General features: G+C 29.7%; 3 protein-coding genes across 6 annotated transcripts; 1 reads left to right on the top strand and 2 right to left on the bottom strand.

Moving 5' to 3' along the window:
- The first annotated feature begins 21,742 nt into the window (after positions 1–21,742).
- On the top strand, positions 21,743–24,555 carry LOC137829660 (leucoanthocyanidin reductase). Of its 2 annotated transcripts, none has more exons than XM_068636516.2 (5): positions 21,743–22,222; positions 22,780–22,920; positions 23,289–23,526; positions 23,620–23,823; positions 24,086–24,555. In XM_068636516.2, the coding sequence occupies exons 1-5, from the start codon at positions 22,019–22,021 to the stop codon at positions 24,343–24,345; spliced, it is 1,047 nt and encodes a 348-aa protein (XP_068492617.1). In that variant the 5' UTR covers positions 21,743–22,018; the 3' UTR covers positions 24,346–24,555. The 2 variants fall into 2 exon arrangements, with proteins under 2 accessions (XP_068492617.1, XP_068492618.1); XM_068636517.2 differs by having other exon boundaries at positions 21,923–22,222; positions 24,143–24,555.
- Positions 24,556–26,225: 1,670 nt separating this feature from the next.
- LOC137828076 (Transmembrane Fragile-X-F-associated protein) lies at positions 26,226–35,426 on the bottom strand. 3 transcript variants are annotated; one of them, XM_068634494.2, is made up of 14 exons: positions 34,697–35,426; positions 33,384–33,474; positions 33,193–33,277; positions 32,988–33,057; positions 32,562–32,631; positions 31,269–31,338; positions 29,487–29,532; positions 29,147–29,399; positions 28,839–29,044; positions 28,637–28,711; positions 28,245–28,305; positions 28,013–28,093; positions 27,082–27,161; positions 26,226–26,570 (listed from the first exon to the last, which is right to left on the bottom strand). In XM_068634494.2, the coding sequence occupies exons 1-14, from the start codon at positions 34,837–34,839 to the stop codon at positions 26,492–26,494; spliced, it is 1,410 nt and encodes a 469-aa protein (XP_068490595.1). In that variant the 5' UTR covers positions 34,840–35,426; the 3' UTR covers positions 26,226–26,491. The 3 variants fall into 3 exon arrangements, with proteins under 3 accessions (XP_068490595.1, XP_090160777.1, XP_090160778.1); XM_090304651.1 differs by having other exon boundaries at positions 33,145–33,277; positions 34,697–35,115; XM_090304652.1 differs by lacking the exon at positions 33,193–33,277 and having other exon boundaries at positions 34,697–35,115.
- A 9,228-nt stretch (positions 35,427–44,654) lies between these two features.
- On the bottom strand, positions 44,655–47,755 carry LOC137828269 (transcription factor bHLH30). The gene is made up of 2 exons (XM_068634760.2): positions 46,342–47,755; positions 44,655–45,344 (listed from the first exon to the last, which is right to left on the bottom strand). The coding sequence occupies exons 1-2, from the start codon at positions 46,894–46,896 to the stop codon at positions 44,883–44,885; spliced, it is 1,017 nt and encodes a 338-aa protein (XP_068490861.1). The 5' UTR covers positions 46,897–47,755; the 3' UTR covers positions 44,655–44,882.
- Positions 47,756–72,089: the final 24,334 nt, after the last annotated feature.

The raw sequence follows: 72,089 nt of genomic DNA, 5'->3' as shown, positions 1-72,089 counted from the left end.
CCTCGTCGACGGCACCGCCCCCAACCTATTCAACGTAGGTCTACCTAGCAGCATGTTATAAGCGGAGGAGACATTGACGACGAGATACCTGATGTTTCCATACGGGACGCGATACCATCCGTCCTCAGCTCTAAGTGTCGCACACCTCCACCTGGTCTCCCGCGAAACCGTACAAGCGGCCATCATAGGGCCTTAGCGTATCAGGGGATAGTTGCAGCTTGTTGAAAGTCGTCCAGAACATTACGTCTTCCGAGCTTCCCTGATCCACTAGCACACGGTGCACCTTCCTTCCTACGGTTACCACTGAGATCACCACCGGGTCGTTGTCATGAGGAACAACATCCTGAAGGTCGGCCTTGGTGAAGACAAGGTCGACATCAAAAGCATCGTCAGCCCTTTGTGCTTCTACCGACATCACCGCCCGTGCGTATCTTCTCTGCTGAGAGACGGTACAACCTCCTCCCGAAAAACCTCCCGCGATGGTGTGAATCTCACCATACACGGGAGGTTTCATGCCCCGGGCCACCGCCTGTCACTGCCACGTCCTCGGTTCCCTACTTTTCTTGCAAGTAATCCCTCAGGAAATCGTTCTTCACCAACTCATCTAGCTGGTATCTCAGTGCCAAACAATTGCGTATGGGATGGCCAAATGCTTGGTGGAACTCACACTACGCGTTCTTGTTGGGCTCGAGCTTCTTGTCGGTCTTGGGGGGTACCTTCAGCCTCTCAGCTACGTTGGGGATAGCGATGAGGTCCTTCAATTCTACCACGAAGTCGTGCCTTGGTGGCACATTCTCCCTCTCACGCCCCCTGCTTTGAGGCTTCCTTGGTTGATAGGGTTGCTGCTTCGTGGGGGTCTTCTTCTCTATCGTTGCTTCATGCACCCTTAGGGGTTGAGGTCGACCTGATGCACGCGGGCACGTGGGAACCACACACGTGTGCTTCTCGTTAACTTCTCCTTCTGCTGCAATATGAGCCATCGCGCGACGCCTTATCTCGACGAAGGTCTTAGGGTGGTTTCTGATAAGTGATTCACTGAAGGGGCCTCACACGATGCCCTTCTTGAACGCATGCACCATCATCCTTTCGTCCTTAAGGTTCAACCTCACAACCTGTGCTCCAAAGCAGTGGAGGAATTCCTTCAAAGACTCTCCCTGATATTGTCCTATGTCAAAGAGATCATAAGAGACGGGTGGGGGAGTCCGATTCGCGATGTACTGTGTCCTGAACAACTTTGTAAGTTGTGGGAACGACGTCACATGACCATCAGGGAGGCTGATGAACCACTCCATCGTTGTTCCCACCAGGGTGCTCATGAACAGCTTGCATTTCACCGCATCGGAGCCTCCAACCAGCATCATCTGCGTATGGAAAGCCGTGAGATGTGCCTCCGGGTCCTCCGCTCCAGTGAAGGTAACTTTGGATCCTACAAGCATGGCTGGTATCACGGCATCCACGATTTCTTGCGAGAACGGCATTGGGAACTCCTAGGGCGGCGTCGCAGGTTCTTGATCTTCCTCCTCACGTTCGCCTGCGTGATTTTGCATATCCCTGAGCAGTTCCTCATTCGAACGACACAGTTCTTCGCTCGTTGCCCGCGATTCCGCCAAATCAGCCTAGACGCGTTCTTGGTTTGCTCTTGACGCAGCCACCTCTTCTTGAAGGGTATGCATCGTCTCCCTAACCTGTTACAGGGTGAGGCCTTCGCCCCCGTTTGGTGCAACAAGTCCTTGCCTCGTACTTCTCATCTCCTGGATCTGTCTGGTTCTTGCTGGTGGGACAATGTTTTGTATCGTGCCCCACGGTGGGCGCTAAATGTTCCTGCCGATTGACCTAAAACGTCTATGTGCGTCTATGTCACTCTCACGTCCAGAATCTTTGTGCTTGCACGTGCTTTTCCTTTGATGAATGCTTGAAAACACAAAGACAAAGGGCGCTCTAGAGGCGGTTTGCACTCCGACGCTCAAGTCAATCTTAGGGCTAGGAAACACCAAAACTGTTTAACGTAAGACTATAACTGTGTGTGTTAAGCGGCGCAAATGAATAGCGTGGCTTGCTAAGTTTGTTACTTCCCTTTATATAGACTGAAACTAGGGTTTCCACTTTACCCAAAATGGGCTTTCTGAGGGGGTGGGCCCAGCACTTTCGTTATCCACTCTTAGGATAACCTAGCGCGTGGGTTCCCTAACTAGAGTGCAACCTCTGATGGGGTGACCACCTGGATGCCTCCTCGTGCACCTGATCTCTGGAGTCACACGTCTTGGGAGCGCCCTAGTTGTTCACGTGCCATGCATGTAGCTCGCCCCTGGAACGTTGACCTCGAAGGTAGTATCTTTTCCAGTGGCTATATACTCGTGTTACGCCTGAATGCGTCATCCACTCCACAAGCATGGACTCTCGTGACCTAGGCTCTTCCCTTACTGATAACTGGTGTGTGGTCTGGGATCCACATCTCGTGGGCCAGCTCTGTTGTTCGGGTCTCGATGTCCGACCTCTCCACACTGTCTAGTGGCACGTCGGGACTTCCTGGTGACCGATGTCTGACCACTCTTTGGTTCCTTGGCGCACGTGTCTCGCGAGACACTGACCCATGTCGCTTGTGGGTCCCTGCTTACGTGGCCCAACATTACTAGTGGTCAACGACGCCCGAGAACTGGTCGGTACATGTATCAAAAACTTTAGTAGTTAATTAAAAACCAATTTAAAAATTATTTATCAATAATAGAAACTAATAATTTCTTTAGTCTCTGAAATAGTATTTAATTTAGCCAATATAACAATTAATTATTTTTTATCTCTAAAATAGATTTCTATTTAATAATTGTCTTATATTAAAAACTTTTAAAAAAATATTAATAATTAAAAAATAGTATTTATCACAATACAAATTAAAATATAATTTTTTATTAAAATATTTATTATCACTTGTAGTTCTATTAAAAAATATTTAAATTTATCATACATTTGATACACTAAAATACGGAGATAAGATGATTCAATAATAACCATTATATCTAAATCAATATTATCTCTCGTCATTTTCTACAGTTAACTATCATTCGTTGTTACGCTTTTATAATAATTTTCAATATAATAATTTGACTATTAGGCTTTATTTTATTTATTTATAAATATTATTTTATTTTGTATTTTTGAAACTTTTTATATAAGTTTCATTTCGGTATAAAAGTTTTATAAAATTCATATTTTTTATATCTTAATATAAGTGTAAAGATTTCATTTAAAACTTATTATTTTATTTAAGATCAAACACCTTAAATTTAAGAGTCCTTTATATAACTAATAATATATTTGAATAAATTTTGTTTATGAAACTCATGGTATTTGAGATGTGGTTAAACAACTAAAAGTCTTTATAAACATTGTTGTGTCAGAAAGGGTGAAGTGCTGAATCCAATGACCAAGAATAAGGAGAAGAATGGTTGGTCTGTGGACGTCAAACAGCGTGCATAGACATCTGTGCCTGCAGGCTAGAAAACAAAACGTTGTTATCGTGGAAATCACGATCTTTTAGTCACGGACCACTATATTTTTTTTAAATTATTCATAAATTTCTATATTTTAATTGAGTTGTTATTAATTATTTATTTATTAATTAATTAAAAAATTTAGTTAAATCTTTTTTAATTAATTGTATTTTAATTGGGTCTTGTATCGTTATTTGTCTCAAATTTTGTTGTTAATATAAAATAATATTTAATATATAATGATAAGTAATTTTTATTATTTTTTATTGAAAATGTATTGGCTAATTATAGTTGTCATCTATATTATTGGTGGTTATGACAACCATTCTTTGATTGATATAGGTGATAATGTACAAGTCATAAAAAACATAACGATCTTGTTGTCTAACACGTTTTAAGTAAAAATAATAAAATTTTATTTGTCATCTATACTTCTATACCTATATATAAAAAAGATTATTCATTATAACCGTTTGTTTGATGTACACAATTTTTTTTCTGATTCTATCCCTATTTAATATATTTCATTTTATTAGTATAATGAAGTATTTTTTCATTTCATTTAAATTACTTAAAAAATAAATTATTTTTTAATTTTAAATTAATATTAATGTACAATTTTTATATGGTGACTCCCCACTCTTCCCTTAATTCCTTATTTTAAGGCAACAATAGGAAGAGAGAGAGAGAGAGAGCATACTCTCATTCCACACCAAATCTCACATAAAATAAAATAACCTCAATTTCCAATCACCCTCTTCACTCCATTTCAAGCAACTATATTCTTTGGTCAAATCATTATTCTTTTGTATTTACTATCAAGTCAATCCTAATTTTAATGTGAACATTATCACACTCTCCGATCCCAAAACTACCAATGGAAGAAGAGAAAAAACTTGAAGAAGAAGAGAGACTCAAACCGGAGAAGAAGAAAAAGAGGTTGTTTCATCATTTTCATCATTTTTCTTTTAGATGTTATTTTTTGTTTTTCAATTTCGATTCATCCAAAATTATTTTTATATGTATGTAAGATTATTTTTGTATGTATATTAAATTTCTATCACCATGAAAGTTGAGTAAAAGAAGAAAATGTGGATACACGGACGCTGTTGCGCCTGTGTTTCCGCTAGTATATATAAAGGGGATTCCCTCTTCTATAACTATATATAAAGGGGATTCCCCTCTTAATTGTTTTTCTTTTTACATAAATTGCTTCTACATTTTACCATCATTTCAATATTTATTTTATTATTTTATTTTAGATATTTGAGTCATTTTGTCATTTTTCTGAGCAGTCACTAAATATACTACAATTTTTATGAGATTTGATTTATTTTGAAAGCTGCTTTTTTTTCTTTTTAAAATTAATATATTTTTTATAGAAACACTAAATATAGGAAAGACAACTAAGTTCATGCTTGGATTAAAGATGGGAAAGCTTCAAAGTAATGTTACATCAAAAGCAAAAAATCTTTCTTTCTCAATTCATGCATTAGAGTGCACAAAAATACTTTTGAACTTTAAATCAAACATATACCAAGTCTGCAATATGGAATGAATAATTGAACAAAAGTAACTTAGGGGAACAAGCACAACTGATGAAATGAGGTCTAATAGAAAAATCTTAGCAAACATACTTCCATAATGATGGTGTTTTCGGTATGTTCTAGGAGCATTTCTCCAAGGTATGTTTGTTTTCAAGGAACAAAATATTGGTTTTTTTTAATGACTATGCAGGTTTTGTTGTCTAATGATTATGAAGGTTTTGTTGTCTAATGAGAGGTCTAGCCTATACTCAAGACTGAAAAAGATATTGATGTAAGTTCTTCGGAAAAAGAATTTGTCGAAGACCTTCTCGAGCAACATAATGAGATTGAGTATCTGTAATATAATTTTTCCACTTTTCTTTTTCAACTACCATTGTAAAGTCCAAATCAATTACATATCTTAACAACCTACTTTTGCAAAGGTTCTTTCGTTGTTCCCTTTTTTGTTTTTCTTCCTTTTCTTCTTTTTTGGGCAATTCATTATCTACCATAAATTTGAATTATATGCATATATATTACAGTATGTGGATGTACACTACATTTCTCTCCTTTGGGAGAGAATGATACTGTTGCAACTTTGAGAGAAAGTTGGTTGCGAAAGAGTCCTATTTCAATGTGTATAAAAAAAGTGCAACAAATCTAATACATATACCTCAAATTTTTATATCGTAATTATAAAGCATTAAAGTTAAATACATATTAATTATTGTTTCTATGATCATTTAATATATGTTGTGATTTTCTTCTGCATATCATAATTCTTTGGTTTTTTTAGTTTTCTTAATGGATTTTTTTCCTCTCTCATCGGATTTTCTTTCTCTTAGTGACCGTCTTTGTAATTTGATAACATAGAACTTGTATGTTCTCAAATGTGGAAGTTTTTATTTAAAAAAATTTAATTTTTTATTGAAAGCTGAACGTTAATCTTCATAGATACACTTCTTAATCCCCTATCCTCTTTATCTTTCTCTACTCTTTTAATAATTAATTCTACTATTAATCAACCAAAGTAAACCACTCACAATATACTGTTGCATTCATTTTTCTTATACTATTAGGTAATCATTTAATTAAAAAATACTTTAAAAAAATTCGAAATAGAATTTAAAAAAATGATAAAAATAAATTGTATATTATGTATTAAAAATCAATCAAGTATCCAAACTCTAAAGAATCATTATTTATGGTCCAAGATCATAAAAATTGAAAAATCAAACTACTCTAGATTTGATGAATAGACAAATCTGTAAAAATAAAAAATATTGATACATAATAATAATAATAATAATAATAATAATAATAGAAAAATAAAATAAAAATAAAAAATAAAAACAATAATTATAAAGTTAAAATATTAAATACATAATAATAAAAATAAAATACATATATACAATAGAAACAAAAATAAAAAATATGGATACCGTAGTATTTATTATGTCAATTCAATTCACGACGTACATAGTAATTTTCTTAGAATTACAAATGATATTATTATGACGGGTATTTAACAACCATCATAAAAAGTTGTTATAATATTCAATTCGAAAGCTTTAAATGGGAATCTATATAATATTTTTATACATAATTTTATTTTACTTACTTTGTGTCATTTCTTTTATTTATTATCGGTCTCATCTTCATTTACATATAAGTAAATTTATGAACATTGATATAAATTATTTTCTCTAACAAAAATTAAAATAATAATTTCATGATCCTTTTTTATATTTATGTGTATGTACAAGTGATAATTCATGCTATATACAAATAGAAATAATATCAAATTAGATAGTTTTAAGTTTCAATTTTTATAAACTACTTGGGAAGTTTCAAGTTTGTTTTTTTATATATTTATTTCTCTATGTAAAAGCAAACCAAAATCAGGTTCATAAAAAAGTGAAATAGGGATTGCATATAAATAATAAATATAATCAAATTAATACTTTAGCATCAATGAGCAACATCTTTTTGGAGCAAGCTAGTTATTCATCAAATTAATAACCCTTCACATCAAACTTCATAATTTATTAGCTTCGGTAAATAAAATCACATGTGGGATCATTTCAAACTTTCCTATTCTGATTTCTTTATATAGTATAAACGATTGATAATATGGTCGACAATATATATATATATATATATATATTGTTATTTCGTTGCTAAAAGTTATCTAAACTAAAACATCTTTAACACAAGTATTTACTTTAAAATATATTATTTATCTAGAAAAGGCTCAGCATCTTCTACGGAATATTACGTATTAGTAAAATTTCATCTTATTACATTTGATTAAAAACACTATTATAAATTTTAATTTTAAAAATTGAACATAAAAATATGAATTGCTTAAATTCTTTTCTGAATGAAAACCCTTTTATACGAATAATTTAAATATGATATTACACAGATATCACATAAAATATTTTAACATAAAATATTTTAACATAAAATAAGATTGATTGATGTTAAATTTATGTTATTGTAATTAAATAAATTAAATTTTATTTATATTCATATTATTTAGTTTTACTAAGAATTCACACTCTTATCAGAATTTTAATTATTTAAATGAAAAATCTAATAATTTGCTGAAAATTTGAATTATTTTCAAAGAATTAATAAATTTATGTAATTTTTTAAAAATAAAATTCATACTAAACATAATATATCACATGAAAAATAACATAAAACAATAAAAACTATTTTATGAAAAAATGTTTGGAAAGCCTGAAGATAATAAAATATGAAAAGAAAAATATATTATTTGGACTTTCACAAAGCTGAATAGAAAAGATGTTGTAAGTTGGGTTATTGTTTTTGTTATGAGAATGTTTATATGTATTTAAAACTATAATCTCTTTTGATTTTGTGAAGCACTTTGAAAATGATTTGAAGGAAACATAGCCATTGGTGGATGCATTAAGCTGCAAGTACATTCTGAAGTTGTAAACAAACCTTTGATACATTTGGTTAGGAGAAGATTAAGGAGGAGTAAAATTAAAATTAAATTTCAATTTACATTAATTAAAAATAACTATTAAAAGAATCGTGTTTGATATTGACTAAAAGGATACTATTTAATATCAACAACAAATAATGTTAGTTTTTATTAATAAAAAATTAATTGTGGACACTATTAACCAAAAATTAATCACAATTTAATTTAACATGAAAAAAAAAAACTTAATCGTTATTGAATTAATATAGACGATTCTTCAACTTTGGCTATGAGCCTGATCTCAAACAATCACTTTTTATACACAGTGTGTAAGAGTCCCACTACAATTCAACTTCAAGAATTTCTCATACACAATAGGACACTGTTCCCTAGAAGCTAGCTAGATAAAGCATTCTGCAATTGCAGCTATAAAATGAACAATAACAGATATGGCCAACTTATACATACATTTGCTGCTATCCGTCAGTCAAATTGTAGGCTTAGAAACAAGAAATTAGTTTAGTGTGAGAAGTAGCAAATTGTTGATGTTTAAGAGAAGTTGTAATATATTCCAAAATGAATGTAACAAGTAATAATATGCATTATTCCTTTGCATCTAAATTTGGAATGTTTACTATATGTTGTTGAGATTATTATTATATGAAATAATTCATCTCACTGAGATTATGTTTTGCTCTCGATAAACTATACTAGAAATAACAAATTTAAAACGATCTTAGAAAACATTGAATAATGATTCAAATCAATTAAAACATGTATATATTAAATTAATATTAATTTTGAAAGTCATATTAATTCATAATTCATTAACTTCATATTCATTTTAAAGAAGTTGATACCACTAACTAAAATTTATGTTTTTAATAACATTAAATATTCCGACTATTGAATACTGATTTAGTGTTAGAGAGCATTTTGTAAGTATTTTTTTACAGATAACAATGCGAGTTGGTTCGTTCCAGATAAGCTCATCCTGCATTTAGCCCATAAAATGTGGATTGGTTGGTCCGTTCCGCATAAAATATGCAGGCTGATTTTATTATCCTGCACTTCATAAGGGTTGGTCCGCATAAGAATTTTTTTTAAAGTTAATAAAAAAATAAAATTTTAAATAACTTTTTTTTTGTATAAATTTAACTATTTTTTTATTTAAATGCATTAGGTAAATGGGCTGACAATATTATTCTCACGACACATGCGTAATAACATGAGTAAAAATTCTAGAATGTGAAATATGAGGCTGCATGAAGAAAATACGGAGATGTAGAAAGAAATTTCTAGATTTTTAAGTTATGTGGATCATGCGGGTCAGCCCGCCCCGTCCCGCACTTGGCATGCGCGAGCTGTGAGTTATGCAGCACGGGCCTAAGCGGACCAGCGGATTAGAATAGACTGTCTGCCTCGCTTTGCCATGTTGAACCAAGTGGTGTTCAAGCTTTGAAAAATCCAAACCCTTTGAAGGATGTTGAAGCCTTGGTTGTGCTTGGGGTTGCTGTGCTGGTTTAGTATAGTTCTGGGGTAGTTTGAGTATTGTAATCTACCCCTTGATCGAATCTAAAACATAAGCATCTCAATCTTTGTGAAAGTAAAATGTTTTCAAACTAAGTTAAAACAACCGATTGTTTGTACTTAGATGTTTTGAGAAAAAGATTGAAAATTGTTTTTAAAATGGTTGAACTGTTAAGAACCAAAACAACCGATTGATTCGAAGAAACAACCGATTGTTTGTTTTGGGACCATAATAGAAAAACTATTTTATCTTTGACTGAGCTTTAAATGATTTAACTGCTTACGCTCCTGTCATTAAATGCTTTGACCAATCTTTTAATGCAATTTAAGAGTTTGTTAATATTTGTTAACAAACTACATCTTTGAATAAATTCAGAAAAACAGATTTGAGAATAAATCTTTGACAAGTTTTTGCTAAGAGTTTTTGAGTTTTTCAAAGAGCTGAGATTGTTGAAAGTTTGTGATTGATCAAAGTTGTGGAATAGGATTCTGCTTGTATTGATTTTAGATTATCTTCTGTAACAAGTTTAATCCTTGTACTTTGTAAAACAAGTTTCGTTTCTGTGTTTGCTGAGATTGGCTGTGTGTTCTTGAGGGGATCAAGATCAACAATCTTGGTGTTGGTGTGTTGGCCAAGAAGAGTGTGTGTCTTGAGGTGTTCAAGGTCATTCTCTTGGTTGTTGTGTAAGTGATCAAGTTGTGATTGCTTAGTGGATTTCCTCAGGGTTTCTAAGAAGACTGGATGTAGCTCTGGATTTGGAGTGAACCAGTATAAATAAACATCTGTGTGCAATCTCTCTATCTTTAACTCTTTAAATTTAGTTTTATTTGTTGTTTGCTGGTATAAACAACCGATTGTTTCTGTGAAACAATCGATTGTTTTTCTGGTTGTGCTGTTTCATTTGCTGTTTTTGGTAAACTGAATTTCTTATCAATTGTTTCCTGAGATAAATTCATTCTTGTTTTAAAAGTTTGCGAAAATCTTCTTTAAACAATTCACCCCCCCCCCCCTCCCCCTCTAGTTTAAAGCCATCCATTCTAACATGCCATCCCTAGTATATTCCACTCCAACTAAGATTTAAAAAGAAATCAACAAATACAACAACTAGATTAACAAAATAGAGGTAAAGACACATTTCCAACCCATACAATAAAATAATTCATGTGTAACATTATAGCATGTGTTAAAGGTTTGTTGCTCTGCTCTTGAATTTCCCTTCCTCTGTCTTTTGATAAATATAAAGGCTTTTCATTGGTACACTTTATAAAATCAATTATGCACGACTAGGAGTGGCAATGCAGGTTTACATGCCCCATATTGGCCCACACCGCATTGACTCGCAAAGTGCAAGTTCGATTGCCCCATCCGGTTTAAGTAATACAGATTGACTCTATTGGTCCGTCCCACATAAGAGATGGCTCGTGGGCCTACGGGCCAGTCTACTTGCAATATATATAAAAAAAAAACACTCTTTATCTTGTCTGCAAACTGCATGGTGGTATTGCTGGGTGAGAATATTCAATTTGCATCACTAGGGATCACTTTTTACCTCTTTTAATTTGTTTTCATTTTAATAATTTCTCTAATGGCTTTACATTCTTCTAATATTCCTACCACACTGTAACTAAAAAGGTGTTTGAGGTGGTAGAAATGACAATAGTCAGGAGAACACGTGGGGTGATTAGGGACATGACATTGATGAGAAACAAAAGTTGGATGAGGGGATTTTTTTAATTCTTATTAGGGTGTTTCTTCCTGCATCCCATCAAATTTCTTTTGCACCTCATCAATTTCAAAATTTAATTTTCATAATGTTCTGACCGGCTCGACGTCTGTTGGAGTATGGATGAGCTCTCTTCGGATTCCCTTCTATTGTTCGGTCGCCTAACAGATGAGGTGTTTGGTGAATGGCCTCTAAGCTTCAGCAAATCGATCTCCTTAGGGATGAGGAGGGCTCCACCTACGATTGCACTCCGACGCTCAAGTCAGTGAGAGCACTAAATATAAGGTATATGATAAAATATGTTGCAAAGATGCAAGTTGAGATACTCCCTATAGGTGGTCGTCTATTTATAAGCATCTACGGGCTTGGATTTCAGACCTAGGTCTTTCCAAGCATTAATGTGTCGTTTTTCAGTAACTCTCTATAAAATATGGATATAAAGCATGTAAATCAGAATAGTTAATCAGCATAATCAGGGATACCGATGATAACATTCATTACGTTATCGGGGATATGAGCATTTACATTTATTACGCTATCGGGAATATGTGTGTGCAGAAAAAACGTTATACTTTCCTTTATTGGAATTCGTTCCTTGCTGTCCTGTCGCGCGATACCGGGCCAAGGCCAAAACAGGTAGCGTTTTTAGGCCTGTTCATTCGGTTTGTGGCCTATGCCAAGTTCTCACATCGTCACTTCCCCCAGATGGGCCCTTAGTGAGCTCAGCCAAATACCTACTCAATTCGGGACAGGACACATAACATAAAAGTAAATTTTAGAAATGAAAATTCAAAAGAGAAAAACAATATTCCAATATAACCTTTTTGAAATAATGATTTTACCTTTCGAAATCTAAAATAGTTATTTTAGCTTCTGAAATTTATAGACTGGAGGAAGAAATTTGATGGTGTAAAAACAAAAAATATAATTTCTATTATTATTTGGACTAGCAATTGATTCGCTTCGTCTTGTATCTATTTACGCATAAATGAACCGTCATGACCCACCCAAATTATCACCCTTATATATACGACACATATTGAAGATTGTAAATAATGTTATAAAGAAAAAATGATTTACAACATAACCATAGGTGACGGCGAGAGAAAGTGTTCTGGATTGTGTTATTTATCTCTTCCATTTGGTTTTGAAAAAAAATAGAGATAAAGAAAAGTAAATTATAATAATAATATAATAATAAAGTTGAATAATGAAAAAGATTAAATAAAAGTGGAATAGGTTCCTCATCTTATATTATATAGTTTTCCGATTGGAAACTACAAAATTTTAAACTAGCAATCATAATATATACCAAATAATCAAATTTATTCTCATTTCTACTTATTTATGTCTATTCACGTCATTAAATAAGGAATAAGGAATTACTCAAATATGAGACGACAAACTTATCAAAATGAAACATTAATTTACTCTGAATTGCTTTACCTTGTAATTTATACTATAACTAAATTTACTAATTCCGTCATCAAATTCAAAATTCACATTAAATAAATTAAGTTTTTAAAAGATAGTAGTATGGTTTAAAGAAGACTGAGAAGAGATACTAATTCAAAAGCATTTGAAAGTGAATTATTTGGAGAGAGAAACATGTCACAAGTTGAACGCAACGTGTCACCTTCTAAATAATTCGTTTTAAATTATAATAAAAGTACATATCTCTTTTCCTTACTTTGTTGTTGCGCAAACCTCAAGAATTTGTCCTTTTCTTACTTTTTTTTTAAATAATATCATTAAATAGAATTTATGTAGTACTAGTGTTAAATATTTTTAGATGGACATTCAAAACAAATTATTGCACTGTTACAATAGGACATGTATAATGGAACATATGTTATACGTATAAATTAATCATTAAACATCTCAATAGTATATATATATATATATAGAAGAAAAAAATAACAATAACAAAATATAAGTTTCAAATTTTTTACATATGTACATATTAAATTATATACATATATTATTTTCACATTCATATATTCTAATAATATTATAATAGATACGAGGGGGAAAACGCACGCGGAAGCAACACACAATCACAAACCAACTGCAGAAAATAAACAACACATGATTTAATGTGGTTCGGTCGCCAACTCCTACGTCCACACGGACAACTATTAGGTTTTCATTTATGTCTTGTTGCACACCAATTACAAGTACAATGATCTCTTTAAATAAAGATAATAAAGGGACACAATGATTAAGCCATAAACTAACTGGTGTCTTCAACACTCTATCACCCATGCCTGTAACATCAAGAGTTCTGTTGTCTGCTAGTCTTACCTTTCCAAAGTCTCCAATAACTAGATTCTGCAATGCTTCAGAATCCATGACCCAAGAATCCACACTGCTATCCGCGCAACAGACTAAAAAGGTCCTCGTCCGCGAAGTCTTTTGCAATGTTGACTTATTTATCATTTGGACATTGATTCCTAAAATGCCCCACCTCCTTGCAGTTCCAACATGTTACACTTGAGCAATCCCGAGTCTTTGACTGACTCCTTCTTTTGTTCTTGCTCCCACTATCTCTGATATTTTTCTTACCTCTGATGACATATAGCGATTCACTAGATAATTCTCAGAACTCCTTCTTCGGACATCCTCACCAAGAATGAGATCACGAATCTTCTCAAAAGTGAATCCATCGGATCCCGCTGAACTGGTAACTGTTGTAACCGTTCCGGACCAACTATCAGACAAAGACAATAGCAATAGTAAAGCTTGAACTTCATCATCGAACTTAATGCCCACTGACGTAAGTCTGGCTAAGATCATATTGATGTGCTCAGTAATTGAACTCGCAAATCCTCGATTTGCATTTTCCACCAACTGAAATTTGAACAATCGAATTTTCAATTCGGAACTTCCCTTCTTCTGCCATCTCAAATGACTTAGACGAGATACTCGGTACAACTAACTTCAGATCTTGGCAATCTTTTTTTTAAAATCAAGACCACAAAAATTGCACCACCCAAAATCAGTCACCAACAGACCTAGTGGCAGTCCCCAATGCACTGGCACTCCGCCGCACTGGACCGCAGCTGCCAGGACGTGCACCACCGTTGTTCGCGCTCCGCACCACCACCGTCGCTGGTCACTGCTGTCGCATTGCACTCCGTGTCGTCTCAGACCAACACACCTGCAGAATGCACATGCAACCCTAACTTTGGGATGTTGTTACCGCCCCTGCGAAACCCTAGCTTTGGGATGCCGCTGCAGCCCCTGCGAAACCCTAGCTTTGGGATGCCGTTGTAGCCCCTGCGAAACCCTAACTTTGGGACGCTACTACAGCCACAATTTTCATGTCTCGTCGATTAATTTCTGCTGATCAGATCTCTAGTGTGTAAACGAACCAAGGCTCTGATACCACTTGATGGGAAAAACGCACGCGGAAGCAACACACACAATCACAAATCAACTGCAGAAAATAAACAACACATGATTTAACGTGGTTCGGTCGCCAACTGCAACCTACATCCACACGGGCAACTATTAGGTTTTCATTTCTGTCCTGTTGCACACCAATTACAAGTACAATGATCTCTTTAAATAGAGATAAATAGAGATAATAAAGGGACATAATGATTAAGCCCACTCACTAAAACATGGTGTCTACTCAGCCCAACCCAATTGGTCTTGGCTTCATACCCAACAAGATATAATCTTAATTATTAAAGAGGGATCGCTTTGCATTCTTATTAGTTTTTGCAGTAACTTATTATATGACTATTGATGTTGAAGGTAGATGTAACACCCCGAAAATAAATCTAACTATTTAAATACATGTTCCACATGTTTCTATACAAACTTAAAGTTTTTCAAAACATTCCTAATACATGATTAAGACTTATGGAAACACAAATATTTACAATATACAAATCAAAAGAACATCCTAATGCCCTCCAGAACCTCCAACACTTGTATGGTCATCTGTTCGTGTACGTAGTACAGTTATCGTAGTTCAAACACAACAAAAAAAGCAAGGGTAAGCTAATGAAAAGAAATTTCATATCTTATCTAATTTTTGCAAAAAGAACCAATCAAATAAATCATTTATAAACATTTCTTTAAATGTTGTCATATAAAATTTCAATATCAATTTCATCATTCATATAGACCACACATGGATCTATTTTCAATCACAATCATTGGATTTCATTTCATTATCACTTCATCTTTCGGAAGACTCATTAAGTATGGCCCTACCAGAGACTAACACCTGATCCAAAGATTACCAGCGAATCCAATAGAAAGGATCAGGGTAAGTTCAAACATCCAATATCGAGTGTCTACAGTGGGACCTGGTGTGTATGAACTCCCTCTCAGCTTCTCACCACCTGATATCTTAGTCTACATGACTTAGAAGCCAGAGGATCTCCGTTAAACATAGACTTTTCATACTAAATGTACCATCAAATAACAACTCATACATTATCCCAAATGTATGACATCAATTTCATACAATTTTCATCATTCATATATAATACATATCATTCCATCATAACATTTTAAAAATTTATCCCATTCAAGAACTTTTCCAACATCAAAACAATATTTAACTTTCAAACTATCAAAATATAATATTTATAAAGTTTAAATAATATATAAACAAACACACAATATATAAACAAATAACATCCCTGCAAGAGAAATTGAATATTGGGACAACGTCCCCTCCATATGCAGATCTTCTAGCCTAGGGTACTATTGAGAGTTAAAGTTAGCTTCCCTTACCGTAATTGCTTGCTTTCCAAGCAACTTCTAGAATTTTATTTCTCACAGTCGGGATAAGCTTCAAGATTTACGGGCCTAATGCAAGTTATCCAAACAGAACAAAAATTCAGTATATAGTAGAATAAGTTGAAAGGATTAAACTTTTCAACTGACCCCACCAAGATTGATGACTAAAGTCTAAGGAAAAATAGAGAACAAAGGATCTTTAGAGTAAAAATGAACTTACTCTGTTTGAAAATCTGATTGGGTAGAAATGTTCCTTAACTCCTCAGCTACAACATGGTATGATCATATTCTAAAATAGATGAGGTAAGGAGTGAAAAATTAAGAGATAAGGTAAAAGGGAGAGATGGAGGAAGAAAGAAGAAAGAAAAAGAATTGTGCGTGCAGGAGGGGGGTGGGGGGTTGGCTTCTATGCAACTTTATTCTTCTTATTTCTTTTCTTTTTTTTCTTTTTCTTAAACGTTCTTACAGTAGAATCAAAGTAACAATTAACATTCCAAAATAAAATGTTGGTAAAAATAAAGTCATTTAAACGAAGTTTTAGTATAAATATGTTGGATTATAATTTAAAAATATAAGAGGTTAATAAGTTATCATCATAATAAAACTATATCATAAGAATATTTTTTTATTCATGTACGAATAACTCTAACTTATCAAACACACTTCTTTTTCACACTACAAACTAACTAAGTTATACGAATTTCCTTTGACTCTCACCATCTTATATTTTTTTCTTTGTGTGATTTAAATATTAGTAGATTCAGGATATCAACTTTATGAATCCTTAATTCATTATCTACATCTCGTCATAATATTTCCTTTCTAAAAATAAGTATGTTTCCAACACATCATATGTTATATCATCATCATAACATCATACACTCTTATTTATATACATTTAATCCCAATTCAATTACTAATATTATCATCCATTGTCATTTATCACATTTAATAACATTCAACCCAATATATTGATCAACTATATAATAATATGATGAAAGATAAACAACTTTGGACATTTAGAAACATTTAAACATGTTTTTCAAAGTTTAAAAACATTATCTCATCCAACCAACACTTAGGTCACTTAATGAATTAAGCACATGTTGCAATTCACTCAACAACTATTTTGCTCGCTTAGTTAAAAGGCCTTAGCTTGACCAACAATATTATTCAAAACTTTAGCTCACCTTATCTTATTAAGACTCTTTTTTACCCAAACTTAAGCTTTCAACTTCTCTACACTAGTGAAAAAATGACTATTTTTGACACTACATTTAAGGTGCTTTTACGGCCAAACGTTGTCTTTCAAATCACGATGTCATTACTGAAATTAAATTACTCTAAGAGGGCGACTATGGGGTAAAGTCGCCTTTTTACAACAAAGCGCTTTGTGTAAGAAGACAACTATGAGGTAAAGTCGCCCTCTTAGAAGAAAACACTTTGTCTAAGAGGCAGTTTTACCTCATAGTCGCCTTCTTACACGAAGCGCTTTGTTGTAAGAAGGCGGTTTTACCTCATAGTCGCTCTTTTAGAGTCTTTTTATTACCCTAACTCATAGCGCGCTAGTTATGCTTTCATATTTCCTTTGTCTTTTAGCGCTTCGTTTTCCTCTTCTTCTCTGTGCTTCTTCTTTGTTTCCTTCGAGCCATTGTCTTCTTCGTGCCATTGAGTAAGTTGCTTTCGAGCTCTTTACTTCTTCTTCACCATTGTTTTTTTGTTTTTTTTTTTATTTCTCTTTGTTTCTTTTCTATCATTGTTATGAAGATCACCATTCTACTGTTTCATTATCTTCAACATTGTTCTTTGGGTTTTCACTGTGGTCCCATTTGCTTTGTCGTCGCTGTCGTTGCCATTGTCGTTGTTGTTGCCCTCTTCACCACCACCGTTGCCTTCACGCAAAAGGTTGGTGGTGTTTTAAAGTTTTTGAAATATTTTTTTAGTGTTATTAATTTGTTTATTTTTATTTATTATAAGTTGTATTTTTTGAATTTAAATTTATATTATTTTTTATTTTAGGTTGGAATAGAATTATTAAATTATTAGATTGTAGATAAATTTATATTATTTAATATTTATAATTAATTTAATAATTTTTAATTTTTATATTTAGTATTTATTATAATTTGTATTTATTATTAATTTATATTTTGTTAGTTGTTAGGTTAAAATAGAATTATCGTGTTGGTATTGAGTCCGAGGGTGTTCGACCCTCGACAATTGATATGTGTTGGTATTGATGGCAAGGGTGTTCGACCTTTGACAATTGATATGTTTTGGTATTGGGTCTAAGGGTTTTCATTGTTTATCAATATTAATTATTACTTTCTATTGAATTATAGTGTAATAGACAACCAGGAAGCTATGAGTGTGGTTATTACGTTATGCAATGAATTGTTACCATTGTGAGGGTAGGCCTTAAAAGTGATTGGGAACAGGTAACATGATGGTAAATTATTTTTATAATTCTTTAACATATATATATCTTAACACTAATTTATGTGAACCTTATTTTGTAATACAGTTCTTTATGGATGAGCAAGCACTGCCTACGGCCAACATAGAATATGTGAGATATGCTTGGGCCACATATTTCCTAAATTTTTATAACTCTAAGATAGCCAATCAATAGTGTATGAATTAGATAGATAGATATGAATATAGGTAAAGATATATGTTATTAGTGTTTGTAATACATTTTTTTTCAATATATATAATTTGATTATCTTAGTTTATGTATTTGTCTGACTGAGTTAAAATTGAACAGGTCAATTTAGATGAGAATTAGCATTAAACAATGTACTAAAAAAATATTCGCCTTCTTAGATGCTCCACAATGGTTTATAAAGCGGCTAAGGTAAATAGTCGCCTTCTTAAATGCTTTGCAATGGCTTATAAGGGTGGTTATAGTAAAAGCCGCCCTTTTACACCTCATGCGTATACATCTTATAACGGAGGTGTAAATGACGACTTTTACCATAGTCGTCGTCTTTGTTTGAATATAAGAAGGCGACTAGCCACCTTCTTTGCTTTGGGACATAAGACTACACGTTGATCAAAGGCGACTAAATTGTTGTCGTTTTACGAGAGAATGATCAGTCACACTGGAACTGAGACACAGCCCAGACTCCTATTAAAATAGCCGTCGCTTTTAACTTTTTCTGCACACTAATGCTAGTTTTACAGAAAAGGTAAACTTGTACATAAAAAAAAAAACTATGATCAACAATTTAAACATGCTTTCATGCCCTTTTACTAGTATAGATTCATCTTTGCTCCATAAATGACATATGCAAACACCACAATCAAAGCATGCAACTAAATTTAAAAACTAACTTAAAAAAAAGACAAATAAAAACTTACTAAAACCGACTTTTAATCAGATAAACATGTTTTTACTCTCCACCAAAATTAGTGGATTATGATATAAGAAAAGATAAATGGATTCTTCAATATTTTAAAAAGAAGTTAGATAAAAAAATATTTTAAAAATGTGATAAATTTTGTAAAATAAAATTTGAATAGTTATATTTTTTCTATTCATAAATTTTTAAACTAAAATAATAAAATATTTATATTTTAATTAAACTACTTATAACTTTTAAATATACTAACTCATCCTTACACATACATCAAATTCTAATAGTTATTGTGTAAAAATTTACACTGGTAATACATACCAATTAAATTTCTCATTTTAAAATCTCTTAAAAATTAGGAAAATAATTATTTTTCCTTACAAAAAGAAATCCATAATTAGATAGCTTTAATATATATATATATATATATATATATATATATATATATCATCATAATTGTTAGTTAGTATCCAGTAATTATAGAGCATCATATAATTAATTCGAATCTGGACTTATTTATTCTCTAAAAATTACATTATTTATTATTTCAAAATTAAGTTAATGTAAATTTAAAAATTTACGTGTAATAAACTTCTTCATTTGTATAATAAGGTTCTAGAAAAGTGAATTTATGATATAATTTGTTGTTTTCTACTTGTAAGAAATATTAATCTCTTAGAAAAATTAAATATTAAATAATTGTTACAAGTTTTTAAACCTGTTTTAATTAAAATAGCAGTTTTTCTTTGGTAAAAAACTTAAATAGATGGATTTAGAACTGATTTTGATGTGACTATATGTCACTGTCAGAAGTGTAACTTGTTGCAACCTTCTCCCATGATTTTCTTCCTTTTTAAGTCAATTTATTATTTGAAGGTCTCAGAAAACTTTGGCAATGAAAATGAAATTAAAAATGAAAAGTTAAACAAATATCAAGAACCAAAAAAAAGTTATTAATAAAGGGAAAGGAATTAATGAAGTAAAATAAATTAATAATACAGAGGAGGCTTATAAAGCACAACTGTAGAGCCATTCATTATTTGTGTACGAAAGAGGTAAGTATCTATCAGTCAAAGAAGGGATATATTATATATTAAGAGCAAGGTGGAAATAACATTCTCAAACTTGCTAGCAAATTAATCTTTTCATGCACACACTACATGACAACCTTATCTATGATTTTACAAATTATATTTATTCTATGTACATTTTTATATTTTAAAAATGTTGTATAATTTTTCATTGCCAATTCTATAAAAATCGTAAAGGTATTCATTTCTTCTTCGTCTCTTATAAAAATATTACCTTCATTAAGAAAATTATTTGTGTCATGGAAGTAATCACCCATTTAGTAATCACTATAAGAAAATTATGAAATAAAAATCAATTTTAAAAAAATAATAATTAATTGCTATAGTGACTAAATTAGAGATCATTTTAATGACTAAATAAATTTTTGATTTTTAAATTAGTTTTTATTACTATTAAATGGTTTCTAAATTGGTATCAATTAGCAACCAAGATTTTTCTATCAAATTTTTAAAATAGTCTCTAATTTAGTTATTATTGTAACTAATTATTTTGATTTATAAAATTGGTTTATTTTTAATATTTTATCTTTTAATGAGGGTAAATATGAAATTTATTAATGTAAAATAAAATTATATTATGAGGCAGCTGTCCCCATAGATAGGCATGTGTGGATTACTACAGTTTTTCTGCCTGTGAGTATAAAATGGTAACAGTGAAATGTTAACCTCTAGATTTAGCATATATACTTATATGTAAACCTTCATATAGTGGTCTTATTAAGCTAAACTTAGCCACTGGAAAGTGGGGTAGTTGAAACTTGCTAAACTAGCTTATTAAAACATATATATATATATATATGTATATGTATATGTATATGTATATATATATGTATATATATATATGTATATATATATATATGTATATATATGTGTATATATATATGTATATATATATATATTAATCTTATAATTTATTTTTAAAATATTTTCAAATCAAGTTTAAAAAATTAAGAAAAAAATAAATGTATCTTAAGTAGATGTTATTATTTTGGTATATTAGTTAGTGTATTGATTAAATAAAGAGCTAAACATAAAAGTGGTAAGGAAGGAAAAAAAATAAAAAAATCTATCATTATCCATTTCTTATAGTAATATTACATATTAGTATAAATAGCTAATTTTGAAGAAATGGCACTTGAAGTACATTTTAAAAAGGAGTAAAAAGGTACTGTAAAAGAAGGTTGTTTAGCGAATGTGATTAACTAGATTGAAGAAATTGTATAGCTAGTAAAAAATGAAAAACCCTGATAAACATGGGCTAAATGGATTTGATTTGAAGAACTTAAGGTGTTATAAAATCTGATACCGTGCATGGAGAGTATGGCTACGCGGCATTCCCACTTAAAATTTCAAGTATGGCTTAAGGAATCATGCGTGTTGAAGAGTAGGTGAAAAAACGGTGTGTATTGTGTTCAGTTTGGTAACTATTGGTTTTGTAGCTAGCTATAGCTATATTCTAACGTACACTTGCCTATATAAACCACCTATCACCGTTTTCGTTTTGCATGCCCCAATTGTCATTACTCTTCTTTATTCGAACCTGACTTCAATACAATTAATTACCACATTTCTGCAAAACCATGGTAACGTCACCAACCATTCCCAGCCACACCAAGGCCCGTGTTCTCATCATCGGAGCAACGGGTTTCATAGGCAAGTTTGTCACTGAGGCAAGCCTCCTCACCGCACACCCCACTTACTTGCTTCTCAGGCCACCACCTCTTGTCCCTTCCAAGGATGCCATTGTTAAAACCTTCCAAGAAAAAGGTGCCATGATCATTCATGTAAGTCATAACATACTTTATCTTCTCTCTCTCTATCAGTGAGCCAATGTGTGTATAAATATGTTGTCACACCTTCTGAAAATTTATAACTTTTTTTATTAATAACTAATGGTTTTGAAGAATGTTTCCAGTTCCCATTCATATATAAAAACGTCCAAAATTATACATACTAAAAAATACAAAAAAAATAAATAAAAAAATAGGTGTACTGTGATTCCTGCTTTGTATATGCCCTTCTCGACTATAACACAGCACCTCAAAAAACTATGTTAATTGATTCGCCTTACACCAGTATAGAGTTCCTATCTCTCCCAGATCTTTTGGCGTTGTGTTTAGCCTTTTACTACGCATTATCCTGCGTAGTTGTGTTAGCTTGCTGCAAGTGATGCAAAATGGTATAAGTAATTGCGTGCTGATATTGCAACTTCAGTGCTCTGCATGCACCCTTATCACAAGCGCAAATCAGCACCTGACCCTGCCAAACTATTCCTACAACAGCACCCTCCCTGTGTTGTATTTTTTTCATAGAAAATTAGTTGTGTTGTATTTTGTGGTAGGGTGTGATAAACAACAAGGACTTTGTGGAAAAGATTTTGAAAGAGCATGAAATAGACATTGTGATTTCTGCTATCGGGGCTAAGAGCTTGCTGGATCAGCTTATACTGGTGGAGGCCATGAAATCCGTTAAGACTATTAAGGTACTACTTTTTTACTCTTCTCTACTTTACTAAATGGCAAGTTTCTCACTTTTACGGTTCAAAAAATAAAAAAAATAGTAATGCTGACACCAATAAAAATAATGAATCAAGTGCGTTTCGTTTAGTAGATGGTTGTTTTTTCTTTCATATGTTGTAAGTTGTTAACTATCGAAACAAATTACCAAAAACTGTTCATTTAGTGAGTTATGTCTACAAAGTTTTGATATACATAAACTTTATAATATTGATAGAGGGTGTTTTTCATAAGGAGAGACTAGACCCTACCAAATATTGTAATAGTTAAGTTTCAACAGAAGATGTTAAAACTTTAGTATAGAAATTCTGACGTGTTATAATTAATGTTGCAGAGGTTTTTGGCTTCAGAGTTTGGACATGATGTGGACAGAGCTGATCCTGTGGAGCCAGGTCTAACAATGTACAAGGAGAAGCAATTGGTTAGGCGCGTGGTTGAGCAATCTGGGGTTCCATACACCAATATTTGTTGCAATTCCATTGCTTCATGGCCTTACTATGACAATTGCCACCCATCTCAGCTTCCTCCACCCTTGGATCAATTGCAAATATATGGTCATGGTAATGTCAAAGGTATAATCAAACAAAACCAATCATTATTATTCCATACATTTTTATTGAACAAATTGTCCTAAACTGTGACCATTTTTTCTTCCATCTGTGCAGCTTACTTTGTTGATGGCATTGATATTGGAAAGTTCACAATGAAGGTTATTGATGATGTAAGAACAATCAACAAAAATGTTCATTTTCGACCATCTAAGAACTGCTACAGCATCAATGAACTTGCTTCCTTGTGGGAAATGAAAATTGGCCGCACAATCCCCAGAGTGACCATATCAGAAGATGATCTTCTAGCAGCAGCTGCAGGTTCAATCATTCATCAATTCTCCTTTTTTATGTCTCACAATCACAACATTAACCACATCACTTTTGTATCTAACTTTGCAAAGTTTGACTTTACAAAATAACATTTATTTTCATATGAGAAAAAAGTGTAACAAGAAAATATTAAAGTGAACGATATTTACTAAAAGATTACAATGTAAAGTCAAGACTAAAATAGTCTATAATTAAAATCTCAACCACTAAAGTGGGCCATGAGAATTACTTTTAATGTGTGCATATGCAGAAAATTGCATACCCCAAAGTATTGTGGCATCATTCACTCATGACATATTCATCAAAGGTTGTCAAGTTAACTTCAGCATAGATGGAGTTGATGATGTTGAGATTAGCACTCTGTATCCTGATGAAGAATTCAGAAGCTTGGAGGATTGCTACGAGGACTTTGCTCATATGATTGAGGATAATATTCATAAAGGGGAACATAAAATTACGGGCACAAAGTCTGTAGTGGAAGCAGTGCCAATCATGGCTTCCTGTGGATAAGATTCACCTCCTCAAAAATGTTTTAAATTCGTTGCTATTTACCGATTACTAGTCTTTGTTGAGGTGGAAACATATATGAGTAGTTAGATATGGACTTTTTATGTTGAAGTTATTTGAAGTACCATATTATCTACAATGTTTTATTTTATTCCTATCCTATAGTATGTTCTTCAGTCAAAAAGTCCTAGAGTAAGAACAAATTTTCGTTTCTCTGTTTTCGTGTCATATTTTTTAAGATTTACTATTCATAGTTAGAGGGCACTACCCTATTGTCTGCATATGTTCTTGAATAACTTTCTTTTATTTTCTTTCTGACAAAAGATAAAGGAAGTAATCATTTTCTTACAGAACCAAGATTTAAGCACTTTATTTAAAATTTAGGGGCAAAGGAAGCCTGTTGGCTATTTTATATTGAAATAATAGTTGCAGAAAATTGCAAAGGGATCCCACAAGTACTGTGATTTTACACAATTAATGGATATCAATGTAATATAGAACAGCAACAAATTTGGCCTCCTTACATGCTTGCCATCCGTCAGTCAAATTGTATATTTATAAACAAGAGATCAGATTGGAGTGAGAAGTTGGAACTTACATGAATAAACTAACTCAATATGTGAAACATATCATTGAAGGAAAGTGAGGAACTAACTTCTGATAGATGTGATTTAATATGCAGCAAGTGCATCAAGATTTGAAGTCTTGTTACTCTTCAAAATGGAATATTATAGGAAATAAGGGGATAGATCAGTCTGAATGTTATAGTTTTTGTTATGAGATTTTATAATTATTCTAATGAGAAATAACATTTTTTCTTAATGGATTAAGAAAATAACTCTACTTAAAAGTAAGAAGAGATATATTGTTTAATAGTATATCTTAAGATTTTTGTTCCTATAATAGTAACTTCAATCAAATTTTGATTCTGTACTAATGTAAAGTCTAAACCAAAATTAACTAATGTACAAATTAGGTCTGATATCAATTTGAAATACCTTTGTATCTTAAATGCATAAATGTCTTAATTTATCTTATTTCAAAAATAATGTAAGATTAGCCTAATATGTATATTTAAGCTTATCAATGTAGATTTAACGTATTAATGGTAAATTAATATTACGTTAGTCTGAGTTAAACAAAAAAAATGTGGTTGAAAAGATAGACGCGATTAAATATAATTATCAAATAAAAAAAAAATCAATTAAAAGTAGTTATCAACTAGTAATTAGAGTCTAAACAATCTCGAGAGTTTGACTAAGAATTTTTTGGCTGTAATATTCATACATTATACTTAAAAGTCATGCAAAATTTACTAAAATTTTTAAATGAGTTGTAAAAAATCTAAATTAAATCCTAAAAATACCATCAGACTCTGTTGTACTTTTGATACTCTTAGTTGAATAGTACAAGATCCATTTGTATCATTTAAAAGTTTTAATTAAATACTATAAAGAATTATCAAGAAAAAGTGTTTTAAAGGAATGGAAAGGTGGTCCAAGATTCTCTTTTGGGTACAGGCAGAGCCAGTTCCTTACAACTGAGTGAAAGCTGATGACAAAGGAAAATATTGCAGAAATGGATTCTTTGTTAGACTAAGAAATGAATAGCTACAACACCAACTAAACATTTATCAAGTCTTGTTTCACTATCATGTATTTGTTTTGCCATTTAAGTTTCAATTTTGTTTTCCTTTGCCCTTGTGACAGAAAGTTGTTTTCAGTGGCAGGTCATCCCTAAAACCATATTTTGCCATCAACCCATCCACTAGATTTGACCTAATGGTGGAGAAAATTAGGTGATGTGTATGAAGTTATAAACTTTAATCTAATCCATCACATGTTTGAATTCAATAATTCTCATAGTATCCTTAGCTCAAAGAGTTCAATAATCATCTTTTGCATTTTCTATGTAGAATAATCCTCTGTACCAAAATTCAAGACAACATAACTATTGGCAATTCCTTCAGAATTGCAAGAATGCACTATGGGGGAAAAGGGGAGGAGGCAGAAATGTTTAAAATTATATACATCTTCTGGTCTTCAACATATAAAATCTATGAGCAGAGAAATCGATACTTCACAGTGCTTGCTTCTTCTAAAATCACAAGCAGGATGGTCAGTAAGATTGTATACATCTTCAATACAGTCTACACATCATATACAGGCATCCTTTCTTCAATGGTGCCACGGCAGACAGGGCACCTTTTACATTTTTCGCAGCAAGTGCTGTTATCCACATTGGGAAAAGGAAAAAAAAGAAAAATTCAATATCTTTAAACACAAGTCCTTCATAACATATTTGCATGCAAAGAATAAATAGATTCCTTGCAGATGCAGCAAACTGGTGGAGAGTTCCTCATTAAAAAAGGTTGTGATCCTGTCACCATCTACTTTCTTCAAACATTGCATATGGGGACCATTTGGTTTCAGAAAACGTCTTCTGTTCTTTAATAAATTACTTCTATTTATAAAAATATCACCTTATTTTTCATTGTTTCTTGTATTCAAAAGTTTGTATCAGAATCAATCAAAACATTTTTTTATTCTCTGCTTTCACTATTTTTATGGAAACTTTTCAAAGCAGAAAATAAAGAGAAAATATGATGGCAGAAAGTATTTTCTCAAACCATCCATACATCTTAAAATCCCTTTTTCGGGGCTTGACTTTGGAAAAAGTTAATTGGAATAGTAACAGAAGAGTATCAGACTGGAGCAACTGAACTGCAAGAGCTCTTACCTGCAAATAATGTGATGCCTACAAGGAAGGAGGACCACGTTAATCTGCTCTTCGAAGCAAATTCTACATAAGATCTTCTCCTGATTGATTATCATTCAATTTTGAAGTGTTAGATCCTGATACGCTTGACAGTCATTCCAGCAGAATTAATGAGCAAAAATAACAAATTCATAACAAGAATTTTAGTGCAGGATGTTGTAAACTAGTTGCAATAGGAAAAAGGGTTCATCAAAGCCAGTATATTTCATATCAGCCGGTGTCATCTAACTCTTAATTTGTAGCACCACCAAGCATGCCTTCAAACATACATGTATTCAATAAAATTCTAGATGTTGGTTCCCTTAGGCAACAGATGCCACACTTTTTTTTCCTTGTCAGTAGGAGATTCATATAATGCAAAATTTTAATTGAGATTGTGACTATGGTTTCCTTACTCTATTAAATTACTTGCTTCTACCTTAATGTAAGAAGTAGGAAATACATGAAATGATTGAGAAGAGTCAGAGACAAAGGTTAGTCACAAATTCAGTGACGATTAAAATGCTCAATAATAAAAAAATTTACTTGTGAAGTTAAAAATGCATCTAAATAAGTCATGAAATCAGAGGATATGACCATTTAAACCAATCACAAGTTTGATTGACCAAAAAAACAGAATAATATAGGAACATACAATTTTAATTAAATTTCAATAACTCAGTTTAAGGGTTTCAGAATAGATTCTGTGAAAATGAAACAGGAATTAAGGCCAACAGCACCAACCCACCGCCTTCCCAGCAAGTAAGATCCACAGACCCTATTGACCAATGAAACTGAAGATTATACTTTATAAAAAGTTGATAATGTACTAAACTAATTAATCGCTTAAACGTCCAAGACTTGGTGATCACATGTACATAATGCAAAAAACAATCAAGGTTGAGAACATTACGTGCTGAAGCCTTTCATACTCCTCTTGGCTAAATTTAGTAACTTCTGTCTGCTCACCCAGTGCAGCTTGTAGTCTCCAAATCTGAGCGTTATAAAGAACAGCAATTATATAATGTATGAAAAAGATTAAACCTACTTGTGTAAACTAAGGGATTCTTATAAATGACGAAACAATATTATAAAAAATACTTTGGTAGCTAAATATATATTTTGACAAAAGGAAATGTCTTCACCTCCTCGACCAGATCTGCTCTAGGCATTTTCTTCACTGTATCAGGGGTAAAAGTATTATACCTAAATAGTAAATCAAATGACATATCATTAGAGAAAATTTTGATTAGCATTGTAGACTTGTGAAAATAGCAACAATACAAGAGGCATAAACTTAATGTCATCAGAGTCATTTGAGATTAAAAGAGAAGGAACAAAGTTTGTCTTATTGCAAGCACACTCCAAATATCGCTAATTTTTTGACAAATAATTGCTACACTACACAACTCATGACTTCCAAGAGAAAGGTATGCAAGTGATAACTACAGGATTCAAAAGCTGTTCTTAAGCATGGCAAAAAATGACTATGACATTAAAGACAATATTAGGGTATAATGAAGGGTAGCGTACTGACCCAGAACTCCCAGAAAAAAAAAGTCTAGCTTCTTCCTCTTTACTTCCTTCATCTATTGACCACCAACCAAGTAACCTGTTAAGAGAAAGTGTAGGCAATGAGAAACTGTCAATGTTAATTCAGAAACATTTTACTGTAAATTCGGCAGGGTATCCACCAAAGACAAAATCCTTTTTCTAGCCAAACAGATCTAAATCTATACCTTGACCCATGTCGAAAGAACCCGAAGCACTCACGAGATTTTGATGCTATAGCTGAGTATCTTTCAGGAATATCTCCACTGTAGAGTAAAAGAACTATCTTCTCTATTAATCTATATGCAGCAAATAAAACCCCAGCTCCTTGCAACAAAAAAAGTGGTGAAAAAATGACCCAATGTCGCAGATTTTTTGCACTGGATGGTGTTCCCTAAAATTGAAATGAAAAAAAGGTGGAAAGAAAATCAAAAACTAAGGAAACCTACAAATTCCAAGAACATAATGACAAGATATTTGTTCAAAACTATCATACCTCTAAATGCATAAAAAGAAGTATTTGAAAACCAATGAATGGAATTTTCATGATATGCCCACCAATATCCTGCAGATTGCAGAACCCATTTTGCTGCCTATCTTCATCTGTATAAATAACTAAGCCTCCTCTACTCATGTCTAGGTATCTTATGGTATTTGATGATGAACATGGTTCTGTGATATGACAGCCTCCATGAATAGTTGGATTGTGCCACTTAGTACAAACAAGAAAGGCAAAGCACTGTGCAATCCTGCCAAAGAATAAATGATTTTATGAAGGAAAAGACACGAGAATAATGCAAATTACTTAACAGTCTACCATAAGATATTGATCATACCCATAGTTAATAAATAAGTCCCACCAGCCTAGAGCAGCAACATCACCTGCAGGTAATTGAAAGAAAGTTAGTAGCAAAATATTTGAGTATCAATCACAGTGACCAAAGTTTTACAAGGAATGTGATGAAAGTAACATAAAACAACATGAACCCATAATGAAAAAATCAGACATACAGTATATTTTCAGCTACACATACTTAACAGCCTTGTTATCGTAAGCCCCTTCATTTACCTGTCTCTTGAAGGGATAGAACAAAATGAAAACACAGCCCACCCTCACTATTCATAGACACATGCCAACGTAATAGAAACACATCAGAAATTAATTTCTTATTATTTTCAGTTCTGTAAATAAAAACTGTTTGAATGTTATTACTCCAGGATGTAGTATCAATAGTATCTTTGTATTAATTGAAGTACTTCATGGAACACAACCTACTCTGGATACTTGTCTCCTTGTACTCTTCAATATTGTATAAATGTCAATATTGACATCTGTCAGTGTAAATATGCCTTCCTGTTTCCCAATTTCTCTTTATACACCCTTATTTCTTTACAGATACATTAATTCATTCATTCTTAACTTAATTAGAAAGATTCTTAAAATTTATTCATGACATTTCATCCCGTGTACTTTACATTAAGCAATTAAATACACCATTTCCCAGTCTGACAAACCAAAAGCAAGCATTGTAAGCAATATGTTAAAATGTGTTCATAGAGAAATACATTGTAAATCTGCCATATATGCTACAGTGGTCAAAGTTCCTGATCAGACACATTAAGTAGATTTTATTTTACTATATTTTTCGTTTTCATCAGCATAAAAGGGAATTTAGAGTACAAAAGTCAAGATGAGTACAGCTTATGTGACAACAATATAATTGATTTTCAAAATGTGGAAGATTGATTTTTAAATACACAACTGTGTCAAATAACTTCAATCCGAGTTGTAAGTTGTTTTGTCTTTTTTGCAATAATTATCAGCAGGCTGAAAGCTAGGTATAAATTCAGGAACAAATAAAACTTAATATAAGCTTATTAGGGCCTGTTCAGACGAGTTTCTCAATTAAGCCCTTCTAAGGAAGAGAAATAAGAAGAAAAAATTAATTTGACTTTTCCATAAGCTAAAATTAACGTATGCACAAGCTAAAAATAAAAAATTAGAAAAGCTATATGAGAGAGCTTTTACAAATTAAATCATGGACAAGCAAATTTTAACTTATAGAAAATTTAATTTTAATTTATTTTATTTTTCTCTCTTTGAAAGAGAGTCGGGAGAGGTTTGCACAGACAGACCCAGTATCAGTGAAAGTAACCCAGGATATTTCTTGATCATAATGCCATAGTAAGGAACCATAACAAGAGTGATTACTTAAAACCCTACCACCCAGAAAATCATAATAATAATATCAACAGATGAATGCAACGAAAGGAGGAATTAAATCCATAACTTGAAAATTTAATTTGGAACCTCTATTGAGTTTTAATGTAAGAACACCTCAGTTCCGAAATAAAACTATATCTCAAGTTAATTTCCTAAATTCTTCATTAAATAAAATAAGTCATTGCTCGAGAATATAGCAGACAGATAATATCTGTATATTTAAAAGAGCCAGTATCATAAATCATTGCAAAATGTAGCGGAAAAAGATTAGCCAACATCACAAAAATAGATGTAGGGAGGTCAAGAGAAGCAGCTCCAAGTTAACCATGATATTAGAGAGAATAGAATCTCAATATAGATCAACAACAATTTTCAAGAGAAACTTAAAACTTACCACATATCTTTAGAAGGGTGAACACTGTGGCAGCAATCAAGAAGACCATGGATATTGAAATCCAGAAGTGCTAGGAAACAAAATTATACAATTTAGTTTTGAACATTCCAAAAATAAAAACAAAAGAAAGACAGCAATCTATTGAATATAACACTTAAATAAATTTCTTTGTAGTAGACAAGTCAGGAATAAGGTAATGTCAATTATAAGATGAGAAAAAAATAAAAACAAAAAAAACATCTCAATGCAAGAAAGTTATCAATTTCATACATATTACTAACAGGTCAGTGTTATAAGGCATAGCAAAGGTTAACTATAACAACTGTTTGAAACCCAATATGAGATGTGCAATTGACAGTTGTAAGGCACTTGTGCTTCCCTATACTCTTAAGATAAAGAGGCACAACACTTCTTAACTACGCATATATTCCATAGTGAAGTTCAATCATTTCCAATACTCAGATCCTCCTAGATTAAAAATAAAGAGGCCCCATTGCAGAATATGAATGTGCATGGTACTAATGCCAACAAGCCACAACGCAGTAGCTATCCATCTCAACCAGGTAGGATTTCCATAACATAAACCCACACAAATCACAATAAACTCTTTCAAAAACTACAGTACATCCACACAAATGGACAGTAGAATGTTTCTAAAGCATACCACAAAAAGCTATTCCTAAGAGTGAAATATCATTCAACTTCAATGTTGACCATCGGGCATTGAAATGAACGCACAAAAGAATGCCAACCACCAACAAATAAATGAATCATTGAAATGAGAGTCACACACAAATCACACAGAATAGGCATAAAAGGAATAATAATCAATCCAGTGCAAAACAATGAAAAATAAAAAGAAAAGGAAAGATAGAGTTTTTTCTATTTATAATAATTATATTACATGAAGGTTCTTTTTTACTTTTACTTACAATAAAGCAGAAACAGAGAGACTTGAATTTTTATTACTGATGCATTTTACCTAAATTTAAGTATAGCCTGCAGCCAAGGCTCCATACACAACAAAGGCTTTTAAAGTATGGATACAATCACAATCTTATTGCTGCTTCATATTCCTCATCCCTCTAAAGACTAACAATAACACTCTAGAATTCACCGAGGATTCGAATAAATGTTTACATGAAAATCATCAAAATTGGGAATCTTAAATTGCCATGAAAAGGCCAGCTGAGATGCTCATTTCAGTAGTTTCATTTCATTTAGGGTTCTCATTTATTGTCACAGATGATACTGCAGCTTAATTAATCAATCAACTAAAGAATAACATCTTACAGGAAGTGTTTCCCATACTGCTTCATCGGTCAAATTTTCGTCATCCCCGGGCATCAAAGCCCTACACATCCTATGAAAAGACATTTTTGTCAATAAATTATCCATTTGTTAGAAGAGCATAAAATGTATTGCAGAGACTGCATAATTGATTAAAGTTAGGCCTAAGCACTACTTTCCATTTTATGCAATGAAACTTCTCAACAATCAAAATAATTAATAGAAAGCAGACCCAAAAATGCAGGTTACTTTACAAATCACTTGACAAAGTTGAATGTTTGTGGTGATCCTATTGCAAACTTTTTTAGCAGTGCCAGCTAATATTACAGAAGCCGGAAGACTATGAATGGGTTAAAATGTATCTGCATGCTCCTTATGAACTACTTGAATATAAATTTTGGTAAGCTTATAGATGAAACAAGATATTACCTGATGTTATCAAACAAAACCACCGTTTCAAAAAATATCAGGGGCATGAAGACAATCCTTAAATTCATCACTGCATCATTAAAATGAAAAATATTCAATTTCGTAGCATCTTACAATAGTGACTAATAAAAGAAGTATCATAGTTCTGGAGTAATACACTGATTAACAAAATCCATTTAGCTATGCCACAAGAAATTTTTCCTACCATAATTGCTTCCGAGATGTATACAAAGAAGTAGCTCAAATGCAACAAGTAGTGGAGTTGCTACGAGTGAATGAAAAGGAGCCCACTGCCCATTAACAATTTATTTTTATGTTCAGTGACAAAACCCTACTACAGGATAAATTTCTAATTTTCCAGAAAATAAAGAAGACTTTTCATGAAGTACATCTTACTCGGCGATCATGAGGGATCGAAGGAGCAGGCAAGGAAAACCTGCCTCGTGCCACCACAGCATGGAAAAGCCATAGAGGAGAAAATACTTTCCTGTTAAAAAAAGATATTTTACAATATAGCTATAATTGGGAAGAATATGTTATACATTCTTAATCTATTTCTTCTCAATATACAACAACCTGAGATCTATTACCCAAAACTTCCACCCCTCAATAACATTTTAAGACAGGATTTGAAAGACTTGCCCATGATTCACATTGAATGATCAAATGTTTACGTTCAATTCAGTGTTCGGCATGACATAAATGGGCAGCCCCATACATATTCCCATTTCCTGAGTGTAACAAATTTGACAGTATTGTTGTTGGTTTGAATCACATGGTACAACATCTCAGCGGGACAATACAGAAAATAAAATGAAAATGGAAATGCTCTGATTTATTACTAATACTAAAAGTTTCATTGAATAAAATCCTGTAGGCTCTAGTACAATCATAAACTCACATGCATAACAAGAATAATCATTTCATGCTCAAAACCACAGACAACTCTGAATCCTTTGATGATTATTCTCAAGTACAATTTGGTTATCAAAGTTGCGAATATTTAGTGAAGCAACGGAGAATATTGGCAATAACTCATAATGCATTATGCTAATGTATTAGTATTAACTTTTGAAAACCTTATCAATTACTAGCATAAGTGTAGAAAAACATTATTTTGGAACATAACAAAGTTATGAAATGAGGGGGGAAATTACTTAACACTTTAATAAAGCGATGTACTTTCATCCTTACTAGCCAAATCAACATGGCCAGTACAAGTATGATCCTTATTATTAAACTTTACATAATTATACATCAAATTTTTAAGTTCTCTCTTCACTTGTCTACAAAAACATCACACACAAAAAAAGCAGTTTCACATATGGAAAGCAGAAAGGAAGGTATCCCAGTTCCCCTCCCATTTACAAATGAATAAAATAAATTAAAATAATAATAAGTATAGGTATATAACGCAGCAGAAGGACAGTAGCGTATAAGGTAAGCAAGTTTGCATTTTCAAAAGGAAAAACAACAATCTACTCATCTTCCTCGCACTGAATGCCAATTTTTTTTTTCAAGAATTAAAAAAAAAAACAACAACTACATGCATTGAAGATCAAAAAGGGGGAAAACAAATTAGCACATGACAATTCATAACACAAATCAAAGAAAGGTGGAGTTTTGCTGCGACCCTTTTATTCAAATCCACAATTTCTAAACTGGGTAATAGAAAAGGAAGTGTGTGAATGAAGAAAGAGAGAACTTACCACCATGTCCATGAGTCAGGAAGGAGACAGTCAAGCTTGAGAGCAAGGAGAAGAGTGAAGGAGAAAAGTAAAGCATGAGCCACCAGAGCTTGCAGGGCCTTCGCCACCCTCCTCCAACTCATCACCCTCCTCCGAACCAGCATTTTTCCAACCAGAAAGCAAAAGCAACAATGGACAAAAGAGAAGCACTTTCTGACACACACACAAAAACAGCAACAGGACCAGAAACTCACGTCTCTCTCTCTCTACCAAAACCGAAACTGATGACAAAATATCGCAGAGGATGCTACCAAAATTCCTCGGAGGTTGCAAAGAGAGTGACTTGGGAACAGCCTCAGCTTCTTGCGTTACATAAATCTTTGCCTTTTTTTTAAAACAATTTTACTCTCTCTCTCTCACTCTACCTTCTTGTTTACGCTAAAAAAACGTTTCTATCCGAAGATAGATTTATTTATTATATCTTTATGCCGATGTGACTGAATGGACGAAAATACCCACCATGTTCAAATGTAATCAAGTTCAAAAAGAAAAGAACAAGACTCAACTGGAATCTTATTAAGATGAATTCAACAACACATAAACATAATTATGAATATTTCTGTTTTTCTTTCTTCTTTTTACCAGAATATTAATTGTGACAACTCAGCCATATTTAACTTAATTAAATTCAATCTAATTTCTGCAAGAATGTTTTTCCCATAACTGACTTGATTTTATTGTGTGGTCAGTTATAGGTAAATTTCGTGCAGCCGAATTGTTATATTATACACTTTAAATTGAATTGATCTTCAAAGAAGGAAATTATTTATTTTTTTGAAAGAAAAAAACAGCACATGGTCCAATCCTATTAAAGCGATAACATAAATTATTAAACTTTTTGTTCTTATCTTCATCTTTTGATAAGTTAGAGAGTGTTTTGAACAATACAATAAACTGTTTTAATAACGCTTTAGATAAAATAAATAAAATAAAATCGATTATTTTTCACAAATAAAAAATACATCTAATAAAAAAGTAGCTTGAAATATTGACTTGTGAAATGGAAGGTTGGGGATAAGTTTGGTATAAACAGAGAACTAAGGGTCGGTGACTTGTCCATCTATTTATTAATGGGGTTTGAATTTCTTTTTCATTAATTAGTGAAGTTTGATTCCATATTCATATTTTATTCCCTTTTTCTACTCATGTTTTCATTCATCTATTGGTCTATTTTATTAAATTCCATCTTTTTTTTTATTAAAGCTTTATCCATGGCATAAAAGTCATTCATGCTGATTCATATTATTCTTTTGAAAGAAAAAAAAAGGTTAAACAAATATATCGGTTAAAGGTACTAGTTTATAACCTTCTAAAATTTATGTATTATCAGTTTATAATTTTTTAAAAATTATTTATTTTTTCATATAAGTTTATATTTTAATAAATTCTTTAACCGTTGTAATATGACAAATAATTTTTTTTTAAATATTTGTAAGTTGGTAGGACTAATAAGATAAAAAGGGTTGCCTTGTTTATTAACATACTCTTCAACATTTCAGTCATACACGTTATCGTATTAAGGCTGAAAGCGCTATTATAAAAAACACATACATGATTGGCTGAGAGGGTCAAATGTATAATTAGGAAATGTTCCTCAAACCTTGTCTCCTTTTATTTCCAAACTCTCATACCAACATTTCTTTAAAATTTTCAAAACATTAATGTAAGTTTCAAAATTATTCCAATCCAATAAAAAGTATATTCAAAATCTATATTTAATTTAGGATAAATAGTTACTACAATAAGAATTGAATTGATATATTATCTTTTTAGTATAATAAAAAACATTAAAAGTACAAAAGCTTTAATTTTATTTCAATTTTATTAATCATTAAGATAATAGAATTTATTAAAAAAATTAATATTAATATTACTGAAAGTAGTCTTTTACCATTTTTTTCACTTTATAAATATAAAGGTTTTAATGATTTCTTTAAAGTTAACTGTATATTAAGATTAATTCTCTTTTTAACAAACACGTCTCACAATTAAAAAAGACTAAATACACAGGTGTTTAATTATATTAGTTATTAACAAAGTTTAAATTAATAAAATTAAAATTATTATATTAAAAATATACTTTTTTATTGATATATCATAAAATAAATATATCAATATCTATGTACTTGACTGATTTTTTTATCCTTTAATTTAATATATAGTTTTTTTTAATTCTTGCTGAGAATATTCGATATAATGGGCACAGAAGAAGATATGTATATTAAGTCACTTTCAGACGTCTAATAGCCTCATGGGATACGCTACTATGGATTTTTTTAACAAGAAAACTGCATTTATATAGGAAAAATACATTGTGTAAAAATAAATAAAAAATTATAACAGAGATTAGACAGTAAAGAGATGATGATTATGGTGTATTCTTAAAAAATAGGTGGATAGTTTGAAAAGTGTAACTATTAGAAAATCTTTTCTTCATGATTTAGTTTGTTTTCCTTAATATCTTTTTTTTTTATTTACAAAACTTCTTTACAACAAAATCACTAAATAAAAATTAATTTTATAAAAAAATAATTAATAATAAATTAGATACTATTTTAAAAATAAATAAAAAAATATTCATAGTTAAAATAGTTTTTATTATTAATAAAAAATAAAAATTAGAATTTTATTAATAATAAAAATTAAAGAACTTTTTTAATTTTTAAAATAGTGTCTAATTTTAATGATTATATTATTTTTTAAATTAATTATATTTAATATTTCTTTTACCCTTAAATTTTAATTCATTTAAGAAATCATGTTTGTTATCTTCGATTATAATACCAATAATTTGTTGGATATTTATTTATATTTAAAATCCCGAATCTAACTAAGTAACTAACTATTTTGTTATTTTAAAGTTATAAAAACTATATATAATATAAAATAATTTATTTTTTAAAACTATTTTAATTATAAATTTAGAAAGTTTGTGACTTTTTTCTAGATTTCTGAAGTGTCTATTTTTTGTGTATTCAAAGTATGTGACTTAAAAATTAGAAAGTTTAGAACAATATAAATTAATCATATTTTTTGTTTTGAGTAATTCTTACTTTCTTTTCATATCTCTATTATGTTTTTTAGTTTCTTTTGCATTTAGCAGTTTCGTGTGATTGGATAGGAAAATATGAATATATATATATATATATATATATCAATTTAGGTCTGTAGTAATGTGTTTAGTTTTTAAATCATACTATTTTAGAATAAGTTAAGATTTTTCTTACTTTTTTTTTAATGTTTTCTTGATGATTATAAATTTTAAGGTAAGAAAAAGTTAACTTAATCTTTTATTTGAAAAAAAAGTTAAGGATGGCAATGGAACTTTAATGAGATTAAAACCATATATAATAAGTTATTATTATTGGACTCGTGTGTACTAATTTATCTTGATTGAAAAAGGAGTATAGTGATAATTGCATTGGATAATGGATAAATAAGTAGGTGTGATGTATTGATGATATTGATTTCATATCAGTAAAATCATCTTTTAAGACATTTATATAGTTTATGTAACTTTTAGACTTGTGGATGTGGGCGAATTTGTTTTTTTTTTATTGTTTGAGTTGAATAATTAAGTTGTTTGTGAGACAAATTAAGATCTTTCCTTTTTGAAATTGAATGAATATTGACTCATTTAAATAATTGATATTGAACTTTGTGAATGATTTCAGTATTAGGATTTTGAGATATTACCGTGTTAATGTAATGTATTTTAGATTAATAATGAACACTGGGTTAATTTTGCATAAAAGTTTTGACTACACACAAGTATATTTAAGTCTGCAAAGGTGTGAAATGCTTGTTCATATAAATATTTGCATAAAAATATTTACGTAGAGGAATGTAGTTGCAAACACACATGTAAGAGGTGCATTATAGAATGCATTTCACTTTTAGAATTTTGTTTACATTGTTTAAGTGTGATTTTTGTATCAACTTAGAAAAACTATCAACAATATTAGTTTTTAACCAACATATGAAACAACTTGATATGATTAATATATATATTAATATAATTTTATATATTGTATTTAAATTATACAAATGACAAGTGCATATAAAGAGATAAAGAGATGTGAATAAAAATTTAACCAATTATGTAGATATTTTTAATATAAATGATTTAATATTATGGTGTTTGGAATTTTACGATATTTTTTTTTATGTGAAGAGAAAGTAAATAAACTATCTTTTAAGACGTATAATGCATTCTTGTTTGAAATGATAAATCAATTTGAATTATGAATATAAATATGAATTAAATGATGTGTTGATAAATTTGAATGAGAAATGTGAGATATCTAGAATGTTAATCTTACTTAAATGTGTTTTTGGGTAAAAAAAATTGGAGTTCATTAATAAAATAAGATTTTTATGACTTGAATAAAAGTCTAGATCACATAAATTAAATATATATCAAGTGATGATGGTGATAAGTCAAAGAATACTCATGCACTTAATTTTGTTGAGTATAGAAAATTAATTATCTTAATTGAATTATTAAAGTGTGATAATAAGTTTTGATGAGTTAAATATTAGTTTATGGTGTAACTTGTTCGGTATGTTTTATACCATAATATCTTGATCTTTAAATTAAGTAAGAGATAAATATATGAATGTTATTAACTTTTAGGTATTTTAAAGATAAATTTAAATGAACATATAAAAATGTAAAAATATTTTATAATAAATATATATATATATATATAATTATAAATTATGACTTATAAGTACAACAACAAATAATATTGTAATTTTGGGAAAACGTATAAAAATTACTTAAAGATGAGATAAAGAAGTTTTATTTTGAAAAACAATAATTTATAGTTACAACGTTTTAATAATATATTTTTTGTAAATTATTTAACAAAATTTATTTGATTAAGACTTTATTAATTTGCTTCTCACTCAAATTATATTGTAGATTGTAAACCACACTGATATATTTGAATTTTGTGAAAAATGTACAGACCCTTTAGGTTACCTATAGATTTGACATGGTCAAGTTTTTATTTTTCAACAAAGACAAAAAAAAATGATTAAAAGAAAGAGAGATAAGTGGAAGATCTAAGAAGATGTCAACAACAATGCAAAAGGAAGGTTCCTCACCATTTTAAAAAGTTAAGCAAGTAAGGTCAAAATCCATAATATATACTTTCAAATACATAAATGGATAAAGTTAATTAATTAATCCTTTGTAACGTATCACTTCTCAGTTTTTGTCACTTTGTAATTAAACTTTTGTATGTTAGTAATATTGAATGAAGTTTTCGTTAATTTATCAAATCAAACTAGGATTTATTAATAAAATCATAATGTTTAATTCTTAAGTCATGGTTAAAATTTAACTTAAATGAACATTTTGTAACTTAATTTAATTATCGTTATTTTGATTTGTAAGTTTATGATGTATTTAATAGTATGTTTAATTTCATATTAAGTCAACTAATATGCACCGTTATTTCTAGCGCGTTAAAGCGAAACTTATTCTATTAATTGTATAGAAACACTTATTTGTTGAAAAAAAATACTTTTATAAGTTAAAATTAATTTATAAATTAGTTAAAGAAATAAATTTAATTAGTTGAATATGGTGTGTATATGTTGTAAAACTTTTTATATGTGTTGTACTGATTTTTTGTTTATAAATAAATAAATTAAATTTATAAAAACCATTTTCTATTAGTTTTTAAAATTCTGATTTTTAATGCATATATTTTTAATTTAATTTTAACATCCATATAACTTATTTTAATGTTTATGAAAAAAAAAATCTGGAAACAAAAGGTATGTATTGTTTATGATTTTTACTTGTGTCCATCATGAGAACACAAATTCAATTAAAATTATACATATTTGTATAAAAATTCAGGATATGAATTTGTGCTCACTATTTTAGTACATTTTTACGAAAATATTCTTCCATAAACTAATATTCGAAACGTATTCGTTTTTAAGGTTGGGACCCAACTCTATTTCAACTTTGTTGAAATCAAGTTTTGTGTTATTTCAGCCCGTTATGAAAACTAGTTTGCTTAAGGACTATGAAAAACAAAACAAAAATGGTATACACAAGAAACAGCGATACAATTAACGTACAAATGGTTTGAGGCTAAAAAGAAACCAAATGAACCAGAAAAAAAATATGAATAAGAACAAGTGGTTTGGGTGTAAAAAAAAAAAAAGAGGTCTACAAAAAAGGCCTAAAACTTATTAACATTGCGAAAGTGACTTTTGTTTCTTGCATCCACAGAATTACTAATTGCACCCTATACTAAGAGAAAGAAAAAAAATGTTAAAATACTCCCTTGCTGCACCACACCGCTCTCAGCATGACACCTCCAACTACACCTCTGTTTTCCATGCCACTGAGAAAAAAAAATGTTCAAAAAAGTTTGTTCTAAAATATATTATACGTATCCTAGTTTATTCCAAAATTTTTATTTTAGAAATTCTATTTAAGAATATATTCCGGAAAGTTTATTTTAGAAACATCTCATATATTTTGAAAATTTTGTTCAATATAGAAAATTATCGTATGCTCCAAAATGCTTCTGCTGAAATTTAAATTACATTAACATAATTTTGTGGATAAACATTAGTATAAGTTATGAGTTTAAACCCCTTTTATTTTAATGAAATTTAAATTATAATTATTTTAGAGTACACATTATGGATTAATCATTTTTTAATATTTGTTAATGCAATATTTTATAGTAAATCACTTTTTGTATATATTTATTGATTAATTACCATAGTTTAAACATAAAATATGCAAAACTTCATAAATTAGACTTTAACAAGTTAACCTTTTGATTGGGTACGTAATAGTTGAATTTTATTATAATGAAGGAAAAATATCTTATATTAGAGTTATAATCCATTGTACTGTAATTAGTTTAATTGGGTTACGTAAAGTGAACTTTTTTTTATCTATAAATAAATTATCTTCCACATTCTATTAATCATTTTTTTGACTATATAGAAAATAATTTTGTTAGTGGTTCTTACAAAAACTCTTATGTTTTTTAATCTGCCTTGTTTATAGATTTGGCCAGTGGTTTAAGGATTTTTCAATAAATCCAGCATATACATACAATAATCTGTAAACATTTATTGAAAGAAATTACTTTAGTTATTATACTTGTAAACAAATAGAGAATGAGTGCCTTTACACTTACACTTTATTTTATATCCTTTCTAAATAATATGTGATATTATATATAATAAATTAAATGAAGAAAAAAAGTAAAAAGTAAAAAGTGTGATTAACATTCAGATTACTCTTTTGATAAAGGATTTCACATACTGCAACGAAATTATTTAGAACTAATGAATGAACAGTCCTAGAAATTTAACAGTGATATGTTTTTATCTTAAGCTAACCTAGTTCATGTCAAATTATGTAAGTTTAAATTGAAATTAGTCTTTTTGAGTTTTTTACCGGTTAACTTTATATTAACTTGAATGTTATTTATTATATTTATTATATATACATAAACACTTTATATTTTATATTCATATATGAAACTTAAATAATTTATACTATGTAAACTTATAAAATAATGAACTATTTGGTCTATTTCTTTTATTTTATCGTTCAAGTATTATGATTTAAATGAATTTAAACTAATTTTAAGCGGTTTTTCCACATCAATTTTGGTTTTTAAATTTCGATACTCTGTTCGTAAATACAACTGTGTAACTAATATATAAAATACTTTATTTATAAACAAATGTATTTTTTTTCCTTTGTGCAATTAAAGCTATTTGGATTATAAATTTAAAAATCCCTTTTTAAATTTTTAAATATTTTTTTTATAGATGTGATTACCATTATTTGAAGTTAACATAATATTTTCAATTGTCAAATTACTGTTTGTTTTTAGTTTTGTTTAATATTGAGATTTTAAACTCTAAAATTGTTATTTTTAATTATTTTTAAAACTTTATTGTTCCCTCTTAATTATTTATAATTTGGTATAAATATAAACTTATTCTTATTTTATCTTTATATCAATATTTTATTTTATTATTTTATTTTTGTTATTTTATAATTACTTAAATTTAAAACTAAAAAAATGTTAATATTAAATTTGAAAGAAACTATTTCAGAAACATGCAGTACATTTATTTGAAAAGAATATGTCAAATAAAAATGAGTCAAATAAAATTTTGGATTGAAACATAGTTTGATGGACATTATTTTAACTCCCTCAAATGGGCAAAAAGATACCGAACAAACGAACTTTGGGAGAAGTGTGAGAAAAAGAGACAGAAACGGAAAAAAGAACAAAAGAAAAAAAAAACATAAAAAAGGATGTAAACCACAAAAACTTAGTTTGTTTTTTCATTCTCACCAATCTAAATATATTTCTATTATCGTTTATTTGTTATGTCGATACCGGTTGTATAAATTCTGATTGTTTAATTATTAATGCTCCTAATTTTTATTTCTTTTACTCTATTTTTCTTTTTTGTACCACAAGTGGAGGTGGAAGAGGAAGAAGATAGAGAAACAAAATATCTCCGTTACTTGAATATAGAACATTCAGATTTTTGCAAATCTACAAAGTTATCTTGATGTCATGGTTGATGTGGGCGTCGACGGGGATGATGGATGCGTTAAGGAGAGGAAAAAGATTAGAAAATAAATATTTTTTTAGAGTTTGTTAGTGGAGTTTCTTATTTTATTTCTCTTTTCATTATTATATATTTTTTTTTAGTTTTATATTAGTTCAAATCAAAATGGCATTGTTGCAAAGATGAGAAAAAAGATTAAAAAATAGATTTTTTCTTAGTGTTTATTAATGGAGCTTCCCATCTTACTTTATTTTTATTATTATTATTATTATTATTATATTCTTTTTTTTTAGTTTTATATTAATAACAAATCAAAATTAATGATTTATCACTCTTAAAATTGAAACAAATGATGTAATTTAATATAATTTATTGTGTTATAAATTTAAATTTATTTAATATATTTTTTTACTATATCAATAATAATATACATATAATAATAATAAAAATAAAAAATCGGATCCACGGACATAAAACACCGCTCGATATAAATAAAAGAATTCTCGTATTTGGTGTATACAAATTTGTTCCTGTTTTATCCTTATTAACATTTTATTTTATTGTTTTATTTTGAATATTTCAGTCATTTTTTCTTTTTTAAGTATTTATTAAATAACTAATTATTTATAATTAATTGAGAATTGTTTTTTTTTAAAAACACTAGTAGCAGTTATCAATTTTAAATACTAGTGTTTTTTTTTAGGTTGCCAAGTGCACCATATTGTATAAATATATTAATAGGTTAAAATAGCAATTTATTAAAGATACTCTCAATAGTATTTATGAACTTATTCTTGTATTAGTTAGGTTTGCAAACCTGATATCTGTATGCATTATTCAACCATTATTATCTATGTTTTTTATGTGGTTGAAATAGATTTATATTATGCCTTGGAAATTGTTGGAGTGAACTAGGATAAATGGTATGGTTAATTTCCAATGATCTTATTCGGGAACTTATCACATGTCTATTACTTTACCAACTTTCCAACTTTCCATGGTGACATTTATAATTATAATGTGATGCACCAGAGAGGAGGCTACAATAATGCATCATATCAATACAGAAGACCCTAGGCCATAGTTACTGCATATCCAAGTTTAAGAATATTTTTAATATACCTTCTTGTAAATATATTTCTTTTGTCAAATTAACTATGAAAAGAGAATATATAGTAAGATCACTGGTTAGATTCTTCCACCTTATATATGAAGAACTTTTTTTCCAACAAAAAGATTCTTCCACTTCCCATATACCCTCCTGGATCTTTCTTTTCTCAGGGTTTCACTACAAGAGTGTGGACTCAAGATGTGTCAAGCAACAAAGCACACATTTAAAAAAAAAATCCTCCAATATCATTACCTCATTTCTTAACGATGATGATGTTGATGGAGAAGATACATATAGTAATAACGTTTTCCAGCACACACTATGAAAGAAAGAAAAGGAAAAACAAACCACACCCCCAAAAAATATGTAAATATATATAACAACTAAGTAGATAATAATGATAATCATAGGCCTTTAATTAAATAAAATTGATAAAGACCTCGATCCGTTCTAGGACATTGATATTATGTTGGTCCTTTGTCTCTTAATATTTGCTGAAGCAGACTCATCTCCCACGCTCTTCTCCATTACTGCCTTAAGTGCTTCTTGTATTGAGCTAATGCAGTACTGTTGTTGGTGGTTATGGTCCTCGCTGCCACTGCTTGAGTCTTCTTCTTCCCCAGTGATGAACAACACGTTCTTCACACGCCCTCCCAGCGTTGTGATCTCAGCTTTAAGGGTTCTTAGCCTCAACGCTTTCAAGGTCCCGATGAGTTCAGGGAACAGATCTGACCTATCTTCACAGCACAAAGAGGCTTTGATCACAGATTTCCCATCTTCATCAGCTTCGTCCACCACAGTTAACTCATCAGCCTCCGTAGGAACCGGACTCGATTCTGCTATCAACGAGGTTTGACGCTTCAGCTCCTTCACATGCTGAATCACTTCTGCTAGCAATGATGCTTTATCTGTCTACAAGAAAGAACAAACAAAAAGAAATTATATCATAGATATGATAACAAAGCACTGAAATTAATTGTACAATATCATGGTGGGGCTTTGGAGATGTTATATGAGGTTGGTAGGTAATGGCGTGATGATTGTGAAATGGAAATAGTGGGTATCTTTGAATGGTGGAAGTGTCATGCAGCATATGATAGATGAGATGAAATATTGAAAGGGCTATATAGAATAGATAGTGTGTGTGTGTATGTGAATGTGTGTATGTGTTTGTGACTGACAAGGGTGCTAGTTTGTCTCTGGCTTTATTCTTTTCATTATCAAACTGAGTTTGACTGATCAACATCATCCGGCAAGAAATTTCCATGCGAAGCTTTTCCACTGCTAGTTGGTTCCTCTTTATCATGCCAACCAAGCGACATTAACGCTAATACGCTTTTCTCTCTTCCTCTTTTATTACTAGTACTTTTTCTAGCTGTTCCTCGGAACTACCACACACACATAGAGACTACTCTCCGAACACATGTACATAATTAAAGTCATTAGTGTCAAGAAATTAAGCCCAAAAAGAGAAAGAAGAGCATCGTGCAAACAAATTAAACAACTTACAAAGCCGAAAAGGTTGGTAAAAAAAAGCAGGCAAAAACAACCCAGACAATCTTTGCACCTTATTTTCTAAAAGGTTATTATATTTTGATTTTGTTGTTTCACTTACCAAGTTACCATGCCAAAGTAACAAATATAATCTTGCAAAGATTTACAAACCACTCTTTGAAATGAAAAAGTTCATAAAGAAAAAACACATTCTTGCACTGTTGTTTATACAGACATGTTTGTACACATGTTAGAAGGCCCGCTTGGTTAAAGCATGAGATTGAGATCTTGGATTTTTTGTTGAGATGATTAGTTACGCATGCACACTAGTAAGTAATCCACGATTCATAATACGTGAATTCATTTTAATCAATGAATAATTTGAAGAATTAATTAATTAGTTAATTAGACTTACTTTGGTTGTGCTAGGCAACAAGCTGCGCAGCTTGGCAAGATGGTTATTGATTCTCTCTCTGCGTCTCCTTTCAGCTTCACTGTGGCTCTTGGATGCTGCAAGAGCCTTAGCCTCCATGATTTCTTGAGCAGTCATCTTAGCCAACTCGGTTTGGAGGCCAAAGGGTGCTGAACCGGGTTGAACCACCGGTCCGAGGGTGTCTGATATGATCCTAAGATGGTCAGAAGATGAACCATCATATGCAAACTGAAGAGAATGACCCCTTCGGTTGAACAAACTTGCATAGGGTGAAGGTTGGGGAGGGACAAGAAAAGGGTCATGCTCTCTCACCGGGTTGAAGGGGTGATGAACCTGATTATGAGGCATAGACCAAGGCTGATGCATGATTTGAGAGACTTCACCAGGGTACATGTTCAACCCGGCTCTTCCTCCTCCACCAAAGATATCATTGTTTTGTTGCTGCATCTGTTGCTGAAGGAGAAGCTGCTCTTGATAGGCCTGGTGGTAGTTATTGATCGCTTGAGAAGAACACTGCCCTTGATCTTCCTGTATCATTTCCCTAGGGTCTACAGCTGCTGCAGCCTCCTGTTTTATATGGAACTCTATTGAAGGATAATACAAACTCCAAGGCTTTATATATAACAATATTCTGCTGGAGAGGAGAATTAATTATTAAAAGAAAGAAAAAAAAAATGAAGATTCAAATGTCAGAAGCTGAGGTGGGTTTGTATTTGTATGGTCTATTGTTTTTTGTATTGTTTTGTCTGATGTGAGTAAGAAAAAGGAGGTTTGGTTTGGAAGAATAAAAGAGTTGGGAGAAGTTTGCTTTACACTTGCACAAGGAATAAAAATGAAAAGGGTATTTCAAGGGACAACGTGGGTTGAAAAACGGGGGGCCTTTTTTTCACACCCGTTACCATCATGAGTATATAGTTTGAGATAAAAGACAGAAATATTTCAAAAGGAAAGAGAATAATAATAAGCATGGTGAATGATGTGTAGAAATAAAATAAATACAAAAATGAAGAAGAGAGAGAGCTAAATAGGGTCTGAAGTGTGATTAGTGATTATCCAATAGTGCTTTATAATTGTATGATGCTGGGATGAATGAGTTACTTTCCTTGCTTGTTTGTTTGTTTGTTTCTTTCCTTCTCTTGTGGTGGTGGGCGGTGAAAGAAAAGTCCAAATGCTTTGGATTTCTCTTTCTGCCTCAATGTCAAATCTCTTTCACTTAGTAGTGTTTTTCTGCCACAAACCTTTGTGCGGGGCAAGGTTACCATCCTTTTACATTCAACAAAACTTTCCTTTTCCTTCCTTCTTTGTTGCTCTCTTTTCGGTTTCTTTCTTTTTTTTTTGGTTCTAATCTTGCAGCCTTCTGCGCACCAACACCCTCTATCATATACAGAGACTGTTTAGTGCTGCTACTTCACTTTCCTTTCTTCTTACGCCTCTCTATATCATACCTATACACGTATCTAAGTATCTATACATATGTATCTGTACTTTCCCTTTCATTTTAGTTACACATTAAATATTAAAACACTTTTAACTGTTATAGTTAAGTTCATTTAATATTCTTTATTTTTATATAATAAAGATAAAAGTATTTTTGGTTTACTGATTTAATTATTTAATAATTGGTAAAATTTATTTATGAAATTAGAATGGGTATGTATGTGAGAGAGAAAGAGGCAGAGATAGGGACGGGAAACACAAGCAAAGCGTAGTGAAGGCACACAATACAGATTGTCGACCGAGCAACGACCAAAAAGACTGATAGTATCATCATGCTTAACCAACCATTCTCTTTATTCCATCAATATTACTTACACTTTCTCTTCCTACTAACTAATTTATTTAAACATAACAATTTTAAATTAAATTAATTACTCTCCAATATTTCAAGACACCGATTAAAACAATTAAAAAATGTAAGTGCATATATAAAAGTGCCATTTTCTATAATTTTTAAATTTAAAAGCGTTTCTATATCTTTTCAAGGTTTCCCTTCTAAGAACATCCTACAATTAGAAGTATGTCTAATAATTAACAAATCAAACGATTAATTTACTTAATTGCTTTTATTAAAAATTAACAATGAACAAACCATACAATTTAAGATATGCTGAAGATAATGGTAAATAAATTACAAGTAAACAGATTGAAAATTTAATTCATGTTTTAAAAAATTATAAAATATACTATTTAAAATTGACAATATATTTCCGTCATAGTTTTTTAAATAAAAAGTAATATTATCCGGTGTCCTTAAGACAATTATCAATATGTTGTAAAAAAGGGACTCAGTATAATTTATTAATTCATTGAATATCACGATTTTATTAAAGTAATCATTTAATGATTCTTTAACTATTTTATTTGGTACAATGATTAGCAAAAACATCTGGCTAGGAATATGATTTTGAAAATTTACCTTACAAATATTTTATCAACTAATATTTAAGGAAAATTTTAAATATATTTTGCACTAATATATTTTTTCAAAATAATATATAAGGATATTTATCTTAAATAAAAGCTTAAGATTTAATTACACGTTATAAATCCTTTCAATGTAAATATGTATGATATTATGTCTTGATTTTACAATTAAAAAAAATTAGTCCTTCGTAATTTTTCCTTTCCCCAAAATAACCAAATACTGAATCCTTTTTTTTTATCGAACTAATAATTATGAATGATAATTTTCTTTAAAATTATAAATTTAGTGAAAATTTACAAAATTTGAAACGTATAAGATTACAGAATGAATGAACAAAGTTCTAAGTTTTCTTTATATAAGATAAATTTTGGTTTATAAATTTTCAGAATAACAATAAAATAAATTTTTTTATCAACAAAAAAATTAATTGAATTAAAAGAAACATCTGATAGATGCTCGAAGTCTTTACACTAAAGAGAGAATGGCTAAATAAAGTTAAAAATTTAATAAAAAAAATGAAAGATGAAACTGAATTTATTTAATTTAAAAAATATAATTTCATAATTATCAACAAATATGAAAAATAGAAATACTTTAAAGAAGAATGTTAAACAGTATTAAAAAAAAATTGATTAAAAAATTTAAAAATACTTTATTAAGATAAATATAAAATATATATTTCTAAAGATTTTTTCTGCTTTATATAAGTTCTAATAATAAATTTCCATTCTTTAATGAGTAAGACAATTTTATATTAAAAAAAAATTAATTTGTTGAAAGATTGTTTATTGATTTAACAATTAATTAATAAGATAATAGTAAGATATTGAATTAGTGATATGGAATTTGAGTGTAGGCTTTAGGGCATTGAGGTTTTGGCGTTTCCTTTTCCTTGGTACCTCGGTGAAGCCCCCCACGTTCTTCTATACTCTTCCTATGTCCACGCCACCCTTTATGCTTCCCCAAGACCATGTAATCATTGTGTCTTGGAACACACTCCTCCTCCTTCTCTCTCCCTTCATATGTCTCTTCCTTTCACCCATAACCTACTGCTTCCATTTCCCTCACCTTTTCAAACCTGCTTATCACACCCTAAATTAATTAACCTTCCACCAAGGACAAATAAGGAAACACAACACACTTAATTCAGACAATGTACTCTATAATCATGGACCAGTGCCTTCATTTTTACGTGCCATGCTACTATATGCTATAACTCAATCTTAAAGTTTAATCCAACCTAAAGTTCTGATCATTCTCACTTTTACCATATATTATTATTACCAACTCATCATGTTCCAAGATCAAATTAATCATTCCTAGCTATTAATCTTATCTTCTCACTTTCAATGAACAATATGCAAACCATTGGTTCATATGGATTCTTGTTCAACCATGGATCGATTATCTTAATTCTGTAACCTTCTTGTGTAGGACTGTATGATCTTCATTGGTAACCACTTCTTCTACTTCGTTGTATTTTAATTCAACTTTGTTTCTATTTTGTTGACGTATTGACTTAGAGTTCGGGAGACAGCAAAGTGCAGTCAACAATAACATGGTTTTTGCAGGACAAAATTGTTTTGTTTGTTAGCTAAAGAAAAATAAATAAGAAATGTTTTTTGTGTATGAAAAGAATGCATAAAAATATGTCACTTTGAAATGGGTTGGTAAGATATTGTCCACCAGAATGTTAGAACTTGAAAAGGTCACACAACACCGAGGAATAATAGATGTTTCCGTTTACTTTTGACAAGTGGCAAAGTTTATCAAGCTCTCCATCTTTTTCTTTCTTCTTTCTTAAAAAACAACCTACTTTTTTATGAATTAGTCATCTAAGAAACAATTTTTTTAAACAGTATTGACTTTTAAAATTAAATCATTTGAGACATCTTTACAATTTTCCCAACAAATTAAATATTTGCTAAAAAAATAGTACATTCAGAGTGATCAAAATAGTAATTGATTTTTTTTTGTAAAATTTTGTGCAATAATATTAAAGAGAGTAGTGATATTTTGTTGCATTGGAAAAAAGAAAAAGAAGTTGAAATTGGTTGGTGGTGGTGCATGGTGAGAAAAGAAGCAAGCAGGGTAGGGTAATTTAGTAGCCCTAGCTTAAAAGGCAAGTCTTAGATCTCTTCACTTGCAAAGCCTGCAAAAATACACGGTTCCATAAGCAGTTTGGCCATCAAAAGTTAAACAAAAATCATTAAAGTCTATACACATTTCATTTCCCTATTCAACATTATAATTGTCCACACATAATCACACATCAAATTAATTCTATAGTTTTTTATTTTATTTATATATATATATATATATTGAAATTCTGGACCTATCTCACTAAAAAAAATTAGAAATATATTTGTATTTGCTTTGCATAGTTGGAAATAAACTACAATATATACTGTTATTATATCAATCAAACGATTTGGGATAGGCTTCCCAAAATGATTTTCGAAGTTTTGAAATGTTATTTCTTTTCTTATATGAGAGCTTAGTGATATTGTCTATAGTATATATCTAAGTTCTTTTCGAATACATTTTCTGAACATGAATTGAATGATTCTACAGTACATATAATAAAAATAATTTTTTAAAATAATGTACAGAGTAATATTTATATCTGATTCTAGCATTATTTTTAATATAAATTTCATTTTGACAATTTATGTCAACTTTTATCATGTAGATTCTTGATTAGTGTAACGTTATAATATTAATTAAACTATAAGTACAAAAAGTTATTATACTATACGCTACTTCTACTAAAAAAAATCATTAAACAAATATATTAATTTTAGAAAAAAAATAATTAATTACTATATTAACTAAATTAAATATTATTTAAAAGATTAAAAAATTATTAGTTTCAATTATTGATAAATAGTTTCTAAATTATCTAACTAAATACCAATTTAAAAAATATTTATTAATAATTGAAACTAATTTAGATACCAATAATTTTTTTAGTATCTAATTTAGTTAATGTAGCGATTAATTATTTTTTATCTCTAAAATTGATTTCTATTTAATGATATTTAAGTGATATTAGTATATTCAAATTTTTTTATCCATATATATATAATAATAATAATGTTTATAAAAAGATCGTGCAACTCTACTCACAATAAAAAAAATAAAAATATAGGATATATATAATACATATAGTTATTGCTATTTCATTATTTACATTGCGAGAGTGCTTAGTTAAATATATTAATGAAAAAAGATTAACATATTGAAAATTACTAGAAGAATTCCTAAAATTAAATTCTAGATAGGCATATTAATTTTTCGAAAACAATTACATTTTAAAAAGATAAGTGGATTGTGTATATAGGGGATGATAATTATCTAGTTGATTAAAAGAAAAGTTCAAGAGACTTAAACATGACATAAAAAGGTGGAATGTGGAGGTTTTTGGGATAACTACAAGTGTTAAGAAACATATCATGGCAAGAGTTGTGGATCTAGATAGGATGGATGACTCTTGGAGGGTAGAGAGGTTGCAATTGTTGAGTGAAATGAAAAGTGTATTTGATAGAAAAAAAACTCCATTATGAAATAGAAGTCTTGGTCGATATGGTTGCAACAAGGAGATTTTTTTTTATTAGCAAAGAATAAATGAATTAAGGTAAATGGGACACTTTAGGAGTGTCCCAACCCTATTACATGTTTTACCATCAAAGTCTATTAGCTACCTAAAACTAAAAGACTACAATTATAGCACAACAAGAGGCATGTTTAAGTTGCCCAGCATACTAACTTTTTCCGCATTAGCTACCAGCAAAGCAAAATGTTTGAAATCTGCTACAAAGCACACCAACACTAAAAATCTACATAGCAAAAACTGGAATAGCATGATAATTCTCTTGCACCTGTCAAATAGCTTCGACCACGAGAAATCAACAAGGAGATACTAACTCTAAATATTTCCATAATATGATTAAGTAGAGGAATATGATGAACACTTTAAAAGGGTTACATGTTCATGGGAATTGGTGTGTGAGGAGTTGGGGGCTGTTAAAGAGGTTGTTAAACTATTTTGAAGAAAGATTTAGTGTTAGGCCTAGTAGCGATGTTCAACTAGGGATTGTTGATTTCCAAACTTTAACATTTGTGGATAATAATTAGACACATAGACGACATAAAGATTAAGGAAGCAATAGTGAATGTGGTAGCACTAAGAGTCCTTGACCTAATTACTTGAATTTCTCTTTTATAAAGAATAACTACTCAGATGTTGTTAGGGAGGACATTAGTCGTGCTATAAATTCTTCTTACACTAATGGATATATACCTAGAGGATGTAATGCTTCCTTTATTATGGAGACTAAATGATTTTCAACCAATTTCTTCAGTAGGGTGCATATACAAGATTATATCTAAAGTGTTAGCTAGTAGACTGAATAAGATGTTTCCAAATGTAATTGATATAACTCAATATGCATTTCTAAAAGGAAGAGGCATGATAGGTAGCATTTTAGTGGCAAATGAGGTGGTAGATGAGCTGAAAATAGCAAAGAAAAGTGGAGTTATTGTTGAAATAAATTTTGAAAAGACATATGACTTGATGAGTTGAGAGTTTTTGTACTACATGTTGGCTAGGCTAGGTTTTAGTGATAAATAGATAAAGTGGACCAAAATTTGTTTGGAGTCCGCATCTATATCTTTTCTAGTGAATGATACTCCAACCCATGAATTCAAACCTGGAAAAAGTTTGAAAAAAGGAGACCCCATGTCACCTTTCATGTTTTTAATAATTGTTGAGGGGCTAGTTGACATGGTTAGACAAGTCAATAAGAAAGAACTGCTGGAAGGAATAGTTGTAGGGAAAAATAATGTGGAAGTAGGCTTGCTACAGTTTGTTGACGACACACTATTCTTATGTCAGGCTAGGTACCAGGATATAGTGGTCAAGAGTATCTTGAGAGGGTTTGAGTTAGTTTCTGGCCTCATAATAAACTTCCACAAAAGTAGCATAAGAGCTATAGGGATAAGGAATGTTAAACTGCAAAATCTATCTACAATTCTGAATTGCAATCATATGCATATACCATTGAAGTATTTAAGGATGTCTGTGGGTGGTAATCCTAGAAAGGTACAATTTTGGGATACAGTGCTAAGTGACATCATAAATAAGCTCTAAGTGGAAGGGTAGGTTGTTGTTCTTTACTAGACGTTTGTGCCTAATAAATTTTATACTTAGTGCATTGCCTCTATTTTATCTTTCTATGTTTAGAGTTCCTAAGTTTGTCAACAAAGACATAGATAAATTACATAAAAAGATCCTTTGGGATTGGGGGTCAGATGAATAAAAAATAGCTTGGGTTAAATGGGAGGACCTAATTAAGCCAAAGGAGCATGGAGAGCTGGGATTTAAGGATATTCATAAATTCAATATTGCTTTCTTAGCTAAGTGAAAATAAAGACTATAAGTAAAACATCAAGGCCTATGGAAAGAGGTGTTACAATTTAAGTACGAACCTTGGAGGAAACTAGATGAAGAGGTAGGAGCAAGAGATGAATCAATTTGGCGGAGAGATTTGAGAAAAGGTGTGTGGTCAAAATCAGGAAGATAACTAGTTCAATAGGAAAGTAAGGTGAAATTAGGAAGAGGAAATATAGTAAAAGTTTGGGAGGACGTGTGGTTAAAGAGGAACCTTTGAAAAACATATTTCCTAGACTTTATGGAATCTCTAAGGGCAAGGATAAAACAATTGAAGAGTCAATTGGGTGGTACAATCGAATATGGAAGTGGAAGCTACCTTGGAGACGTAACATATTTTTCTGGGAAGGTGAACTAATGCAGCTGCTTCGAGCCACATACCTTAATAAGGAATATGATGATGTATGCGAATGGAGGGGAGAATAAAATCTACTATATTTTGTGAGTTCAAGTTATAAGTTCCTAAAATAAATCCTGCAAGGTGAGCTAAAAGTATCTCGAGCATCACAACATGTTGTCTGAAGATTGCTTAGAGATAGAATTCCTACTAAGGTTAACCTCATCTATAGGGGAATAAACTTACCTAATTCCTTGTGTGAGCTAGGTTAGATTGAACAGGAAATTGTTACACACATGTTCATTGAATGTAAAGTGTCTCATAGTATTTAGGTTATGTGTTATAATTGGGTAGGTGTAAAATTTGTGACCAATTAATCCAGCATTTCCAACACTTTCATCTCACTATATTGGACCTTGGGATCATCTATAGATGCACTAACAACAGATACATTGTTTGAGCAGTGCTGTAAGGTTGCTACTGTGTGGAGTATTCCTGTAAAGGAGTCAGATGGTGTTGTGGACCTTTTTCCCTCCTTGCAAATGGTCCGTGTAGCAGAGGGCCTTAACGAAAAATAAGTAGCATGATGCATTAGTTTTGTTGAGCAACAATGCTACTCTTGAAAGCGAGCTTCCAAAAGAACCAAAATGTTTGTATATTGGGCCAGACAACAACATGCTAGGATTAAGGCTCTTGAAGTTGCATATGAGATTAAGGCTTTTGATAGAAGGTTTTTATAAGTGGTAAGGATACTTTACCATACTCAATTGTAACAGAATTTGGGGTGAGCTTGGGGGGCTTTGGTTGTAACTATGTGTTAACTAGTGGTTTTGGTTGTATTTTTGGTGACCAGGTGATCTTTAAGCTTGTTGTTTTGAAAACTTCTACATGTAACTAACTCTTTTGTATAAAAGTTGGATTATAGAAGGTTTTTATAAGTGGTAAGGATACTTTACCATACTCAATTGTAACATAATTTGGGGTGAGCTTGGGGGGCTTTGGTTGTAACTAGGTGTTAACTAGTGTTTTTGGGCTGTATTTTTGGTGACCAGGTGATATTTAAGCTTGTTGTTTTAAAAACTACCACATGTAGCTAACTCTTTTGTATAAAAGTTGGAGCATCCCATATATATATATATATCAACAACTTTTTTTATCTTAAGTAAAATTTTGGATTTAAAGTTCAAATTATCATTGTTAAAATTTAAAGTTGTAAAAATTGGACCTTGAACGAATATAAATATGAGTCTAATGTAGTTAAAAACTTTAACTAGATTAAACTGATTTTAATAAAATATTATTATTTTTACTTTTTTTAATATAATATATAAAGTATTATTAATAAAAAGATAATAATATAATTAAATTTAAAAATTAAAATTATACTTAAAAATGTCATAATTATTTTTTTATTAGCTAAAAATTAATGAAATAAAAATTTGACATTTAGAAAGTATCTTTACCAATATATTTAAACTACAACAAGTCCTTGAACTCCCCTAATCCAAAGCAAAATCAAGTAATTTTAACAACTATCTTGCATTGACTACCCATAAAAAGAACTAATATCAGAGACATCTTATACAAAAGATAAAATGAGGAGCATAAACACAAAAGGTATGTATACACGAACATGTTGGTATTGGCCTTAAGCAAAGGTTGTTAGTTCCATCTAACATTAAAAACATAACATATCATGTTTGTACAAGCAAGTGGGATTCAAGATGTCCCACATCTCCTTTGCAGAAGCACATTGTGAGACTTTGAAAAAATCATCAGAATTCAATGCATAAGTGATGTGTTCTTACAATAAAATCATATTGAGGTCTTTTACTTTCACTTTCAATCCATTGAGACCAAGGTTTTTCAATGAAAACATCATTTTTTTTCAAATTTAGGAATAAAAGGGCCATTTACAATAGCATCCAAGATTCCTCTATCAATTGATTCAACAAAGATTTTCATTTTAACCTTCCAAAATTGATAGTTCAATCCACAAAATAAAGGTGACCTGTTTATAGAAGCACCCTCCCCAAAGGGTAGTTTTTCAGCCATTTTAAAGAGGTTTTAGGATCAAAACATGAATAACTTTCAAGAATTTAGTTCCTGATGTCAATTGTTAGAATTAGAGGCCTTAAGCAGGGGGGATGGGTGGGTGGGGGGTTGAATTGTTTTTCAAATATTTTCGCAAGTATTGAAGGTAGAGTGAAAAGCTATGAAGAATTAATCAATTTAAAATCTATTCAGCTAAATAGAAAATTGTTTTTAAGTTGATTCCAGAAAATCAACCAGTTGTTTTCACGAAACAACCGGTTGTTTATACCAGCAGATTTGAAAAGCAAAGATAAAACAATTTAATGAGTGTAGGGATAGAGAAACTCACACAAGATGTTTATATTGGTTCACTTTTAACCAATAGCTACATTCAATCCTCAATTAAGCATTGAGAATTCACTATGTAATCAAACCTATATTACAAACCACACACCAAAACTGATGATCTCGAACCCCTCAAAAACACACACCACTTTGGCAAACCACACAGTTTCCAAAAACACCTTCTGAAACTGCACCACACCAAAACAGACAGAAATACAATGTTTAAAGAAGAAGAGAATAAAATACACTTGGGTAAATCAAAGCTTAAAGTTCAGAATTACAAGACCCAATCCTATTCCACATTTGAGATGATCCAAAGCTCTTTCAAATCTTGAAAACTGTTTTTGATTAATCTATATTTATTAATTAATGCAAAGGAGCATATAACAATCTTTATATGCCCCAATCAAATGGTCAAGTAGTTAAGTCAAAAACCAAAAATAGTTGGAATCATTTAAAACAGATTGGAACCACCTAACAAAATTTTGTAAAGGTTTTTAGAAAAACAACGAGTTGAATTTTCGAAACAACCGGTTGAATCAGTTTATCAGTAAAGTCAAAACAAAGCTAAGTTTTTTCAAGCCATTTTAAAAACAGTAAGTGTCAAACAACCGGTTGAATCGACATTTCAATAGGTTGAAATTTCTCACCCTTTAGAAAACTCATGTTTTCAAAAAGATTAAAATTCAATTAACCTTGGATCATCTTAAAGAATGAATTAACATATCAAAAACTACTAGACAACACACACATAACCAACATCAAGATCTCCTAGCATCCCTCTTAAATTTGAAGACATCAAAATACCTTATTTAATAATAATAAATAAAATTTAGTATTTACAATTTTTTTAAAGAACTCATCAACAATGATATAAAAAATTTATTTATTTTAAGTTAACTAGTTGAATATTTTAACCCATCATTTTTTTGTTGAGTCATTGGTTGATTTGACGGATCTAGTCTATTTCAATAAATTTCATCCTTGTAAAAATTTTAGATCAAACACGAAATTAATTTTCAATTTTGTTGAATTAATAAGTTTGATTTTCACAAATGTGGTTATAATTTTTATTTTAACTTTAACTTTATTTAATTGTTTGTTAACAATTAACTATGTGTTAATTTTTTTTACCCACTAAGTTTACTGATTTGATCTTCGCATGGATCTGCCGCATGAATCACTTTGTTGATAAATTTGAGGAAGAAAAATATATGACTAATAGATTAAAAATCAATCAATTTATTTATTGCTAGTAAAAAAAAATCTATAAGCATAAGTTGAAATCACATTAAACTTTTAAAATTAAAATATTAGATTTATGAGTAGTTATTTAATTTTCATATTGCATTTTAACAATTCATAAAAAATGAATTATATTAGATGATTTATATCCATAAATATTATTCAACCAATTAAACTTCTTTCTTACATACTAAATTTAATTGTATCTGTTACAATTTTTTCTAATAAAAATTACATGTTGAGTATAAAATTTTTCTTCTCGTAAAGATGACACATAAGAATAAAATATTTTGAAATACAAAATTGCGTTAAATTTAATTTTGTATTTTTATTTATTTTTATGTGACATTGCATCGGTTAAAACATATTATTTTTTTGTTATTTCCTTCTCGTACTACTAAAGTTTATATTAGTAATAAGTATGTAATTTATAATTTATAAAGTGAAACATAAATTTTAGTTTTTTTAATCAAAAAGTTAACTTAAACTAGTATAGAGGTATCATAGAACCATCATTACAGCAAGCTCATCTACAATTATAGTTCATGACTTTTATTAAGAACAATAAAAAAGTCCTAATCAAAGATAGTATAAAAAAAATAAGAACAATAGTGTTAGCCTATAAATTTTAGTATTAGCATATAAAAAAATGGATAATCTAATCCACACAAACTTTAGTGTTAGCATATTAATTTTATATAAGCAAAAATTTATTAACAAGACACGATGCAATCGAAAAACAAATTTTCAGGATCAATATTACACCAAATAAAAAACAAATTTAAACATTATCTGTCTCTATACTAAAAAAAATTATTAAACAAAAAATATTTTTTTTTTAAAACTAAAATAATTAGTTACTATTTGAATAAATTAGAAACGATTTTGTAAACTAAAAAAAATATTGATATCTACAATAATTTCTATTATTAATAAAATTTTATAAAATAATTTCTAAATTAGTATCTGATCATTACCTACCACTGTTTTAATTACTTACTTCTTTATATTCTAAATTGATTTCTATTAATCTTTTAGAGACTATTTAGAATCTACATATTAGTAGCTAAAACCTTGGTAACTAATTTATTTAGATACCCATTTATAAAATATTTTATAAATTTTTATTAATAATAAAAATCACTTTAAATACAAATAATTTTTTAGTCTCTCTCTAAAATAATATCTAATTTAGTCAATATAACGACTAATTATATTTGGTCTCTAAAATTTGATTGCTATTTATAGATTTTCTTACAGTGTTAAGTTAAATCAAATATACTATCTAATCTTTAACAAATTAAAAATAGCATTTAATTCGAAAAGAGTACCCAAGACAATTTTATTATAGGGTATTTCAAGTAAATTATATATTATAACACACAAAAATATTATAAAAAAAATCATTAAATAGAAATCAATTTTAGAGACAAAAAATAATTAGTCACTACATTGGCTAAATTAGATATTATTTTAGAAAGTAAAAAAATTATTGGTATCTAAAGTAGTTTCTATTATTAATAAAATTTATAAACTAGTTTTTCTAAATTGCTACCTAATTAGCTACGAATGTTAAAATTATCAACTATAGAATCTAAATTAATTGGTAACTAAAATTTTGGTAACTAATTAGATACAAATTTAGAAACTAGTGTATAAATCTTATTAATAATAACTTTAGATACCAATTATTTTTATAGTCTCTAAAATAATATTTAATTTAGTCAATATGATGACTAATTATTTTTTGTCTCTAAAATTGGTTTGTATTTAGTGATTTTTTTTGTAGTATATTGTTAACATATAATTTAGTTATTTAATATATGAATAAACTTTTGTTTCTATTTTGGTTAATGGTAGTCCCACGAGGGAGTTCAAACCTATGAGGAGACTTAGATAAGGTGACTCAATGATCTTTCTAGTGGTTGTTGAAGGTTTTCCAGGGGTTGTCTGACAAGCCACAAAGCAAAAATTGTAACAAGGGTTTAAAATAGGTAAACATCAAGTTGAGGTAAACCTATTACAATTTGCTTATGACACTTTGCTATGCTGTGAACCTAATCACTAAAATGTTATCAGTGTTAAATCTATTTTAAGATGTTTTGAGTTAGTTTCATGTTTTGGGTGAACTTTCATAAAACCAAATTAGGTGTTTTAGGTGTGCATAGTGGGGTATTTGAAAGCTTTTCTAAAAATTTAATTTGTGGTCAAATGAATATTTCCTTTTAAATATTTAGGGCTTCAAATAGGGGGTAATCCAAGGAGAAAACAATTTTTGTAGGGTATCATAAATTAAAACATCAGGAAAAAAAAAGCAAAATGGAAAGATAAATATTTAATGTTCGTTGATAAAGCATGCCTAATAAAATCTGTCTTTACTGCTTTACCTCCTTTTTATCTATCATTCTTTAAAGCACTAAAATTTGTATGTCAAATGATTATGAATTTATAAAGAAAAATTTTGTGGGGTTGCGAGTGTGAAAATAAAAAGATAGTATGAAAGCTTTTTATAAAATAAAAATAAAAATGGGAAACCTTGTGCAGACCTAGGCATGAGGGATGTTCAGGAATAAGAGATATCAACATGTTTAACAAGGTCCTTATAGAAAAATGGAAATGGAGACTCGAGGCTAAATCCACTAGAATATGGAGAGATATTATCTTATCTAAATATGCCAACTTAATTGCTCAAAATCAACATTGTGCAGTGAAGTCCCAATCTTGGTGGTGGAGGGATTTGTGCAAGGTATGCAGGAAATGGGATAATGTAAGATGGTATGATAAACACACAATATGGAAGGTTGGGTTTGGGAAAATTTTTCAATTCTTGGATGACAAATGGTTAGGTGAGGCTAACCTTAAACAAATATTTCCTATGCTTTACTCTATTTCTAATTATAAAAGGAAAACAATAGGAGAATTAGGATGTTGGTCACAAAATGACTGGGAATGGAAACTAGAATGGAGAAGGGAGAACTTTGAATGGGACAAAGCACAAATAACATAACGAATGAGAGAAATTAATATTGTACATTTACAAAAAGATAACCAAGATAGATGACAATAGTTAAGGCTGGAGGATGGAAAGTATTATGTTAAGTCAACATATGTTATTCTAGAAAATAGTTTTATGAGTGAATCAAGTTCTTTCTTCAATCTTTCTTGGAATATTAGAGCTCTTCCAAATCCTCAAACCTTTGCTTGGAGGGTCCTAGTGGGTAAAGTACCAAAAGGATCATGTTTAGGTAGGACAAGTACTAATCTTAATTCCACAATTTGTCCTCTTTGCAATGCTAGTGAGAAAACTGTCCAACACCTTTTTTTAGTGTAATATTGCCTTTGTTGTCTAGAATAGTTGTTGTAGTTGGGTGAGAGTCCAATTCGCACAAAATAATAGTTCTAAATGCCATTTCCAACAATTTTACATATTTTATATAACTTCAAAGGAAAACAAAGTGTATAAGTGTTTATGGATAATGATCATTTGGAGTCTTTGGGACCATAGGAACATAGTAGTTTTCAAGAATGGGAGTATAAATTTTGATGAGATATTGTACTTAACTCAGTTGAAAGTATGGACATGAATGAAGAGAAAAATACATGTTGTTACGTTTTCATATTCGAATTGGGTGATATGCCTTTTAGTGCTTGAGAACTCTGAGATATGTATGAGATATGTTTAACAACATATATGTTTGAAGGTTAGGCTGCAATCTTGTTCTCTATTAGTCTCTTTGGATCAATTTATTTATTTTTACCATTATTCAATTGTTCCACATTTATGGTTTGCTAATTGGTTGTATATGTATTTATAAAAGTCATTGTTAGTGCTAATAGGTTGGCCAAGGTTGTACTAACAAGTTTCTTGTTTTTGCAGGAAAGAAGATAAAAGGAGTCCTTTCAGCTCAAGTGTGAAAGTTGGCTGACTAGGTAAGAGGTAAGGTGCAAAATATTAGTCTAGTTGCATCGTAAGAAGGGAGGATAATTTTGCCAACACTGGATTGTGGGGGTTACAACTACTTTTATGTTGGGAATGAGAGATTTATGTAGCATAACAAAAAATTGGACAATGCTTTTGATAAATATTTTTGTACCATTGCTCATTTAGGAAGTTTTTGCCTTGTCAAGCTTATGTTTGTTTGTTTTTTTTATTGGCATCTTATGTTTGTAACATGATAATTTTAAGTTTCCCTATAGTTTAGGTGGATGTTGTTTGAGTAAAGGGAACTAAAACTCTTATAATTGTGATATTCTATGTATACGGGTTAAAACATACTTAAAATATTTATTTTATTTATTTATTTCATTCTTTTATCGATTAAAATAATAATTATATATATATATATATCATAAATCTTAAGGTTTCTATATGATGAATACATTTTTTAGTCATACCACATGCATACTTTATACACACATTTCTATACTAGAATTAAAAATTTAAATAAATATCACTAAAAAAATTATTAAATAGAAATCAATTTTAAAGATAAAAAAATAATTAGTTATTATATTGATTAAATTAGATATTATTTTAGAGAATAAAAAAATTGTTGGTATCTAAATTAGTTTCCATTATTGATAAATAATTCATAAATTGGTATCTAATTAGCTACCAAGATTTTAGCTATCAATAAAAATTATTTATTAAAATAGAAACTAATTTACATATCAAAAAATTTTAATTTCTAAAATAGTATTTAATTTAATTAATACAACAATTAATTATTTTAGATTTCTAATTTTAATTTTTATTTAATAATTTTCTTGTAATTTCTCTGATCTTTGAGTTTAAAACATTTGTATGATGTGAGAAACTTTATTTATTTAATATTTACAGTTAATTGGTTTTTAATAACGTTGATAGATAGTTATTATTCCTAAAGTTAAATAGCAATGTTATCTATGTTTTAAAGAAATATATCAAAATTAAACATTATTTAAATATTTATATTTTAAATTATTTCCAAATTAAATTTATATATACTATAATATTTTAAATAAATAATATTTTTTCTGTTTATTCTATTTTCATTATCTAATTTTTCCATTAAATAATTTTAAAATAAAATATATTGATACTTTTTGTTATTTCTTCAAAATCTATACATATACACTTGTTTTTTTTCTTTCTAGTAATAGTAAACTTAATGTTTTTTAAGTATATTACATTAAACACCCTCATGCTATCCAAGAAATGCATTATATTGTGCATCCTTATAAAAAAACGTTTTCAATGTTAAAAGGATAATGATATGATGCAAATTCTTGAAAGTGAGATTAAAAAAATTATTAATATCTAAATTAATTTTTATTATTATAAAAATATTTTTTATTGGTATCTAAGTTTTAGTTATAATTATTTAGATTTTAAAGTTGGTATCTAAAGTCTTGATAGTGACTTAGATATCAATTTAAAAATAATTTATCTATAATAAAAACTAATTTAGATATTAATAATTTTTTAATCTCTAAAATAATATTTTATTTAATTAATATAATAATTAATTATTTTGTATTTTTAAAAATGATTATTTTGTAGTGATTAAGATATGTAGATGTAATTCGTTCTAATCTTTAAATGAAAAGTTTAGGTAGTTGCGTAGCGTGTAAAGTTTATATATATGTAATTGAATATAATTTTTTTTATCAGGATGATAGTTTGTTTCTATCCTAAAATTAAAATAGTCTTACTTGAGTCTAAATTTTGTTTAAGAAAATATTTGCGCTTCCAAGAAGAAGATATTCACCATTTTAAAATTTTATACTTCATAGAATATTTTTTAAGAAAAAAGTGTTCGGATAATATCGTAAGTTTTTAAAAATAGACGACACGTATTTCCCAAACTTATCTATTCTTAATAAATAAAAAGTTTAAAAAGGTGAAAAGGGAAATTATTTTCAACACTTTAAAAGTTAATTACGAATGAAATTATCCTCCTAAATTCGTCACTTAAAAGGATGGAGTTTTATAAATTTTGTTTAAATAAAAGAGTACGGGGCATACATTAATTTAAGCATTATTAGTTTTTGCCATATGACATAATTAACCCTGGTTGAGAAGAACATTACTGCATAAGTAACAGAAGGTAGATGAAACATAACATTTTAATTGCAAGTACACACAACCACATTACTATGTCTCCTCTCATGCATCCTTTCACTATTTCTTTAGGGAAAGAGACTTATCTTTTTCTAAATTAGGTCAGTCACTAGGCACTGTTTTCTTTTCTTTCTGCAAGTTACTATTAATATGCTTCAGCATGGAACCCCTCTTTTTTTTATTTATTTTTTTATTTGACTTAATTATATATTTTTTTTCTGTAGGGAATGGAAGCTTAGAGAGAAAGGGTACTTGTGTTTCTAGGGCACTTTTGTGGTCATCACACGCATGTTTGGTTCGGTCCCATTCTTTTTAGCTTTTTATGTTCCATCTTTTTATGTATAATTAATATACCTTTTTACATGTACATGTTTTTTATTCCTGAATAGTTTTGAATACAGTGTTAAGAATTTAATTTTAGAATGAAGAAGGCTATTCAAACATTTGATGATAGCTGCACCACCACTACCAATTCCATAACCCACGAGAAGCTCCTATGAGTGGAGTTTATGATGACATCAGTCCCACCCTGTCATGACGTGTGCTCTCTTTCAATCTTAGTGCCTTATTCTGCTCTCCAGCATTCACAACAATCATTCAATATTCTTCCCAACACAACATTATTCATGCATTTCTATTAACCTAATCTCAATTTTATAATTTCCAATTCTTCAATATTAGATATGTTGATTGCAGTGAAAATTAAATAACACTTAGTTGGTACTCGAGCAATGGGAGCACTACTTTCAAGTTTCAATCAGTGTGTATCGTTTTGAGAGGCAGGCATTGGATAGAGATTTCTTTGATTTCTCGTTACGTGAAAATCTCCATCTTACCAAATCATGATTAGGGTTCTTTGATTACAATTACAAAAAAAATCAAGATTGGTGTGTGAGCAAGCACATTTTGACATACCAACATGACTTTCAATATACGATTTTAGATTTATGTTTTATTTTGCTTGTGTATTTATGATGATGGCTTGTTGTTCTATGTGATTGTATCATGTTTATTTATTTTATCAAGTACATTCTTAGTCTCACTTGAGATCAATTAATTCAGCGTGAGCAGCACAAAACCAGATAATGATGTTAAAACAAACTTTGCTAAGATACTTTTCTTCCTTTTCCAAAAAATATTTGTATGATCATCACCATGAGCACTGCCATCTAGATACTCCCTGCACTCATAATTAGCTACTATTGTGTAAGTGTTGTTTGTATTTGAGTGTAACAAACTTCAATAAAATATTTTTTATTAAATATTAATAATTTTAAAATACAATATAATTAATTATATTAATTAAATTAAATATTATTTTATAAATTAAAGAACTAATTGTTTAATTTCTTTTATTATTAATAAAAAATTATAAATTAATATTTAATATTAACTATCAATATTTTAACTATTAATTATGTTAAATTTTAAATTAATGTTAGATATCTATTTAAAAATGATTTTATAATTTTTTATTAATAATAAAAATTAGTTTAATATCAATAATTTTTTAATTTATAATATAATATTTAATATATTATTAATTATTTTCTGTTTCTAAAATTAATTTTTATTTAATAGTTATTTTTAACTAATTTCAATAGTAATTTTTTTGACTATAAGAAAATTATAAAATAAAAACTAATTTTAGAGATAAAAAAACAATTAATTGTTATAATGATTAGATACCATTTTAGAAACTAAAAAAAAATTGTTTCTAAATTAGTTTTATTGTTGTTAAATTAAATTGGTATTTATTTAGTTACTAAGATTTTTCTACCAAATTTAAAATATAAATAATTGGTAATTAAAATTTTAATAACTAATTAGATACCAATATAAAAAATATTTAATAATAATAAAAATTAATTTAGAAACCAAAATATTTTTTAGTTTCTAAAATATTCTCTAATTTAGTCATATAACAACTAATTATTTTTAATATCTAAAATTAGTTTATATTTCATAATTTTTTTATAATGTTTATTTTAAAAAAAATACTAAATAAAATTCATAAACACGCCCATATATATATATATATATTAATGATACTATTAATATTATATCACATCACAATCATACACTTCTATATTTATAATAACAGATTTATTTATTAAACAAATATTATATTGATGGAAATTAATTGGCTAACATTTTTTAAAATATTTTATATACTAAGTTATGGTTTAGATGATTCAGGTAATTGCAATGGAAGATGAGGTGGCTCTTACGTACCACAATTGAGCTCTATTCATAGATGACAATTTTTTTTCTTCTTTTAGATAAACATGGAACATATGCGAGGCATGTCATCATAGATGATAAAAATCACATTAATTGTATTAGCTATATAAAATATTTTTATAATAGTTTGTAACACTTTCCCTCCTTTTATATTACACTAATATATTAATTATCTTGTCTCACACTCCTTTGTCTTATCTTTTTTTTTTTATCTCTTTTCTGTAGTAAAAAGAAAAGGCATAGCAAATACAATATCTCAAAGCAAATCGGGTTATGTGTCTTCATTTGCGTTTCATACATATCAAGGAAAGATACGTAGCCTTATAATAAGGTAGTACACTGGTTTGTGGTGGAATTTTCAATGGCTAGTTTTAATATTATCTCTGCCACCAACCACGCACAAAAGGAAAATGATGATAAATTTAAAAGGTACCACTTGATATATTTATGACAAAGCATTAACATGCCAAAAATAAATATGTTTGTGCCAGATTATAACCCTGAATCGTTCACATTAGTAAAGGGGAATGCGTGTTAAGAATAATGATTGTATATAATTTTTTATAAATAAAATATTTTGTTCATATTTATTATTTAAGTATTTCTATCTTCTTCTCACATTGTATAACTTATTATTGTTGTTATTATTATTATCTTGTTTTCATTTTATTTAAGTCTTCAATAACATTTAGTTTCGTTATTCTCAGTGATATGTAGAAATTTGGTAAATAGGAAGTTGAAATTGAGACTTACTGAAACAAACTTAATATCAATTTCTTAGTTAATTAAGGACTACGTTGAACAATGCCTCACTGAAATGAGGTAGCTGCGATTAATTGATTTCGTTTGATAAAAACACAATCCACTCCATTATAACTGGTCTACTCCAATGCTTCTTTCTTTGCTTTTGCTTGTGAGTTACAACTAATTATTATTATTATTATTATTATTATATATAATCGATTTTGAAGAAATAATTAAGTAAGATAGTAATGATTAGCCAAAGTGGAGCTTCTAAGCCATGCTTGTTTTCCCAGATGCATGTGTTACACTCATATATCTTAGTGCTGCTCAATTCAAATTTCTTTCCTTGACTCCTCAACTAGCTACATGTCTTATAAGAGAATTGGAACTGTAAGCAGGCTTGCACCATTATCATTTCCTCTCAGCAGAAGACTTTGAATTTTTCTGTATTCATCATAATGATTTATTTCAACTGTGATCAATAGTTAACTCTGCTACTCCATTTAGTATTGAACTGGTGATTCATACGAGCCTTATATAGTTCTAGTTAGCAAATCAGTGGTGCTGGTTTTTCAACTGTACATATATCTGAATTCATTCTAAACTGATTTGCGTAGGTAGCATTACGTGTTTTCAGGTTAATTTTTTGCAAAACTTAAAACAAGGATCGGAGATAACTAATAATAAAAACAAGAACATTTTATAGTATATAAAACAAAATACAGATGTCATTTTATAAACTAGTTTTATAAATTGAATTATAAACTCTTCGTGAAGTTAAACCAACCAACTAACTATACCTGGATGGTATTATTATATTCCTGAACTGTTCCATGTAGTTTACAAAATGATCAATATAATCTTGACCATTGTTCATCACGTAGCAAGAAAGTAAGTATTAGGCATTATTGGATGTTGAGTTTGGTCTGGTTTCAATATATAGCAATGGAGGATTCCATTTGAAGATGCACGTGGTCCCAATGAAACAACTAATGTCCACATCTTATACATTCAACATATCCTAGTGTTTGTGTGTGTGTCTGCCATAAGACTCAAAAGCTTTTATACAATCAAACAAGCACTTGAAAGTTGTGTGTATATACATATATGTCAGTGCTATAAAACGTTTATTCTCTTTTTACGTAAGGTGTAGTATCGCCTTGAATCAAGATGCTTCCATTTGTTCATACATGCATATCTTCAATATACGAATAAAAAAACCAGGAACTTGTTTTCACTTTCCTCTTTTTCTTGGACTCCGACCCATATTGAGTCAACACTTCAGTAAGTAAATCTTGTTACACTGCTTAATAAATTAAGCACCAACTCACTGAGATTGTGTAAGAAAATAATATTATATAGGGTGAAGTAGCCGCAATCATTTCATAGTAGAGACTATAATTGCCCCCACAACTAAGTTTTCATGAGGATGGTTCATATATGAATGGAAGGCATATATCTACAAATTTATAAGGAAAATCAATGTGCATTGAATCTTTCCCCTCGGGAATTTCCCACATCTGCAAGATTGAGCTGAATACTTCTCGTTTTAGATACAGCTATATATGGCATTGTTGTAGATCATACCAAAATCAAAATACTTATGTAGAATGGTGTAAGAAAAGGTTATCATATTCGACTCTACTTAAATTTGTGGAAACTCCATAGTCTCAACTCCTAGAATTGAGTTGTAAATCCGTAAGAATCTCCTTCACGTGAAAAAGAAAACAATAATTACATATCAATTTAATATTTTAATGAGAATAAGAAGATATTTAAAAGCGGTAGGATATATCATATTGAAATTTTTATCATTGTGCAACTGAAGGTATGGTCATGGGTGAACTCCAAAGTCTGTGTAGTAAGTTTTTAGTATTCTGATAACTGGAGCCTTTGGTATGTATGAGAACGGTTAGAAAATGTTAGGTGATTTTTTTGAATTGTGGGGTTTTTTTTACTGTTGTCAGCTTTACTCTTCTGTTTTATGTGTTACGGTCTATGTAAGAAACTTTGAGGAATGGTTCTGGCTGATTTTGTATAAGGGTTGAGATATCCTTGAAATATTTTCATTTTATTTATACATTTTTTGGTCGATAAAAAAAACATTTTAATACCATATATCTAATCAAAATAAAAGATACTAATTTTATAGTTTTAAAATAACTAAGTTTAGTACTACACCTATTATTATATACACTACAAGAAAATCATGAAATAGAAACCAATTTGTAGAAACCAAAATAATTAGTTGCAATAGTAACTAAATTAGAGACCATTTTAGAAACTAAAAAGAAATTTGGTTTCTAAATTAGTTTCTATTATTTTCTATTATTGTTAAATAGTTTCTAAATTGGTATCTAATTAGCAATCAAGGTTTTTGCTACCAAATTTAGAAACTAAATAATTGGTAGTTAAAACCTTAGTTGCTAATTAGATACCAATTTAGAAACTATTTAACAATAATAGAAACTAATTTAGAAACCAATTTTTTTTTTTTTTAGTTTCTAAAATGGTCTCTATTTTAGTTCCTATTGTAACTAATTATTTTGGTCTCTAAAAATTGGTTTCTATTTCATAATTTTCTTGTAGTGATATAAGTCTTTACAATTATAAAATATAAAATTTTAAGGTGATAAATTCTCTAATGATGTAATTTCCAAAACTATCATCATATTCACCACCATGAAACTCTTCCTCAGATAAAGTGTTCATAAACAACATTAGCATAAAAAATTATATATGTTTGAAAGATCAAACACATCTAAAGTCATATAACTAATTTCTAAATTTATATATAATTAACTATCAAGATTTTAGCTACCAATTAATTTAGATTCTAAAGTTGGTAGCTAATTAGATATCAATTTAAAAAATAATTTATAAATTTTTTTAATAATAAAAACTACTTTAGATACCAATAATTTTTTTAGTCTCTAAAATATATCTAATTTTTGGACTTTAAAAAATTGATTTCTATTTAATAATTTTTTTTGTAGTGTAAGTTGTATCAATATTAGATTGTTGAAGATGGATGAAGCTCATCTCTACCTTGCCTTAGTGTGTTTGATGTAGTTTTTAGCTAGTTTGCTTTGAAGGTTGCAATGTGTCTTAGATGATCTTGTACTTTAGGTTTGTGTGTATTCAAGGTTGCCTTTTGCTACATGACCCATCCTAGATGCCAAATCAAGGTAGTAAGATCAAGCACATAATGACGTTAAATGGTTTTGGAAAAGTTTTTTAAAGTTTTCTTAAAAGGTTTGATTCAGTACAAAAATAAATCTGTTTACTTGAGAAACAATAAGTTTATTTTTGCTCTGTTAAAAGGTTTTTCGAAATTCTGTTAGGGCACCAAAGGTAAAGCTCAGTCTGTTATTTCAGTTAAGTTGAGCTGGCAGTTTTGTTAACATTTAACCTGTTGTTTTTAGAATCAATCTGTTGTTTTTATAACTGCTCTGAAACTGTTTTTTGAAAAGTGGTTAAGAACTGTTCTCTATAAAATAAAATGCCTTTCTCACATGAAGGTGTGCTGAAAAATCACAGTTTGAACGGAGATAAAACATTTCGTGTGTGAGAAAGAGAATTGAAAAGGTTTTGCAAAGGTTTTTCAATAGGAAAATAGATGTGTGCTTGTTCTTGAAGAACCTTGTGCTGGATGAAGGTGTTGATACTGTCTTGGAGCAAATAGAACAACTGGTTTATGTTCTTGCAACACAATTTCAGGTGTAATCTTTCCCCTATTCATTCTTGTAATAGGTATAAGTGTTAGTCACTCTTTGATAGTGTTTCTTGGAGTGCAAGGCGTGCTGAAATAGTGTTTTTCAGCCTTGTTTGTTGAAGTTCTTGAAGGGTTCAAGAACTGCTGTGTATGCTGTAATTGATTGTATATGTTTTAGTGGATTCCACCTTGGAGTAAGGTGAACTGGACGTAGCTCTTGATGAGTGAACTGGTATAAAAATTTTCTTGTGTTTCTCTTCTCATCCCTGCACTTATTTATGAGTTTTCACATAATCTGTCAAGAAAAGAATCTGTTCTTTTGAATCTAAATCTGTTAACTCTGGACCTGATCAAATATGTCATTCTAGCTTGTTAATCAATCTTCTAAATATAAATCAAGCTGCTATGTGAATCTGCAATATGGCTAAAGTGTGAATTGTTTTCCTTGACTGAACTGTGACTGTTGTTCATTCCTCTAGATGCTTTGTGTTAAGTAAAATTGATTAATCTTGTGATACAATCTGCAACTTCATAAGCTGTAAAAGTTAATCAATTTGTTTCTGCTATTCCTGCTGGTTGATCTAAACCTTGTTGATCAAGCTCTGTTTGTGTTAAAGTCATTTGTAAAAACAATCTGTTTCATTTAAAATCAATCTGGTCTTTTCATCTCTGTTACACTGTAAATCAATCTCTTTTGCGAAAATTTAATAAGCTCAATTCACCCCTCCCCTCTTGAACTTAGACACTGTTTAACTCTAACATAGATAACTGGTAGTTCTCCTCATCGACAAAGAAGGATCACAATTGGATAAGGTAAGGTAATAGAAAACAATTCTCAGTGATTCACAACAATCGTAATAATGCCATGGTTCATCAATTTCATGTTTGGAAACAAGTTGGTATGGGTCAAGTGTAGAGACGTTCTTATATTCTTATGGAGTAAATCACTATTTTGAAAACTCTTTGCATTGGTGGAAATGATAACAATAATCAACAAAAGGACTTAAAATTGGAAGGAAATCAAATACACCCGCATCTATATCAGAATATCAATTAGGGCTTTTACTGCCATAAATAAACCAATTA

The sequence above is a fragment of the Phaseolus vulgaris genome, chromosome 7, assembly GCF_051622355.1.
Source record: "Phaseolus vulgaris cultivar YP4 chromosome 7, ASM5162235v1, whole genome shotgun sequence".
NCBI classification, from domain to species: Eukaryota; Viridiplantae; Streptophyta; class Magnoliopsida; order Fabales; family Fabaceae; genus Phaseolus; species Phaseolus vulgaris.
Note: the sequence above shows the minus strand (reverse complement) of the source record. Positions and strands in the feature narration are given on the sequence as shown.

Bases quoted from the DNA above. Each gene is read 5' to 3' on its own strand.
- LOC137828076 (XM_068634494.2), bottom strand. From the start codon at position 34,839: ATGCTGGTTCGGAGGAGGGTGATGAGTTGGAGGAGGGTGGCGAAGGCC. The intron at 28,094-28,244 runs GTGAAGACATTT...TATAACGCTCAG, and splicing joins GAGCAGATCTGGTCGAGGAG to ATTTGGAGACTACAAGCTGC. The intron at 26,571-27,081 runs GTAAGAGCTCTT...TGTGGATAACAG, and splicing joins AGGCATCACATTATTTGCAG to CACTTGCTGCGAAAAATGTA.
- LOC137828269 (XM_068634760.2), bottom strand. From the start codon at position 46,896: ATGATACAGGAAGATCAAGGGCAGTGTTCTTCTCAAGCGATCAATAAC. The intron at 45,345-46,341 runs GTAAGTCTAATT...TCTTTCTTGTAG, and splicing joins TGTTGCCTAGCACAACCAAA to ACAGATAAAGCATCATTGCT.
- LOC137829660 (XM_068636516.2), top strand. From the start codon at position 22,019: ATGGTAACGTCACCAACCATTCCCAGCCACACCAAGGCCCGTGTTCTC. The intron at 22,223-22,779 runs GTAAGTCATAAC...ATTTTGTGGTAG, and splicing joins AAGGTGCCATGATCATTCAT to GGTGTGATAAACAACAAGGA. The intron at 23,527-23,619 runs GTATAATCAAAC...CCATCTGTGCAG, and splicing joins TGGTCATGGTAATGTCAAAG to CTTACTTTGTTGATGGCATT.